General features: G+C 41.3%; 4 protein-coding genes across 8 annotated transcripts; 3 read left to right on the plus strand and 1 right to left on the minus strand.

Annotated features, from left to right (window-relative positions):
- The first annotated feature begins 4,011 nt into the window (after positions 1–4,011).
- sfrp2 (secreted frizzled-related protein 2) lies at positions 4,012–6,744 on the plus strand. The gene is made up of 3 exons (XM_026169339.1): positions 4,012–4,641; positions 4,843–4,923; positions 5,131–6,744. The coding sequence occupies exons 1-3, from the start codon at positions 4,140–4,142 to the stop codon at positions 5,433–5,435; spliced, it is 888 nt and encodes a 295-aa protein (XP_026025124.1). The 5' UTR covers positions 4,012–4,139; the 3' UTR covers positions 5,436–6,744.
- Positions 6,745–12,723: 5,979 nt separating this feature from the next.
- On the plus strand, positions 12,724–15,537 carry tnip2 (TNFAIP3 interacting protein 2). 2 transcript variants are annotated; one of them, XM_026169340.1, is made up of 6 exons: positions 12,724–13,402; positions 13,657–13,959; positions 14,088–14,177; positions 14,362–14,625; positions 14,758–14,874; positions 15,001–15,537. In XM_026169340.1, exons 1-6 carry the CDS (start codon positions 13,082–13,084, stop codon positions 15,295–15,297), a joined length of 1,392 nt encoding a protein of 463 aa, XP_026025125.1. In that variant the 5' UTR covers positions 12,724–13,081; the 3' UTR covers positions 15,298–15,537. The 2 variants fall into 2 exon arrangements, with proteins under 2 accessions (XP_026025125.1, XP_026025126.1); XM_026169341.1 differs by having other exon boundaries at positions 15,004–15,537.
- Positions 15,538–22,716: 7,179 nt separating this feature from the next.
- On the minus strand, positions 22,717–39,971 carry fam193a (family with sequence similarity 193 member A). 2 transcript variants are annotated; one of them, XM_026171501.1, is made up of 23 exons: positions 39,562–39,971; positions 37,307–37,381; positions 35,614–35,856; positions 33,604–33,779; positions 33,347–33,514; positions 32,691–32,937; positions 32,461–32,585; positions 32,111–32,258; positions 31,950–32,024; positions 31,767–31,841; positions 31,557–31,669; positions 30,228–30,470; positions 29,943–30,099; positions 29,628–29,774; positions 28,537–28,818; positions 27,969–28,191; positions 27,558–27,866; positions 26,038–26,320; positions 25,739–25,925; positions 25,313–25,552; positions 24,275–25,160; positions 23,873–23,954; positions 22,717–23,772 (listed from the first exon to the last, which is right to left on the minus strand). In XM_026171501.1, exons 1-23 carry the CDS (start codon positions 39,781–39,783, stop codon positions 23,679–23,681), a joined length of 4,800 nt encoding a protein of 1,599 aa, XP_026027286.1. In that variant the 5' UTR covers positions 39,784–39,971; the 3' UTR covers positions 22,717–23,678. The 2 variants fall into 2 exon arrangements, with proteins under 2 accessions (XP_026027286.1, XP_026027285.1); XM_026171500.1 differs by having other exon boundaries at positions 27,510–27,866.
- Positions 39,972–40,277: 306 nt separating this feature from the next.
- Positions 40,278–55,787, plus strand: arfip1 (ADP-ribosylation factor interacting protein 1 (arfaptin 1)). 3 transcript variants are annotated; one of them, XM_026171504.1, is made up of 10 exons: positions 40,278–40,535; positions 41,867–42,219; positions 46,419–46,520; positions 48,730–48,838; positions 49,409–49,510; positions 50,264–50,376; positions 50,609–50,830; positions 52,991–53,148; positions 53,566–53,740; positions 53,830–55,787. In XM_026171504.1, exons 2-10 carry the CDS (start codon positions 41,869–41,871, stop codon positions 53,983–53,985), a joined length of 1,488 nt encoding a protein of 495 aa, XP_026027289.1. In that variant the 5' UTR covers positions 40,278–40,535; positions 41,867–41,868; the 3' UTR covers positions 53,986–55,787. The 3 variants fall into 3 exon arrangements, with proteins under 3 accessions (XP_026027289.1, XP_026027287.1, XP_026027288.1); XM_026171502.1 differs by lacking the exon at positions 49,409–49,510 and having other exon boundaries at positions 40,286–40,535; positions 53,830–55,575; XM_026171503.1 differs by lacking the exons at positions 41,867–42,219; positions 49,409–49,510 and having other exon boundaries at positions 40,286–40,535; positions 53,830–55,575.
- Positions 55,788–58,803: the final 3,016 nt, after the last annotated feature.

The following is a 58,803-nucleotide window of genomic DNA, read 5'->3' on the forward strand; positions in this document are numbered from 1 at the left end:
AAGCAAAAAAAAAAAAGCCACACATTAAATACAGACACATGCAGTCCAGCACAACTTACACACATTAGATACAGATTATGGTCAAAATTAACAGGAGAAAGATCAAAGAAACACTAAACTATAAAAATGAGTTTTCTGCAGTCATTAAATAAAAACATACAGATTGAGCTGATCTGATAGGCTGAGGAAGTTTGAAAGTTTAAGTGCTCCAACCTCAAAAGCGTTGTTGCCTTTGGTTTTAAAAAATGAGAGTGGAACAGTTAGGAGCCCCTAATCAGAAGATCAGATTGCTGTTATAAGGTCACAGTAGCTCTGCTATAAAGGCAGGAGCGTGTGTGTGTGTGTGTGTGTGTGTGTGTGTGTGTGTGTGTGTGTGTGTGTGTGTGTGTGTGTGTGTGTATGACATGGACTACTTTTTTCCTCAACTCAACACACAGTTGGTGTATCAGTGAGCATTGACTATAGCTGGATATGTGGGGGAGACTTACACCATGGAGCCACTGTTCATTATAATGAAAAACATGTCACCTGGTGCAGCGCTGTGCCTCATTCATGTGTTTCCTGTTTCAGACTGACAGTAATGGATGTCAGTGACACAGTGAAGGAAACTTGATTTGCCTTTGGCTGCAAATTTCATTCTTGGATCAATTTGTTTTTGTTTATGGCTTTTTAATGAGATTTGTTGACAATCAAAAATATATAAATGATTAGCAGACCTGTCCTTTCATTTACTGAAAGCTAATGTATGAAGCTGTATGAGCCTGTCTGCGTGGAAATGGTAAAACAAAACATACCAAATGAAAAACAGCAGGCCTGCGTTTGCATCATAGTTTGCTGATGCTCCTCACACTAAGACAAGTCTTATAAACAGTCAATAAATTGATGTCTCGAAACATTTGCCCCTAGGGTCCAACTTTGTTTTGAGCTTTGCCCCAGTCTGTGATCATATCTGTCAGTAGTTTGAGTCTTTATGAAAGAAAAAGAATGAAAGAAATGAGAGGAGCATTGTTAAGTAAAAACAGTCAAAGCATGGGGGCGAGGTTACTGAGCTAAAGATGGGATGACGAGCTGCTTCTCGATTTTACACAGAGTTGTAATGAGAACCTGCTGGGGTAACGCTCAGCTCACGTCTCCGCTGAGCCCCCAAACTTAAATGTCTGTGAAAGTGCATTTGTAATAGAGGCTTTGTGTTTGGAGAGATAAACCCTTAAACACTGTTAGACTTGATCCAGGCCATCCCCCACCCTTTGGATCTGGTTAATCTTTGATTTAAGACTTTGGTTCTTGTAATTTCCAAAGCTGAGATGAAGCCCTGACGATGCACTCCTCTGTCTGTTCGCCCACATATTTTACATATGCGATTCTGCAGCATATCTCCCATAACGGTTTGCATATGAGGCCTGCTTAAATCTGATCTTGTTTAGTGGCCCTGGGGGTAGATTTAGTAACACGTTGCGCCATCGCAAACTGCACTTTGGTGAAAAAAAAGTACTGTCAATACTTACAAAGAGAGCGCAGTGACAAGAGTGTGTATAAGAGCTGGGAACTACAACTGACCCTGATGCATATGTGTTTCTGGGAGTTCCTTTCCCAAGGTGCAATAAAAGGGAGGAGAAATTTTAAATCAAGTGCACAAACTGATTTACTAACGTCTGCAACTGAAATTTACTATCAGCACAGGGCAAACCCATACTTATCACACTTGGGCTTTAAGTTAATGTGTTTCCATAGGTCACTTCCTGTTAAAAGGGAGTTTTTCCTTCCCACTTTTGCAAAGTGCTTGCTGAAGGGGGTGTCTGTGCATGGCGGGGCTGTATTATTACTGCATTATTGTAGTCTTTACCTTACAATATAAAGCGCCTTGAGGTGACTCTTGTTGCGATTTGATATATACATAAACTGGAATTGAATTGAATTTGCTGGTGATAAGAGAAAATTAAAAATAGAAGAATCTGAAACAGGTTACGAAACAAGTCTCTGGAATTTATGCTAATAATCGTGTTCAATTTCAAAGTCAAAAGTCTCCCTGCTTTGTTAGTTCAACCAAATTACAAAAATGACATAGCATTTAGGTCACTTACTCTAAGTGGGATATTGTCTATGAAGAATAGGTGAATTGCATGAGAACAAACAGGCACTGGATGAATGTTAAATGTATCCATTAGTGCTATTAAACTGGTGAAAGTGTAATCCTCAACCCCCACAGCACTGCGCAGCTGCAGCTGTCATTGGGCCACGGAGGCAATATGTAACATGTGGCACTGCAAAGGTTTTGTTTCATTGTTTTAAAAAAAAGAGTGTTGAAATTGCAGAAATTGTTTGACTTACTTTTAATCAAAAGCATAAATCAAGATGTAAAAAAAGAAATTAACCAGCATAGTGAAACAGCTGTTTCCTAAGAAGCAAATGACATGATGCTGAAAATTCAAATGGATAATGAAAAGTTCATCACCCCAGAGGAACTATCATGCTGATGCTTCTCTCCACTTTTGAATGAATGCTTCAGTTATCTGCTGGACGCATCGCAAAGTTTTTTCTTAGTTCTGGACAACAGTGGACGTCTATGGCACTTTGTGACATAAGCTACTAAGCAACACTTACTAGTGGAGGAATTTCAGTGTGGCTTGGGAGGAGATTTATTCCAAATAAGAAAAACATAAATCCTTAGATTTCACCTTTAATTTTGAGGGCATGCAACATTGCAACCCTGTTCTATTTTTTTCTATAATTATTATAAAGAAAATTATTTTATTTCAAATACAGGAAATACACCATTGGGACATGAATTCACTACCACTGCTGCTGTCCTCTAACGATTCTTGGAAATAACTGCGGCTGTATCTGCAGGAGGTAAACGGTTTAACACTTCATGTAAGTGTGCAAAACTGTTCTTAAGATACTCTTTAGATGTGCCAGGTTCACCAAATCATTTATATATTCTGTCTTGTTTTCTTATGGAAAGAAAAACAGCAAAGCGAGCCCTTTCAAAACTGGCACACGTGGACCCATAAACTTTAATGACATGTTTAATTCAGAGCAAATAAACTACAACTGTTTTCAGTTCAAATACCTTTTTGACTATTACTTAGAACAAGTGACTCATAACCTTTTGGAATGATCGAAGGAATATAAAGGAGCACTGACAACACAGGAATCAGTGTGTGGCACTTAATTAATGCTCCTCAGGTCTTCGCCACTGGAAACAAAAGCCACGTTGCTGCAGGGCTCTCAGGCAGCAGGCATCTCACAACAGATATCTGGATTTGGGTAAGTAAAAGCCTAAAGCATGTGCATATCTCCACGGGGGAGTAGCCTAAGGAGGAAAATATGTTTCTGTGATTTTGCTGAACTGATCCAAAGGCCAAAGTCCTAATTCATTTCAGCTCCATTCAAGTGAATGTGAAGAGGAAGTTCAAGCCTGAGAATAACCACGCTGCTCTCTGCAGACGTGACTGTAGCTCATGGGGGTCTGCGAGTGGACATGAGCCAGAGCTGCAGTGCCGGAGGAGGCAGATTTGGTTTCACCCCTGGGTGTGCTTTGTGCAGGTCTGCTTCTCACACCAGGGCAAACAATATTTCACCATGTGGTATGGAACCTGCAGACCTGCCCGGAGGATTTCACCACTCCTAATGATGGAAAATTAACGCTCCAGTGAACTGAGCTAAATGCCCCTACTGACATTTCTAAACTATTTGCAAAAAAAAGAAAAAGAAAAGAAAACGGGGGATCACTCAGGATGAATGTCTGTTGATTTGGGCGTAATGAGGGGAACCTGTCAGACGCATTTGTTTTAATTTCCACGGAGAGCCAGAGATTAACTCGGGGGAGGGAAGCTGTCAAGAAAGCGACTGGTGATAAAATACTACGAGCCATAATTAGAAATCAAAAATGCCTCTACGCCCCAAAGGAGTAAGAATTTCGCGGGGAGGGGGGGGGGGATCTTTGACCGAGAAGACAAATTTGTCCACATGGTTCACCTGATAGGAGGAAAACCAAATGTGCTGAATGAAGAGGTCTTTGCGCATATTAAACAGACTCCTCCCAGACATGCCGGGAAGAAAACCTCCTGTCACAGTAGAAGCCTGCCACTGACAGAAGCTCCGTCCAAAGCCTGAAACTTTCACATACACCAGACAGCATGAGAGCTTTGACTCCGACCGTGGCGGTGCTGTGGGTGATAACAATGCCCTGCCTGCAAGCAATCCACGGACTGTATAACTTCGGCCAGCATGAACTATTCTACAAGAAGAACAACTGCAAGGCAATCCCTGCAAATCTCCTGCTTTGCCACGATATAGAGTACACGGAGATGCGCCTCCCGAACCTGCTCGGACACGAAACCATGAACGAAGTACTGCAGCAAGCGTCGTCTTGGATCCCGCTGGTCCAGAAACAGTGTCACCCGGACACGAGAAAGTTCCTCTGCTCTCTTTTCGCTCCGGTCTGTCTGGACGATTTGGACGAGCCCATACAGCCGTGCAGGTCTCTCTGTGAAAACGTCAAGCGCGGCTGCGCGCCCGTGATGTCCGCCTTTGGCTTTCCGTGGCCAAGGATGCTGGACTGCGAGCGCTTCCCACTCGACAATGACCTGTGCATACCGCCTGCAAGCATCGACAGCTTTGCGCCAGCCACCAAAGAGGGTAACCAGGCGCAAACATTCTGCATGAATCCCAAATTCACTTTGAGGCACACTGGCTCAAAATTCACACATATTTGCAGCTTCATAAAAAAAAAAAAAGTTAAACAAAAAAATTAAAATCGACGCATGTGTTCTAGTCATGTATATTTAGTAAATGCACAAATCATTTTTTAATATTTGCCTCATTTGATTCCCGTTTCAGCGCCCAGGGTGTGCGATGCTTGCAAGGAAACTGATGAAAATGACAACGAAATTGTTGAGAACCTCTGCAAAAATGACTTTGGTAAGTCTCCCCAACCCATGCATCAGAGCATTAGTACATCAAGGTCAGCATAGCTTAGGGGCCCCTGAGAGCTCGCCGAGTTGTCTCAGGGCAGCATGAAGAGGAGAATCAGTTAGGCCTCCACCCCTGCATGGATTTCCCACGTCTTTCATAAGTGAGCATTTCCTTCATCTCTCGCTCTCTTTCTTCGTTCTGCATGCACTAAAGCTCTGAAAATCAAAGTGAAGGAGATCGCCTACATCAACGGCGACACCAAAATAGTGCCGGACACGAAGAGCAAGGCAATCTACATGGTGAACGGCGTGACGGAGCGAGACCTCAGGAAGACGGCGCTGTGGCTGAAGGACGGGCTGCAGTGTATCTGCGAGGAGATGGACGACATCAACGCCGCATACCTCGTCATGGGCCAGAAGATGGATGGCCATCTGGTCATCACCTCTCTGAAGCGCTGGCAGAAGGGACAGCGCGAGTTTAAAAGGATTTCACGCAGCGTCCGCAAGTTACAGTGCTAGGGAAGAGGGGGGAGGAAGAGGTGGGGTGGGTACCTGCATGTTAAGGTTGAAGGTCAAGTTTTGTTGAGGGAGTCCTTCTTTTGTGGTCGCAGTTCTGGTTTTTCTGCTCTAGAGCGCAGCAAAGACGTTTGCCTGGCCCCAGAGGACGCACAGCTTACTGTTTCTCTCATTGGTTTATCATTGAATACAGATAATGTTTAAAAAGAAGAAGAAGAAGTTGAAATGGGGTATAAAGTATAGATAAACACGCTTGAATAAACCAAAAATCTTTTATTTGACTCTAAAACTATAACTGTGGTTTTTATTGTGAAAATCAGACTTCCAGACAGACTTCCATTCAGTTTGTACGCACCGGTAACATTGGTGCCCCCTAGCTGCCAATTTCAAACTGTGCGTCCCTCCCCAGCGAATGGTCTTTGCTGCGGCCCCATCAGTTACAGTTAATTGCACTCAGCTGCTGTCCAAGGTCCAGAGCAATCACAACTTACACGGAGAGAGTGAAAACTAGCAAAGCTTTGAGTCCAGGATTTGAAAATGACTGACTCTACTTATCACTGGCAGATGTGTCATCCTGGTAAAGCTCACAGAGTGAGCTCATCAGACTTTTAGGGCGTTTTTCTCATCTTTTCCAGGAGGTCAAATCAGGTGTTAAATCTTTTAACATTATTGTTTTTTTTAGCCGTCATTTCTATAAAAGCCCCATTTAAAATCAACAACAACACGCAGACCTGGACAGCTTTGAGATCAGCAGCAACAGATCTGGTGATGTACTGCTTGGATTAAGTTAACAATGTATTCTCATCTTATAGAAAGTCACTTCTGCCTCAGATGCTAACGCGGATTCATTTTACACAGTGCCCAGCGATTAAAGCTGTGATCCAGGGGTGCCTAGCGCGAAGCATGCAGCAAATATTTGTAGTTTTGTATTCCTACCATTTCCTCAAATGAGAGATAGCTGGCTATATTCTCTTCCCGTTCAGTATTTTAATAATTCTTGGTAAACGTTTTGTACTTGAGCAACTGCATAATTTTCTACCACCATATGATAAAAATATTTTTTTACTCCTAGACACTCATGTGTCATGTAAACATTCAACTTTGCATCTTCATTCTGAGTGACGCAAACTGCTTCTTGGTATTGATGATTGGACGGTTTTGATGAGCAGGTAGTTTGGTAAATGCAAGTAACTGTGTGTCTGTGTGTGTGTGCTTGAAACATAAGTCATTTTGGATGTATTACAGTGTAAATATCAAATACTGTCATTTATTCTTGTGTAAAGTTTGCAGCAATTAAAAGATACAAAGTTAATATTTGAAATGAGCCGGTCCATTGCTGTGCACAGGAGAGAGGTCGTTTTCCTACTTTAAAATAATCTTGATCCCACAGCTATAGGATAGAGAAACATACTGATTTAACACTGCCATCTAGCGGAATTCACTGTTAAAAATCTGATCATAGATCACTGGATATGCACTCACCGGCCACTTTGTTAGGTACACCTGTTCAGATTCTCCTCTATGCAAACATCTCATCAGCCAATCACGTGGCAGCACGTTAGCGTATTTAGGCACATAGGCATGGTCAAGATGACCTGGTGAAGTTCAAACCGAGCATCAGAATGAGGAAGAAAGGTGATTTAAGCGTGTTTGAACATGGCATTTGTGAATATTTCAGAAGCTGCTGATCTGCTGGGGTTTTCCAAAACAGCCATCACTGGGTTTTACAGAGAATGGTCCAAAAAAGAGAAAATATCCAGCAAAAATAATAGCAACTTGTTAGAACCAAAGTACACAGAAGAACATCTCTGAATGCACAACATGTCAAATGTACACCTGTGGTGGGCTGCATCAGCAGAAGTGGGAACCACTTCTGTCAACTAAAAACAGGAAACTGAGACTACAATTTGACCAGGCTCACCAAAACTGGCAACAGAAGACTGGAAAAAGGTCGCCTGGTATGATGAGTTTTAATTTCCTTTGCAACATTCGGCTGATAGGATCCAGATTTAGCATAAACATAATGAAAGCATGAAAACAATGGTTGAGGCTGCTGCTTGTGTAGTGGTGGTGTGCATTTTCTTGGCACACTTTGGGCCACAGCCTACTTAAGTATCTTTTGATGGCTGCTCCCAGCAGAATAACTATGCCACATACCATGTCATGTTCTCACACTGTACACTGTACTCAAATGGTCTCCACGGTCACCGGATCATAGTCTCAGTGTGCAGCCGACAAATCTGCAGCAATGCTATCACGTCAATATGGGCTGATATCTCTAAGGAATGTTTCCAGCACCTTGTTGAATCCGTGTCATGAAGAATTAAAGCATTTCTGGGGGCAAAAAGGGGTCCAACCAGATACTAGCAAGCTGTACCTAATACAGTGACCAGCAAGTGTAACGATGCCAGTTTGTATTTTAACATTTAAATATTTAAAAAGTTAAGTTATAAGATCCATAAAATTGTCTTATTGTAAGATTTGCTTCTGAACACATTGAGGTTTATTCAACACCTTTAGTAATTTTTTTAAATCACTTGAAGCTCCAATCAATCGGTGTTTAAAAGGCAGATAAAGAACAACTGACACTAGTAAATGTTCATTATTTTTGATTTTCTCTTTCATCTTTGATCACTCAATCTAAAGGCTTCTTACATTCATGATGAAAAGATTAATATTTTCACTTGAGGAGCTATTTTCTCTTATGTCCCGGCTCATAAATTAAAGAAAGAGAAAGGACAAACACCCTCTAGATCAGGGGTGGGCAGTTCATCTAATATTGAGCAGAACTAAGTTCACCTTATCGTCCCCAGTTCTCACGTGGCCACTTGGGAAACCTAATTCCCCACTCCTGACCAGCAGTGTGGTCTAGCCCTTGATGTCAGAGATCTAAAAGAGAAAAAGGGAAGGGGAAACTGGAAAATAAGTGTTCTTTCCAAATTTTTCCAATCACCAAATGAAGCAACAGGTGACCTAACAAATTCCTGAGCCGACACAGGAAAAGCCCCAGCACATGATACCTTACCAAAGGTCTATACTGAACACAGAAAATAATAACCCAAGACCCATGAAAAGGTCGACATAAAAGCCACAAACCAAGTTACTACCACACATCAAACAAACATAGCAACATGTAACAGTAGGCAAAAGGAATCTGTTGCCACCACAACGCAAACTGTCACATAAAGCGTGGTCCTAAACCACAAAAGGGTTCTCAAAGTAAAGTAAACACACAAATGTCCAAGTACAAATGGAGACCCACACCCACACACATGATCACAAATAGCGTGGTCGATACCACAGAAAGTTATTTCATTCGCCACAAGTGACCTACCAAAAGTGGGCTAACGCTAAAGGTCACAACAGAAAAAGACTCACTTCATCTTTAAATAGCAACCGATAAATGTTAAAGCACACTCTTGGAAGTTCATCGAATGCTGTAACAAAAATAAAATATACGGTACTATATAATTTTATTATGATGGTGGATTATGGTAGTCCACAGCAAATACACAGCTTTCCTGCACTGAGCAGAAGACCATCAGTGGCCATATAAGACCAACAAAACCTGAAGACCTCTGTTTTAGGTTATCAGGCAACAGCCAACCATCATATTCAATGACGAAAACCGACTTTTTAATGATTTCGTTGAACTTTTCTTTTTTCAAGATGGAAGGATTGTACAGCGTGCATCTTTAATGCACGCTGTACAATGGACGCTGGCTGTAGCTCAGGTGGCAGAGCAGGTCAGCCACTAATCAGAAGGTCGGTGGTTCGATCCCAGGCTGCCTCCTGGCTGCATGCCAAATATCCTTGGGCAAGATACTAACCCCATGTTTGCCTACTGGTGGTGGTCAGAGGGCCCGGTGGCGCCAGTGTCTGGCAGCCTCGCCTCTGTCAGTGCGCCCCAGGGCAGCTGTGGCTACAAGGTAGCTTGCCATTACCTGTGTGTGTAAAGCGCTTTGGGGTCCTTAGGGACTAGTAAAGCGCTATACAAATGCAGGCCATTTACCATTTAAAGAACTGGGTGCACAAGTTTGAATTGATTTTGATTTTCTTTAATCAACAAAATAAACACAGGCAAAATATTATACATGGACTCACTTAAATCTTTTAATAACTGGTGCTGAAGATTCCACAGTGTTTTTACCTTGACTAGGCCAAGGCCTATTAACTTCTCATTAGTGATCATACATGATTAATAACCGCTGACAGTTTCTTTTTACCAGCATAGAGCATAGAAAGGATTTATTTGTTGGCACTAATTGGATTGACCAATACTCAGAAAAATGGGAAAGTCCAAGAAACTCAATGAAAATCTAAGAAGTGAGAATACAAGTTTGGAAGGTCTCTTGGGGCCATTTCTACCCAACTGCAAATTCCAAGAGCACCAGTTCAAACAGTTGTACACAAGTACAAATTATTTTTATGTGTCACCACTTTGCCAAGGTCTGGAAGAAGAGCATCACTCTTAGATGAAAGGAAATTGGTTGAGATATTCAAGAACGACCCAGGAACCACCAAGCCTGCCATGAACTGGAAACACTATTGGAATACCAGCATTTACAGAGTTTTACATCATCGTGGACTGAGAGGGTGCCAACCAAGGAAGAAGCCCCTGCTCCAAAATCAGAACCTTCAAGTTCGAGTGCAATTTGCAGCTGCCCACTTGGACGAGCCAAATACTTTGTGGAGAAAGGTTTTATGGCCAGATGAGACAAAGATTGAGCTATTTAGGCACACTGATAAGAGGAGGTTTGGAGGAGTAAAGGTGAGGCTTTCAAATCTAAGAATACTGTACCAACTGTCAAGTATGGTGGGGTAGCATCATGCTCTGTGGCTGTTTTGCTGCCAGTGGTACTGGTACATTGCACAAAGTGGATGGAATAATGAAAGAGGAGGACTATCTCCAAATCTACACCTTTCCCTCAAATCAAGAGCTAGATGGTTGAAACTTAGACAATTGGATCCAAGTTTGGGACTACGGTCCCAAACACACATCAAAAATGGATTTTGAATGGATAAAGCAGGATTCTGCCAAGAAGAGCAGTCAAATATCCAGCCAGAATTATGCCAGAAAGTTGTTGATGGCTGCCCAAAGCACCGAGGTGTAACTTACTAAGGGACATTTAAATTTGCGTATATGCATGTATTTGAGCCTATATGTCTAATTGTTAATCTGTGTGGATTACAGAAAATCCTAAATAAATTCAAACGTATACTTTCAATTTGTGTTTTTTGCGTCATTGAAATGTATGCTGTACAATCATTCCACCCTGGAAAAGAAAAGTTGAGAGAAATTGCCACAATATTCATGCCGACAATGAATCTTTGTCAGTGCTGCACCCGGCTTGAGGAAGCTTTAAGCACTAACCTTGGAAAGAGGCACCAGACCACAGATATATTTAACTACTGATCTTTAAAGTGTTATCGTGTAAGTGTTATGGGGGCATAACGCTTACATGATTATTATAACTGTTGGTGCTTCATTTTCCATGGACTTACTGTTTCGGCATTGCAACAAGTACTTAACAAAGCCTCTTTTCATAGCGGAAACTCTGAAGTTTATATATTTCCATTCTACAAGTTACTGTACTACTTAACATGAATGGTGTTTAAGGTGTTTTGCCACCTGTTCACAAGGTGTCAACCGATGACTCTTTCAGGAAGTCCCAGACATTTTACTGTCACATGAGTTCTGAGACTTGCCAATCACATGAATGAAGGTGTGAATCATCAATAAGAAGGGGTGGTGTTGCTAGGATGAGACTGTAAAAGAAGGCCATAGAGAACTGAAGTGATTCAGGTCAGCATTAGGTTTTTTTATAGACAGAATCTTTTGTGGAATCAGTTAGTTTCCACCCTGACACTTCTTCCCACCTTCCTACAATTTTTTACACACTTTACACCTCAATTCTTGCTGTTGTAACAAGCGTCACATGACTGCCATGTGACATTAAAAGACATTAAGCGTCACACCTCTCATGTCTCTTGGTGTGATTGACCCAGAAATACCTGGGACTCCCCACTGGCCAATACAACTGATGAACACTCTTGGTCTTTAACTCGGTACTCCTACTGTCTAGACAGTAGTTTCATTTTGACCCGATAATGCTTAGTACACTCTTCTTGTAGTCCAGCGATGAACCTAAATGGAGCACATGTAGTAAGTGTGACCTATATATGCTAGTTACTGTGCATTTTGTTTAAAGTGTCTGAGAAAAAGGTTACACACGTAAACTTGGAACCGTTTCAGCTAAACGATTACACACACTGTACTCTATTGGGTGTATTTATTTATTTATTACCTCCACATAAATATCTAGGTTCTTGGGACCCGTATTAAGACTATACATCCAAAGCACACATTCATTGCTAAAAGCACATCAGTCCATGATTCAACAGTATGTGTTACATCTGTATTTTATACAAAATTGCATAAAAATAAAGCCAGCTACAAACTGCAACAACAAGTATAATGAATTAATTTGGAATCAGTGGTGTTCTTTGTCATCCATGTGTAATTACGTTTTTGTAGTGAACCCTTTTTTAGGTAGCACTTAAAAAAGAGAAAATGCATAAGAAAAGTAAAGATCACGATCCGTTTATTCATGAGTATTCCCAGTTTGCAGTACCAAGAGGTCACCATGAACTGGAGCTGCTTCCAGTACAGCTTGGGTAAATTCTTGATTTGCTACCGTAAGAGACATTGTGTCACTTCCCAAAATTTCAGAACAAAAACCAAACAAACACACACAAAAACGGGATGACAATGTTCAGTCATAGACCGCTGCATCCTAAAATCAGCCATTAATACGGCACCGGTGTGGTCCTTAATGCGTAATTCTTTGAATGACAATGCATTGCGGTGCATTTAAAGCTGTGGGAAAAATTAAAGCCTGACAAAAATGAGTGGCGCGCATGGGGAATTTGTTATGACACTACGAGTAAATGCCCTAATGTGACTTTTAGGGGACTGAATGTGTAAAAACCCGGTAAACTACCGCTGGGAAATTAGCGTTTTTCATTTAGTATAATCTGATATTCCTTTCAATATTATAGTTTATACTTTCTGTAGAAACCAACAGCAAGCAGCATTTGGGTTGTATAAAATAAAGTTGACTAAAGTGCAAGCCATTCCCTTTTCTCCCTTTTAAGCCAAAGCTATGCATCCTTATAATAATGGTGGCACTAATAAAACACCGGTAAACATTTTTTTTTACATAACTTAATTTTTGTTCGCTCTAACTAGGAGTAGTAGATTTTCCGACGTAATTGAAAGCAGCAATCGTCTCTCTTTTTTTCAGCCTTTAAGAGACCTAGCTTAAACTTTTAGCTACATTTAAAATATATGTTTCTTTGTTTACCAAGTTGTGCCAAGACGCTATAAAATGTTTTTTTTTTCTACCTGTGGATATCTACAGTGAACCTTTTTGAACACAAGCATGGCTCCTTTTTGACGAAGCTCAAAAAACTCCGCGGGGAAGTTCCCTAGGAAATCCCCGGTTCGGGGGATATTATTCTCTGATGAGCCAAATTTGAGACAATTGACGACGGTCTTTTTCTAAAGACACGGGGCTCGAGGCAGAGGCGTCAAATGCTGGATTTTTAAGAGACTGGTGCGTCTGTCAAAGTCTACAAAACCCGCAATGGATAACGTCAGTATAAACACCACGGATAACGACATGCTCAGAGACAAAATGCGGAGTTACAGCGTGCTTAATACTCTGTATCATGAGACGCGGCAGGAAATAGACCTTCTGAACAGACAGATCTCTGTAAAGGACGGTGTTATTGCAGATTTAAAAGCCAGGCTGGGGAGACACGAGAGGCTCTACATGACGGTGGGAGATAAGGAGTCTGTGCTCATCAGTCCGTCCAACTCTTTGGTGGAGAGTTTACTCAATGAAATATGCAAACTAAAACAGAAGAAGAACGAAGGGGACTTGAAGGCAGCCCGACAAGCTGAGGTAAAAACATGCTGATGATTGTACACAGTCGATGTTTCTCCCTACAGCTCTAATCAGTGATTTATAACCATATATAGATTTTTTTTTTATATATCAGTTTGTTACCCTGAACTGTAAGCTGCTGTCTACTGTGACGCGTTCATTTTACAGTCTCTACTGCAGAAGTGTTCAGGGAACAAAACATAGAGCATATCTGACATATCAGTTGCAAGCTGTTGTTGCCATGCCATGAATCTGTCATCATTGTTCCTCAGGAGATCCAGAGGCTGAACACTCAGCTCAGGGAGAAAGAGCTGGAGCTGGAGACCATCAGATGTCAGCCGGACCACGAGAAGGACCGGGAGATCCAAAGGCTACGGGTAGCCTTGCAGGAGAGGGAGCAGGCTGAGGCCACCAGAAGTGTCCTCTGTACCTCCCTGGCCGAGGAGGCCGACCAGCTACGCAGGCAGCTCGGTGCAACTGTTAAGGTGTGCCAGGAGCTGATGGCGAGACTGGAGAAAGACAAAAGGGGAGGAGGAGAAGTGGAAGATGTGGCCCTTACGCAAAAGAATGCAGAGGTGTGTAAATGCTTTTAGAAGTCACCAGTTGCTTTTGTAATTTCTTTTTTAAATAGCTTTATAATACAGCTGTTTGTTTTCAACTTTTCAGGGTCCTGTTGTAACCTCTGTTTTCTAATCTTTTACAGGTGCCAGAGTCCTCTGAGATGGGTAGTGTTAATGCCCAAATCCGTCAGCTTCAGGAGGAGAATCAACAGCTAAAGCAGCGTGTGGCATATGTGAGTCTCATTAGTGTTGTCTGAAATCAGTCAGGAAAAAAAAATAGACATGTGATCTGATTATGTCCTTAAGGAAACGCATTTCAATTACTTTTGCACACAATATTAACACTCCAGTGGTGGAATATAAAACATTGTGCATGATCGAAGGTGTGACGTTTTGTTTTTTTCAATTTCCTTTTAGGTACAAAGCCTGAATACTCAGTGGCAGAAGTATGACTCCAGCAGGGAGGACTATATAAGAGGTTTATGTCAGAGGCTGAAGGACGGCACCGGGCAGGGCTTGATGCCTGCGATGGGCTCCACCAACACTGGATTGCTTCATCAGGAGATTTCCAGGCTCAACGGCTTACTGGAGGAGAAAATGAGGGAGTGTGCACGGCTTGCTAGAGAAATGGATGACATCAGAAGACAAGACAAGGAGCAAATTCAGACACTTGAGCAACAGGTTGGTGCGATTTCATGCCTGGTGATTGGCTGAGTTCTGTTAAGCGTGGTTATAGTGTCAAATAACTAAATATGAAACTAAATGTGAAAGAGAATTTTTTTTTTTTTTTAACTTTTTTTTTTGCTTCCTAAGGTTCTTATCTACACTGATGACTTTAAGTCAGAGCGTGCGGACAGGGAGCGAGCGCAGGGCCAGATTGATGCCCTGAAGGAGCAGGTTTCTCAGCTAAAACAGCAGCTGCACAAACAGGTGAGACAACAGCCCTGCACTTAGGTGCATGAGTGCCTCGACAGAAGCACGGACTTCCTTTTACTTGTTACCACCGTCCAGTACGTGTAGCTTGTGCTGACAGTGTACGTGCCTCCCTGTCTTCAGCAGGGAGCTAGCAGAGAGAGCAGAGACGTGGTTCCCTTGTGTCACGTGCACATAGGACACAGGATCTCCTCAAAGCGAAGTAAAGACACGTCAGAGCCTCTGTTGAGGACCACTGCTGAGAGGCGGCAGCAGCACCAGAAGCACCAGCAACCTGCAGCTGCGGCGGCAACCCCAAACTCTGCCTGGAATGAACACCCAGGCATGTCAGAGTTGCAGTGCCCGCAGTGCCTCGCCACGTTCAGTGACACAAAAGCTGCAGAGTACCTGAACCACTGCTTAGAGTGTGCCCGAGTGTAAATGGAAGAACACTGATTTGGAAATAACAGTCATTTCTTACTGACAGTAACTGAACACTGAAGACCAGCACTACACTGCAGAAAATACCCCGAGTGGAGATTCCAATTCTGAGAAGCTTGACTACAAATCAAACAACTGACTTACCTTTTTTCTTATTTTTGTACATAAAGAAACAAATCTGTACAATTGGCGCATATATATATATATATATACCTGACATCGGATAAAAACGAATATATATATATATATATATATATATATATAAAATATTCGTTTTTATCCGATGTCAGGTTCTAAGAGTACTCCTGTGGCATTGCGGGAGATTATTGTGGTGGGGAAGAGGATTACTGATGCAATATACATGGAATATAATATACCTCAGTGTCAAATTACAAACCTGTTGCACTTTTTTGACATTTAGTTTAAAACTTAATCGTGGAGTCGTACGATGAAAGAGAGTCACGATGCATAAGCTTCTTATTTTGCATCTAGATGAGAATGTGGTGCTATTGAACTTGACATGTTTCTATTTTGTAAAGTATATATTAATAACAGATTTACAACTATGTAACTATTCATATTTATTCTTATTGTTTAAATGGCAAATCATTTTATTGCAATATTTGGTTGCCTTCCCCCACCCCACCAAAGCCATTAAATATATATATTTTTGGTAAAAGTTTGGGATAAAAAAACAACAACAAAAAAACGTGGTTGAACCAGAAACAGATGTTGGAGATCAAATTTTGATCGACTTGTGTAAAGATTGCATCTCAACTGGCAGTATGCTTATTTGTGGAGATGTTGTTTCTGTGGCGGCAGTACCTTATTTTTGTAATAAAAGACAGTTTACCCACACACGTTATCTTATGGTGATTTATAGATGGGGTGGTATTTTTAATTCTCGAGATAGACAGCACCCAAGATCCTAGCCGCTTAACCACGAAAATTCTGGCACTTCTTAATCTGTGTGCATGTCATTTTAGCATGTCACGTGTGTTTTTTATGTGTGTGTGTGTGCGTGTGTGTGTGCCTGGTGGAAAACCCCTTCCCAGTGTTGCCTGAATGGGCACGCTGTACTGTGACAGCCAGATTCCCAGCTGTTATGTAGCTGAAGCAAACACTACAGGGGTACTGAGAGCAGCGAGCAGATACAAGGGCTCAAGTTACATCCAAACCAAATGCCTGCATATCAGTCAGTGTCTGAAAGATCGTGCATTCAGTCACGGTGAAGTATCAGTTTGACACACACGCACCAACTGTGCTGTTTGGTGAATCACTTGTCATGGGTTTGGTGAAGTAAGTGCAGGAAGCTGGACATCCCCTGTTTTTAAAAAGGAAGTGAACAGACGCAGTCAAACAGCTGCGGTACTTTTGTGTGAGCGAAAACGTACCTACCTTTGCTGCAGTGTGTTTTTTTTTTTTTGGTTTTTTTTTTCTTTGTTCAGGCCATGGGCACATTTTAGGACTGGATTAGAGCCTTTGAAAGAAAACATGTTTTTCTAAGGTCTTTTAACGTAAACCTTCAACAACGAAGCAACTTCTTTCTCAATTCGGTACTCTCAGGCGGGGTTTGCCCTTTTTTTTAGCTTCTTTAGCAAGCTAGTTTTGTGCAACTTTCAACTACTGTTTCTCACTCGCAATAACTAGACATTTTTAAGATAGTAAAAGTCCCATAGTCTTACCTCAGACATTTGTCAGTGATTTTTCTAACACCATAACTTATTTACTCATTTATGTTGTGCTTTTCATCCACTGTTAACTGGTTTTATCTTTATTGCTTTTAAGGCCATTCTCCCTTTAAGCTAATCTCCTTCTAATTGGCTGTCCCTGACAAACGAAAAGGTCAACTAAATCTGTGTCCACTTGGGATGATCATATTAAGACATTAGGATGTCATATTGCCAGCCAAGAGTAGAAGAAACTGTAGCGAATTGAGTATTTAGAGCAGTCTAAAGCCTGAGCTTTAGCTCATTGGAATTACTTTGAAACTCTGGCCACATTTAACCCATTGGGGTGTACATCATTATTGGTCATAACCTTAATTCTCCCCTAACCTTCGATTCTCGAGGAGGCAAAAAAATGTCTGTCAGTTAGGATGATTATTTTCTCTGCTACACGATGGCCAAGGGTCTGGGAAACAGGTTAATAAAAGCAAAAAGTTGATATTTTAATTTCCTAATGCTAGAGTTGCCTCATCCATCGAGTGTTCAGTTGACAGAAGAGGAGGGTAAGGGTTAGAATCGGGGTCAGGGTTGGAGTAGTCATTGATCACTTGGACTTAAGAGGGTTAGTATGACCACTTGACCTTTCCTTGTCCACCACTGTAACAAAGACAGAGGAAAAGCACAATATTTCCTGTATACCAATAAAATTACAATCAATTCAGTTGAACTTTTTTTTTATGTCAATACATTTTTGCTTCTGTTTTTTTTTTTTTTTTTTATTCTTGCATTTCAAGAGATATTGATATGGTCATATTCACTGTCAGTACAGTGAATATGACACAAACGTATGTATGACCTAATAATCCAAGACTTAATTTGTAGGGAGTTTATGGGTCATTTGTGATCATTAGACAGAACCAGGCTAGGCTTGGTTTCAGTCTTCGCATTGAAGTTTGTGGCAGACATTCTAGCAACAATAGAAATAAGGTTATTGTGGTTACGGAAAACGCTTTAAGTAAAAAGCAGTGAAACTGACTACTACTGTAAACAAATTAACGCTTCAAAGCGGGTACAGCACCCAAGTCCCCAAGGTTTTGAAAAGCTACCAGACAGCATCACATGTTTCCTTACTCATCAGCTAACTGGGGGAGATACTGGTGACTGTATCAGTTTCCAACACATTTACACACATTTTCATTTACATAACACACTATCTTGACTCCAGTTTAGAAGCCCACGGAATAACTGGTTCCAATTTTGGCTTTGAAGGGTAACTTTAGCATCTCGCCTATAAGGCAACCACAGGAAGACTGGTAGAAATACACACAGGACAAAAAAAGACCACGAGCTGCCATCTGGGGATTCTCCCCCGCCACCAAACACCTACACATTTTCAACAGGGTCTATAAGTGACTGAATTATCACACGCCGAGGCTCTACACACCAATCTGAGAGTGGAAAAAAATAAGTCACACGTCCCCACCTGAATGTCTGGGAACTTTTTCTAAGAAATAAAGAATAAAAAAGAAAGGTTACAGTGGTAGACCAGTTCCTGTTGGAAACAGGTTTCAAAGCATAAGGATGTAATGACTGACGTAGCTTTCACAGCTACTTGAACAGAGAGGGAGAACTTCACCCTGACTTCAGTCTGACACTTATCCAAGCAAATACAGAATAGATGTTTACAACCTTTAATCTTCTGTGTATCCTAAAAGAATGGGAATTTCCCGCCATCGCGAGGGAATTCCCGAAAAGCACATACGTTTAGTTGAAATGGAACACAGTAGACTTGGGAAAATCATTTTAATTTAACATTTATAGGCTTAGATCACTGGTATTAGCACCTACTTCTTCTTCTTTTTTAGGATCCCTGGTGAGGAAGTCCAAGGTTTCAGCCATCAAAAGCGACACTGTGGCAGACTGTGAAGGCAGTAAGGAAGAGGGGATTCCCTCCTTAGAAATGTATGTGATCCCAAAGTGCTCCAGGCACTTAACAATGAAAAGCCCAGCTTTCTGATTACAAGCTTTGAGGCGGATCTGATGCCTTTAATAAGCCACTGACGCTCACCCCTGTCATTGTCAGACTGATCTGCGTACACAGTTTTGTTTACCTTTATTCATCAAGTCAGCTTCAACAACAAAAGTCTATTTTTTTGTAAGAGACATCATAAAGCAAGTAAGTAATTTTTACCTGCATGTGGGATTTTTTTTAAATTTTTCTATTAATTGCATAAACATGTTGACGAAAGCGGCCTTTATCTCTGCATTTATCAAAACACACACTGCACCATTTTCTCATAATATTTAGATCACGGCCTACATTTGCACCTCGTATTTTTCTAGGTGTTTTTGCCCTCTGTACATTTGCGTACTTTTGCACAGCATTTACATAATGTGGTAGATCCGATCTTACATCACCGGTGACTGAGAGCAAGGCCACGCTATAAACAGCCAGACAGTCATTCATAACTGAAATATTTTTGAGTCATATCTGCTGGTGCTCACTAACCAGTCTTTTTTGCTTATGTATGAAGTGCATCTACCCCGCTGCTCTCATTCACAACGGCTCGTACTGAAATTCCTTTGTTTTAAGAAGCAGTCGCTCATGGGAAAGTTGAGAGGAAGAAGTCATGGTGATGACCACAAATGCACCTCACTTCCTCTTCCACATTATCCATTTGGTCCTAAATATAACCTCTGAATGTACTGTACGACCAGCGTTTACCATCACTGCTTGAAAATCCATCCCAGTTTACTTTATGGGAATAAACAAATGTTACTGAAACTCATGGTCAGTTCCTGAAATCCACTGAGGCCATTTGAAAGAAGTAAAGGCTTAGTTACGGTTAATGTCCAAGTTGGTTCTTTTACAAAAATTTGTCTTTTTCATAAAAAAAACAAACAACCCAAATACATGTGCTTGTCCTGTCAGTCGTGTTCACTGAAAACTATGTATTAACTCATCTATTTCTAGAGAAGCCACAGCATGACCTCATTTCATGCTCCCTTCACCCGGAGGGAATGCACTTGATTTCGTAATTGCCTCAAATCAGCTCTACAATGAGCACATACGAAATTAAGTTACATGTAAATGTCCAAAGTAGCCCGGTGGCAGCTGTCTTTTTGTTTAATGTACCTCATAACTGAAACTAAACCTTGGGATCAACTTGACTCAGTTACAAAGCCCTGCTAGACTGACTATGACTGCAAGTTTGTGGATTTCCCAAAAGGAACTCATTTATGAGGGTGTGACTCACCCTGCAACTTTGAACATAGCCACAGACGGGCAGAAGGGCAACAACGGGTAAAATTCCTGGATTAGCAGAAGTACAACTGATTCGCAAATTCCGGATTTGGAAATGATCATCTTGAGATTTCTAATTTACATTAGCTGTAAGAAATTTTCAGAAATGTCCCTAATTGTTGAGTGTGCTTATTAGAAAAAAAGGAGTATCTGTTTTCATTGCTGTCAAATATAAAGCTACAGTTAGTCTTTTTTAAAACAAATTTAAATAACAGTAATAAATAATGGATTAATTTGTGGACTTTTCTTTCTAATGTCTAGTAAATTAAAGCCCTTCTCATAGCTGAAGGATAATTATAATGATAACTCATGCAGTTAGTATGGTAGCTAAATTGCTAATGCAACTCCACCTACCTGGTGACAAAAGTCCTCTTGTTAGCAAGCTGGTTTTCAAAGTTTGTGTGGCATGCCCCAACTTCAGAAGCCAAAAAAGGTCTGTGCCCACAGTTTTTATCTTTAATGTTTATTGTTAAATAAAAGTATAAGGGCCATGTGGAATTTTAGCTACCTAATGGTGTAGCATAGCCAAAGTCCTATTTATTCTTTCTCTCTCTATATATATATATATGTATATATATATACATATATACACACACATACATACATATATATATATATATATATATATATATATACGTCACACAGATTTTGTGCTAGCACAAAATGAGCTTAGTAAAATAAATAAATAAAACCCGAGTTGAAAAATTAAGCTAATCCAAAAAGTGCTAAAACCTATAGTTTCTCGAATGGCCATTTGAGGTTTGCTCCAATAAAAGAGTCGTTATGTAAAATCAGAAGCACAGCCTGGTACAAAAACTGTTTGGGGCTATTTTTTGGTGCTTGAAAAGAGTTAGACTTGAGGAAAAGATGCTTAAGACTACCTTGACTGAGATGACCGAGAAGCTACAGAGATTGTTTTGTGCTTCCGGGCTGATGTTTAGGCTGCTTAAATCATATTAAACAGAACTTCAAAGTTATAAGTCACTTAAGGATACAGGTGCTTTTAAGTAAAAGGTGTATCTTCTTGGTTTGCTTATTTGTAACAGTAGACATTATAAGGGGGTGGTTTGTGTAATGTTTTTGCTATCTGAGTTTGATTTTATGTCTGTCAGCCAAAATTTGCAGCCACGGTCCATTGTGTTTTCACCTTAAGCAGGGAAGCCCAAAATAGTGTTAACTGATTACCCGTATAGACCAAATGTGATCACAGTTGTGTTAAAGTTATTCTACAGATGTGTTTGAATATTTGTGAGAATGGTTAGAGTTACAGTCATGGTAGAAGTAAACCACGCTCTCTTTAAATTCTAATGTTTTATGTGTCAGGAAATAATCTAGTTCATAGCAGATAAATACAGCCTGAGATGAACACATATTACACTGTGCAAGCCAAAATGCAGAAGTAGCATGTAAAAACTAAGTACTGCTAACATAAGAATTAAGAGAATAAGTAGCAGCCAGGCATTGTTCATTAAATGCAATGATTAACTGAGCAAATGTGAGCACCTGTAGAAGGACAAGTTTTGACATTTTTGCTGATTTAAGACATTCAGGTCTGCGTGAACACAAGCAAATATCTTAAAGAAGCAGCTGTTGCTGCTTATTGATCTGGTGAGTCCAAGTCCGTCATTCTAGAGTATAAGTATAAAATCATACAAGACAGTTTTGAGTATTCCCAGGAGTGGATAGTGAAACCAATTCACCCCAAGTTCAAAGAAACTGCAATAAATCCAGGAGCTACATCTCCTAACAGACCTCAGCTAACGTGCTAAGTGGTAATGTTCACGACAGCATAAAAATTAGAATAAAAAATGTGGCTTGGTCAAATGGAGGTGTTTGGCACGGTTGTAGAGGGATGGTGAGTCAGGCTCTAGGCATTGTAAGGATGAATGAACTGGAGTAACATTGTAAAGAAGAGAATGTCCAAAACTGTTCCACAATGAGTCTGTCGCGGTCCATACGACAAACTTGAACGAGAGACTGACAACATTCAGGCACCAGGATGGTTCCACATCTACTGAGTCATGAGGTGTACTTAGGTTTTTCCACACACTGCTTCTGCATTTTAGCTCAAATATAGTTAAAACAGTGACGCTGTGTAACATGTTCATCGAAGATTGTATTTATGTAATTTTAAGATCCACTATGAATCTGTTTTATTTATTATTATTTTTAAACATAAAAGCTTAGAAGCGACAGGGTGTGCGTTCTCATTATACTATGACTCTATGTCCCGACCAAATGTGTACTCACCAGGCAGGTGCATTTTTATAACCGCTGGACCCAGCGAGGCAAAGCTGCCCCATTTCCTTGTTTACACTAAGCTAACTGGCTGCTAACAGTAGCTTCACATATCTTGAACTGCATCTGTAAATGTATGTACGTCTTTTGACATTTTGGTTTGGCTTTTTTACCGTATGTAGGAAATAAGATGTGACACAAGACACATAATCCTGCCATACTACTGTATTCCATCTTTCAAAAAAGAAAGACAAGATTTAATATTACTTAACAATATGTTAAAAGTAGCCAGTTTGGCTTTAGTGTTAATACAATATACACTCTATAACAGACTGATAGTGTGAGTATTGTTCTTTTTCAATTTCATTCTGAAAGTATTCTGATACAAGCTGGCTACAGGTCAAAATAAAGAAAACATAAACTGTAACTGGTACACGTTTACTCAACAGTTTGTTAAACAGAACTTAAAAACCAAAAAAAAAAAAAAGAACAATGTCAAGTATTACGCCTTCCTCCTTTCTGTGAAATAAGGTGGAAGTAGTTGGTGGGGTGGGGGGAGGGTTTGGGAGAGTGGAAACCAGCTAACCAAGCTCCCTTGTCAATCGTGTGATGAGAGGCCGTGCTAGGAACAGGAAACGATGGGATAGTAAGCCACAATATGTCAAATACAGCTTTTAATTCATTACATTTCTCGCTTTTTTTAAGTTTCCATTGTCTCTCTTTTTTCTTTTTCTTTTTTAAGGAAACCTTCCAGACATAATAAGCATCTTTTGACTACAGTTAAGCCAATATAAGAAAATAATTTCAGACCATGGCTTTTTTTTTTTTTTTTTTTCTTTTTTTTCCTTTTCAGTCAAGAGAAATGCCCAACTCAGACTAGAAGCACACAAGCAGGCAGGAAAAATTAATCAGATGTAGAGTAGCATTTTGTGATTCTGTGTCATTTCATTTCTTTTTATTTCTGCAGGTGGATCAGTCCAGATGGGTCTGTGTTGGAACCACACAGTGACAAGAACAAAGCAAGGCAGCGTGGGTGTGATTTGGGCACAGCGGGAGAAGTTCCAGGAGGATAACAGTTGGGTGGAAGTAAAGGGATAAGTGGAGGGTCGGGGTTGGGTTTGTATAGCTGTTAAGGTACTGATTCTGTCCTGACAGTCACTCACTAAACACCCTCAATGTGCAGCAAACGTAGCTTTCTTCAAGCTAAAGTTTGACCAGTTGATGGATAGCCGTTGACGGGTCTGCCGGGCAGAGTCTAAGCAAAATCTGGAAAAGAGAGAAAAGAAGGAAGAAAGCTGACATTAGGCCTTTGAGGTAGGGAAGAACACATTTTAGTAGTGTTCCTCCAGAATTTGGTCAAACGCACCTTTTGAAGTACTCCACCTCCCTCTCCGTTTCATCCATTTCAGTGCTATCCAGGTCGATGTCTTTGGGCAGGAATACATCATCTAAAATAAAAATAAAACATTTTCATATATACATACACAGAAAAATTCATCTCTCATTGGTCTCATACACATTTTCCTGGTTCTAATCTGTCAGGATTACGTTTCCAAGGTGCTTTAACATTTCACAGCACGTCCGAGTTTGGGATCACAGCAAAGCTGGATTAAGAAATACTCCCTAGCACTTGCTCATGGTGATCAAACCTTGCTTATTACAGAACATCCAGGAGACAAAGGAAAACAATGCAGAACACTTTGTTGTTCCGACTTTAGCAGCAGGACAGGGTAGTCCGGACTTGTACACACAGAAGATTAAAACCAACCTATCGAGCTGTTCATCTTGTCCACCTTCTTCTTCTTGCTCTTCTTGGTCTTGCCTTTGGGCTGTGGGGACTCTGCGGTCGGAGGTTTGCCGTTCTGCTGGGTCTGTTCGGACTGGGAGGTTGGAGGGGGAGACGGAGAGGGGTTTGACACAGGGGGGCTTATCCTGTCTTCCTTTGTTTGGGCTAGAGGTTGGTGTTGCTGCCTTTTACCGCTGGCACTTCTGTTATTGCTCCTTTCCTCCCTCTGGGGTTCACTGGTTGGGAGAGGAGCGAGGGCTTCAACGGGCCTAGTTCGCATTGCTTTGGTGTCTGTTGTAGTGGTAGCGCCATTAGCGAGCTTTACAGGCGCATCGGAGCTCTTGGGTAACTCTGGGGCTTTCTTTACAGCAGCCTCAGAGGTGGGCACTTTAGCGGACTGCTTACCCTTAGATTTACTGCTGACCTCGAGTAGAGAGGAGGTGCCGTTGAGGAGGTCAGGTGGAGAATTGGGGATGTTGGTCTCAGCGGTAAACCCCTTTTCAGCAGCGCAGTTTGGGCTGTGCTGTAAATGGGGCCGGGGTAGTGAGTCAAATCTGGGTTCCTTCTGGTCAGGGAGGTGGATGAGAGTTTGAAGCAGCTGTGACTTTCCATTCTGAAGATTATCTAAGACGTTCTGAGCTGTCTGTTTAAGGGGCTGTGGATTGTTGTGAGGGGGAGCGGTATTTTCCTTTGCTTTCTCTTTCTTTTTCTTTTTGGCAGCGCGATGTTGCTGCAGCTCCTGCAGTCGGAGCAGTTCTTTTTGAAGCGCTTCTTCCTCTTCCTGCCTCTGTCGCCGTTGCTGTTCCTCCAACAACTGCTGCTCCTCCCTTTCGCGGGCCTCCGCCTCCAGACGGGCCTTCTCTTCCATCTGAAGCACACAGACATTTACTATTAGTGTACTGACAACTCTGACTCATAAAAAAATAATAATAATAAAGACCACTGAGTGCTATATTTCCAAGTATTCTAGGAAAGTGGTTCATTTCAAAAAGGCCTCTGGCCTGATCAGCAGGTAGTTACCTTCTTTTGTTTGTGCCTTGCTCGTTTTGCTGCCTTAGAACTGGAAGCGGGTTTACTATCAGCACTGTTGATAAACTGCAACAGGTCCTCCACCCGCCTGTGGTCCTCCACCCCTCCATCTCTTTCTATCACCGGCTGCTGTTCCTCGCGTTTCGGCTGTTCCTCTTTGCGTTTTGTCAGACGTAAGCGAAGCTTCTCCCTCATTTCTGCATAGTTTCGACTGGTAGGAGCAGCTGGGGGCTGTGAATAAAACAAAGGGTGTCGCAATCAATGAGGGTACGGAGGAGGAAAATAAAAATAAATGAATCATTTGGAAAAAACAACAACAACAACAAAAGCAAAAAAAAACAAAAAAAAAAAAAAAAAAAAACACCAACAAGATGTTAATCTGAGGTCAATGTGTTTGCATAAACATGCATGTCTTACCCCGCCATGTCCGAAGAATTCGCAGTAGCAGCAGTCACAGTACTTTCCTTCTTTCTGGTTGGTGGATGTGGAGGTGGAAGAGCTGTGCTCCGAGCAGCTGTCCTCGTCCTGACTCTCCTCTCCATCATATGGCGGATGCTCGTACCCCCCATTCCCTTCACAGCGATGGCCTTCACAGTCAGGATCACTGAAATAAATAATGTTTTCATGTTTCAGTACTTTAAATTCAGTTTGGATTGCTGCGACAAAAAAGAAATAAGATAAATAATCTTTCCTGTGAAATCAGACAGCAAACTTGCCTGCAGACGCTGGGTGGGGCACTGATGGGCCCATCCATTGAGGTGGCCAGAGGTTCTGTGGGTGGGAGGCAATGACCCTGGTGGGAGTCTGCAAAGTCTGGAGCTGGAGTGGCCATTTTTGGGAAGGGTTGTGATCCTATTATCGGAAGGTGCGCAGTGGGTGCTGGAGGGAGCGGGGGCCCCGAGAGAGGAGGGAGGGAGGTAAGTCCTGTGGAGCCATTTCTAGGGGTGGTTGGAGTGGGTTGCCTGTGGTCCTCTTTACCTAGATTGTGAAATACGTCATCTAGAAGGGAGGGAAAATGGCCAGAATTACAATATTTACATTAACAAAATACACAAAAGAAAAAATCCCCACATCATCAAAAACAACATGATCGTGTTCAGAGCTTCCAGACAGGAAAACAAACAAGCCAAGTGTTGCTGACGCATGCTTCGCACGTCAATACCACTTCTTCTAAACCAGCGCAACGCAGTTTCAGCTTGATGACCTTTTGAATATGAATTATAACGCTGATATTTATATTTGCTCATCTAAACTTAGATCGATCTCATATATATATATATATATATCTCTATCTCAAGCCACATCATTCATTTCACCACAATACAACGACCAGACATTTCAGAATAAAACACAATTTACACTTTACTCCAGGTTATCTGAGTAATTGATGAATGTGTGGACATAAGATTTGAATTCACCATTCTGTCAATTCTTAACTGTGCATTCAAGCATAGACACAGTAGCAAACCTTGCATAGTAAAACATGCTTGCTACAGTTAACACTGAGAAAAATATAAAAGAATAGGCATCCTTCCCATGTGCTTTAATATTTGGAAAGGTCAAAGAGGTAATAAATACCATAAAAAAAACCCCACTATAATAGAGAAAATGAATAATTATCCTGCTGAATAAAAGCTATCAGTGACAGCAAAATTTGTATGTGATCAAAACTGATGACACACCCAAATTTTCAAGGGGACTTATCAATTAGTTAAATATGTACTCTTACAATGAAGGATGCACAATACACACTGACAAGTTTCCCTGTGAGTCAAAAACTCCGGTTTCAGACCCCTAAACGCTCAGTTTCTTCCATTTCTGCCTCTGCATAATACCAAAGACATCCGACATGATACCTGTGAGCACAGCATCCACAGCCGTCAGATGGTTGTTTTGTTTGAGTAGGTCTAACCACCTTTTTTCAGCCAATTAAAAGAAAGGCAGTTTAAATAGAGGAAGCTAAAATGGTTTGTTTCAAACAATTGATGGACCGAGGGGCTGCACCCAAAAATATTTTGATGTATGAATAACACAGAGCTGGGGTACGAGAATAAAATACGGCGGTGGAGACGACCACAACGAGTCCCTTTTAACTGTAGGTGTTAAATTGTTTGAGTGTCCCATCATTTTAATAACAAAAAAGCCCCATCAGTACAAACCTAACCACTACTCCTACTTCCTATATTACCTAAAGAGTTGGGTCTTTTAGATGCTAGGTGGATGGGTGGGTTATTACTTGACTGGACAGTGGTAGCAGTGCAGGACACTGAGGACGTGGAGGCGGAGGTAGCCATCACCACTCGATTCGTCTCCATGAAGGCATCCTGGAAATTGTAGAGACACTTCTTCTTGCCGCCGGTCTTCTTCTGCTCTTTGGCTTCTGAAGAGGAGCATGAGGACGAGGAGGATGACGACAAAGATGATGACAAGGAAGAAGACGAGGAAGGGGGCAGAGGCGTGGGCAGTGAGGCATGTTCCCCTTGGGGGCAAATAGATGATGTTGGAGGGAGGGGGACATCAGCAAGTGGTGGTCCAAGCATATCACCTGTTGGGTTAGGACAAAACATAAGGGAAGACATTGTCTTAACGATTCTTTTTAAATGATTTCAATATGATTGGTGATTTGTGCCGTGCCAGGGCGGCTCACCTGGAAGCGATTCGGGCAACAGCACAGACGGATTCCAGCTCTTCATCACAGCAGCGTCCCATAAATTCTCAAACTTGAGCGAGAGGCACTGCAGAGAGCTGTTCCAGTCACCTGCACTGCCCGCACCGCCGAAGCAGTTCTGGTATACATGCTCTGGTAAAGACGCACTGAAGGCTGGCTGCTTGGCCGCCGAGTGGTTTGATATAGGGTTGGGGGGCAGAGGCTTAAGGTGGGAAAAAAATGTGATTAGTAAGGGAATAATGAGATGAACAGGTTTGAGTTTGGCACAAAGTTCAGGACTGCTCTGTTCTTTTTGCTTTTTCCCCCCTTCCCCTAGTTTAGGTTCAGTCTGTCCCCTTGTGGCAGAAAAAAGGAACTGCAGTGACACTAAATGAAACTAGCGTACAACTAATCTTAGGATTGTTCTTGGAACCTTAAAAAAAGAAAAATCCCCAGTGATAAGGAAATGAATCAATTTTCCCCTTAAAGACACTTTCAATGCTAGAATTCTACATACTGATCGGAAGAATACAACTTACGTCTACCTCTAAAAACTTGTTATCCTCACCTTGTTGTGTGTGAGAGGTGGGCTTGGTGGGTAGAGTGTGGGGTGCAGGAGGGGCCGGGAGAAGTTGTGTAGGGGCAAGTGGCCGTGGATGTGTGGGTACAAGTGGAGGGCGGGGTGTGCAGGGGGGGTCTTGCTGTCTGTGAAGAATTGGTGTCCAACAGCGGGGGGAGGAGGCGCAGCGTGGAGCCGACTAGGGGGCAAACACGTGGCGGGGCCCAGGGTGGAAGAGCTGGGGTCCTGGTTGCACACGTGGCACTCGCAGGCATGCTGGACCTGCTCTGCCTGAGGGTGGGGGTAATATAGGTTTGAAACACGTTGATTTAAAAGAGTAATAACAGCTAAATCATGTATCAGAATGTAGTAGTGGAGTTCATTTTTCCAATTCAGCTCCATCGAGGATTTCATTATTATTATTATTTTAAATTAGTGTGACTACACTACCAAGTTTTTATCTCCGCTCTTACATCAGAATTAAACTGATGTGCTTTTTGTGTCACATGAACATTAGTAAAGTGGTTCAGGTCTCATCAGTGCCACTGCACGGATACACGGATACACGGATACCCTGCCCTGCAAATAAAGCACCTCGTTTCGTCAGTAACAGCTGTACCTGGAGGTGGCAAGGATCGTGGCCAGATAAGTGTGGCATTAGCTTTAGTTATAGACTTTAAAAGACAAACGAACAAATAAAATAAATAGCAAATGTCTTCTAGTCTTTAATCCACACAAAGAGTATAAGGGGACTTTCACTGATGCACAGATGACCACGTCTAGTGTTTGTATAGTAATACCACTCATATTATAATGGACTAGCAACTCAAATTAATACTGAAACTACTGGAACCACATTGAAACTGAAATGAGCAAACCCAGTCTAAGCTATAACAAAAAAAAGAAAAATTAAAACAAAATTTAAATTCATGTAAAAAAAAAAAAAACACGCTCCTGCGATAACCCCGGGACCCACAGCAACAAAGAACATTCTTGTTCTGTGATCAGTATTTTTAGATCTCTCGTCACACAATGAGTGCGTCTGAGCATATGGCCCTTAAAGGAAGACGAATGAAGGCTCATTGTATTTGTATAAATACCTGCTGGTGGTTGTAGGAGGGTGGAGGACTATTGGTCTTTCCTGAGGAAAGCTGTTCCTGCTGCCCTGGGGGCTCCCCACCACCCTCGCTATTAGCTTCCTCCTCGTCACCCTCCGATGAGCTGCTGCTGCTGGTAATGCGAGGAGACTGACACAGAGAGGTGCAGAACAAAGACTGAATTAGTATGTGAGGACAAAACATTTCCCAAATTACCCGTAACCCACTCATAATGAACTGCAGCTTCATCATCCAGAAACCCGGCAGGGAAATTCACAGCTAATCTTGGGCATTTTTTGGGGGCTGTAGAGGACTCACCCCTGTCTTTAGCGCCACGTTTTCACCTTCCCCGTTGATGTCGTTATGAAGACCGTTCACAGCAGCAGTCACCATACTGTTGTCCTCATAACCACTCATAGGGTACATGTCCCCAAACTTACTGGACAATGGAGGCACTTCGTCATCATCGCTAATGCTACAACAAGAGAGAAATGAGAAGTCAGGAAGAAGAAGAGACTATTTATCGAAATATCAGTTCCACTTTAATAGCACTTATTTTTATGTTAACGCTAAGATTGGGGAAAATACTAATAGATGACTTACAAAGTGTTGGTGTCTCCTTCAGGCAGAATGAGTCTCGGATGCTGCTGGATGGTGATGGGAGAACTGGAGTTGGAGCCGGATGCTGAACTGCCGGAAGAGAGGCTAGGAGGGTGCACCCCTGCCAAGAAGTCCCGGGGAGGATCCCCTTGCATGGGTAGTTTGATGTGGAGGTCTTCAGCGATAGGAGAGTCCATTATGCCACACGTTAGGATGTGAGAGAGGCTACAGTCGTCACATGTGCACCTGTTGAAAAAAGTTGAGACAAAATTTATATTGTGATACTGATTACAGGACTCTCTCAGTAAAGTTCTTACATGAAGTATTTTAAAAAGACAATTCCCATACAGTCAAATGAGTTAAGTGGCTTTTTTAATGGCGGAAAATGGTCTTCAATACATCACATGTTGACATCTCGCTCTCCCATCTTTAAATAGGTTCTATAGCAAAGTGACAAAAGTCTTGAGCCACACCAGTGACATGACCCTCACCTCATGTCACTGCTGATTTTCAGACCACCTCTTGTGTAATTTGGCATACCTCAGCCTTGGCTCCCCATTTCTCCCTTCCTTAAGAATGGCTTCTTGATAGCCACCCTTCCACCAACATCATTTCTAACCAGGCTACAGTAAACAATAAATGGTTACAGTGTCAGATCTTTGCTGGATTGGTTTCTACTCCGTAAGGACATGACTTTCAGACGCTTTTCATCTGCGTTTTTTTCCCTCTCAAAATTTCTCAGGACACCCTACACAGCATGTAGAGATGTGCCATGTTTTCAGCTAATAGCGCTTTGTTTTTGCAAAGACACCAGTTTAGACCTTCAAACTGTTATCTTATCATTTTTAAAAGAAATCGCATTATGTGTAGACAACACTGTTTCATCCTTTGAGTTCTTATGCTGGAATGATTCATAGGTCAGTGTTAGGTGGCTAACAGAAAGAAAAGAAACCTCTGAAAATGGTCAGGTACAAGGACTGCACTGAAAAAGCCTGAAAAAGACTTAAACTATTACACGAGCCCACAAAAAAAAAAAGAAAATAAATTCTGGCTCCTTGGAAGCAAAATATAAAGAAATTGCTCAAGACTTTTGCACATAATAATAATAATAATAATAATAATAATAATAATGATAATACCAGCAAGTAGAGGGGGGTTCATTTAATTTCTTCACAACTAAACATAACCAGTCTGTTCACTTATTTTATACATGTTATCCTTTTTTTTTTTCCCCCTGTGAAGATAATTTGAATTATTTCTGAAATTCACTGGACTAAGAGTAACGTAATCCCAGGCCAGACAGGGACAAGCCACTGAATCCTGACAGCTCACCTTCTTCTGTAATTGCAGTTTGGACAGTCTGGAATACTCAGACGAGATGACAGCATTCTCATTGTGTCTGTGAAGTTGTTATCTCCGGTGGGGGATTTCTTACTGTTGGGTAACTACAAAAAAACAAAAACAGAAACCATTACAGCGCTTTGAAGGACACAACTGTAAAACTCCATTGTAAAATGACAGCGTCATAATCATGTGCCGTACCTGTTCTTCTATAAACCTTCTTTGCTTAAAGAATTCCCAGTCCTCTTTCAGCATTCCCTGCTTTGTCTTTAAAGTCTGGAAACAGGCAGATAGTAAGAATCAACAAAGACTTTAGAAGCTTCACAAATCAAAGACTGAAAAAAAAATATCTAAACAGTCACACAGAGTTTTCATTTCACTTACATTTTTGCTAATTAAAGACTTGTGTGGCTCTGTTCTTTGGTTGGTAATATTCTGACCCTCCACCTTAAAAAGCATCTACAAAAGAAACATGTTACACAATTTATTATTCTCTGTACTGAACATGAGCGTTACACAAGACATTCTTTTACTGCCCTGCGTACCTGTTCATCCACATAGTCATCAATCCTCTTCTCACAATCCTGCCACTGAGCGGCCACTGAAGCCATCTCCTGCTGCAGTTGCTGGTAGCTCTCTAATAACGTCCTGTACGTATCTTCACTGTATGAATCATGGGAAGCTGTGCCATGCCTGTGGAAAGAAAACAAAAGCAAAAAAAAAAACAAATAGGGATTAGGGATAAGCCTGCTGGCTTATGGCTCAGTACTGTGGAAGCTTGTTCAAAGGCAGCATCTGAGAAGGTAATGTGCAATTTGGGTCTTTATTAGCAATCAAATCATCACGATGAGCGTCTAGTCATAGAGTCTTCCTTTAAATAGAAGTGACGTCTTACCTAAGCTGTGCAATGAGTGCCGGTAAACTGCTGTGTAAGATCGGTTCGGAGAAAACCAGATTCTCGAAAAGGTGTTTGTTGTGCAGCTCCCAGGTCACCTGAAATTTCTGGAGGTGCTCATTTTCCTGGGGAAGAGCAAAAAAAAAAAAAAGGAAATAAAATAAAAGTTAAGAATGCGATGAATATGTCAAACGTGTTATTGTATGTGGGGGAACAACACTCGGACGAACCAGGGTGAGCAGGAAGCTGCTGATGGTTCGTGCAGCTTGACAGAGGGCGTTGTATTCCTCCAGCAAAAGTGAGATGAACTGGTGGGCTTGAGGAGGACCTTGGGCTGCAGCTATGGTCCCAGGTGGTCCCGTGTTCTTGGAACCTGCAGAAAGGTGCTTCAATAGACGCACTTTCATTTCCAAGACGTATTCCCGAGCCTGCTGCTCCAACCGCTGGTAGAGCTGATAGGGATCCTTTTCACAGAGTCTGCGGGAGAAAAACAATGAACATAATGTGGGAAAAGAAAAAAAAATTCCCCATCTATTGATGCTACCAGCACGTAAAGCTCTTCTTTCTCTTGTAACACTGTCTGTACAGTTTAAAATCTCCCCATGTGAGTCACAGTTTCCTCAATTACATCATATTAAGTAATCCAATAGGCTTTTTACGGGCCTGTGGACTTGTTCAAATACACTGGAAAAACAAACAAAAAAACCCAAAACAAAACAAGGCAGCAGTTTCAGTTTGTTGACATCAGCGCAAAGGCTCCCACGCCTCTGGTTGTTTTCAGAGAAGCTCCCTGTTAACAGGGACCTCTAGTGGCCAAACACACCCCTGAAAGCCCCTGAAAGAAAGACCTGAGAAAGAGAGGCAGGATTTCTGGTCGTGGTCATACCTGTCCACCAGCTCCTTCATGCCCTCCTTGTCTCTCTCTAGAGGCTGGTCGTGGTCATCTGCAAGTGGCGTTCCCGTCTGTCTGTAGATGTAGCGCACCAGGTAGCGAAGCTCCGACCAGTGGTTCTGCAGCTGCTGCGACTCCCTCTCCGACTCGGCAGAGATCTCCCTGTAATTCCCACAAATTCATTAAGAATCAGTGAAAAAAACAAAACAAAAACAAAAACGCAAGGAATCAAAGAGTCAACCTGAACTGACCGCCTCTCGTTGCAAGCTTCGCAGCTGCACACTGTATCAGCAGGCATCGGCGTGGTGAGGTCCGGGGCAGGAAGCATGGGTAGAGTAGGCGCAGCAGTGGTCAGTCTGTCCCCTGTGGCTGCCTCCTGGCCCAAGTTTCCATTACCCACAGGCATGTGCAAAAGAAAGTCCTGACTCTGTAGGCATTATGAAGGAAAACAAAGACATCACAATAAGGCATTGAACAAATCCAGAAACATTTTTATTAGTTTACTGTGATGCTGATCATTTTTCAGGAGCCGATGGTGACACTGGGCATGTCGCACGGCTGTCCAGAAAGCTGAAAATAATGTGCTAACATATAATATGAATGTCAATCACTTCTCTGTATTTAAGAGCATTTTTAATCATTTCAGTTGATTCCTCTTCAGTCTCTTCAGCTGTGGCTTGTCATAAAATAATCTCTGATCATCTCATGGATCTGGCTCTGGACACTGTGACAGCTACAAGGCCCTGAAAATGACTGCTCTGATATGTCCAGCACCACATGACGCTCAGCCTATTTACGTTTATAACGTGTTGGACAGTAACTACAACTGGGATGAGCACACAGTGCAGTCTTTTTTTGTTTAGAGAAAAGTTACAGTTACAATTGACAAGCATCAGGGCCGAGATCAGCAAACCACTGTGAGAACTGACTTATAATGTCACACCATCATTCACTCATCACCAGAAAAAGCACAGCATGTGGCAGACTAGATAGAGAATATATGTGCAAATTTTCTTTTCTGCAGCTATTTCAAAATAAAAGCTCTCCAGTTGCTTGGGCCCCTTGACTACAGGACCATAATGCTGTGAGTCAGCAGAGCACGCCCCTGCAGTTAGGATGCATTTAACAATACATTTAAGAGGAAGCCAAACCCAAGACCACCATCCAAGGCTAACGCACCAACAACTAAGAAAACATAGGACTGAGCTCCAAAAAACAAACGTTTGGGAGTTTTCAAAAGCAACTCAGACTGAGACTTTGGATGAAGAACAAAAATGTAGGCGCAATCTTACCACCTGCCTACAAATAAAAAGCAAAATTTCTTTTAGAATTTGCAAGAACGGAAACAAAGTCGAGTCGCTGCCTTTGTAAATTTGTCTGTACAAAAGTGCTTTTATTAATTACAACTAATAATCACTCCTACACACATTCAACCAGGAAAATAAAAAGTCACTTTGTATTATAGGGGGAGAAAAAAAAAAAAACCCACTGATTTCAAATCACAAGATTTTTCCACAGGCAGTCGGTCATAAAGAAGCTCTTTATATACAGAGTAACTGGAGCGCACACTCAAACACACGTCATCTTACAACACAGGCCTGAGAGGATATTTTCAGTCACACTTGGGTGTGCAGAGGAGAAAGAGAGAAAACTAATTAAGACGACAACAGCAACACTGCCACTTATTTTCTTAATTAATCATTAGGAGTATTAAATGTGACTACGTGTTAAAATAAAGACTTAAATCATTATGATTTTTATAATTAGTTCCTTCATTTTTAGATACAGATGCAGCTAATGCCATAATCACAACTACATTTTTATGTACCATTTATTATATATCAAAAGCATTTCATCCACTGAGATACTTTTTGTTTAATTAATGTACCTGAAAAATTGAAAAAGTGCACATTTCAAGCTGAAGCTTCTAGAAGTCGCTACCTCGTTGAATCAATTCAAGCTTGTGCAATCGTATTATTCTGCTTCCATCATTACGTTCTTACAGCAGCAGCTGCTGCTCACGCTGGCTGCATCTGTTTCAGCCGTTCTGGCACAGAACCAGCAGTGCCAGGTGAACGCAGGAGCTGCATCATCCACTGAAAGACCGCAGCTGTGCACGTTAAACTGCAGATATGTGGCATCCGTGTTGAGCCAGAAAACCGACTGAACGGCGGAATCGAGCAAAGGCTTGACACGCAGCACTCTCTCGCCATGCACAAACTCTTTATAACTTTAATTCTCTTCACACTCATGTGACTTACCCCTAAAGACTGCTCTAGAGTAGTATGTCGGTCCTCCTTCTCCACTGTGCGCCTGCAGTCAGAGCACACCCACAGAGGCAGCTGTAGAGCACTGGGAGTCTTGGCAGGCTGTGCCGTACCGTTCTGGCCTGAGATGCTTGCCTCTGAAGGCACGACAGTGTCTTTACGCTCACATCGACACAAGAGGCAGCGATCACCAGCAGTGTAGGGCGCTCGCTGGTTCAGGCCAAATGTGAATGGGGTCTGTGGTGGGAAAGAAAAATATATTAGTTTACATGAAGTCACTGTGTTTGATTAAAATCCCCTAGATAGAAATGCAGTGGCTGTTGTCATTTATTACTTAAGGGAATAAATAAAAGCAGGTTATTTTTTCTTCTAATAATAATAATAATACAGATGTTATTTTAGAGGAAAACTCAAGTTTGTGATCACTTGAACTGCTAACCAATCTAACATTCACAACCCAATGTACTCCAGGTACAACAGCTGTTTGAACAGGCCCGCTGTACTTCATTAAATCACAGGAACTTTAACACAGAGTCCTTTCAGTGCGTGAACCACAGAGGGGCACAAACACGTAATTAGAAGCTAGAGGCTTCAATTAATGATATACACACTGACTGCTTGTGACGGTGGGTGGGATGGCTATGGGATTTTAAGAAGAAGGTTGACTTCCATCTATTTCAGCTACATTTTAAACGTGTACTCCTGGAGACTGTGACTCAGTGAGTACTCTGGGTTAGAGCGGGGCAGCTTTACACTTAACGGAATATCAGCATCTATCCAAACATGATATGGCCTCCTAGTACAGCTATGGTATGAATTTCAGAATCCTATGTTTCCTCCTTCTTAAATTATCACATTCTCAAACTCAGGTGTCGATATTGTAAATTCTTTTTTTTCTTTTTTTTAAATTAGTGTCAGAAAGTAGCTGAACATTGTGTGACACATGTTAGTTAATCATTTACTCATTTGCGTTGTATCCAACTGCTCCTAATCAGTGTGTAGTGTTTCACACAACAAACAGGAGAGTTGTAAAGTGCCCTCTGTTGGACAAACTATGCAACGCCAACTCTCATAACATAGTTGAAAGGCATTTCTCACCCTTCTTCCTTACCTTTTTAATTTCCATTTATATATTATTTATCCATGTATTATTATTATTATTATTATTATTATTATTATTATTATTATTATTATTATAAAAGATCAGCGAAAAAAGCAAATATTTGCAGACAATATCTGCTCACTGATCAATCAGTTGGGTTCTCTATGATAAACAGTACATTTCATACATATATTTCCTCGTTCCTTGTTCAAGTTCATGTTCGTGATGTGTGTTGTATGGATTTGAATTCTGAGGAATAACGTCATTAGTAATCAGGAAAAAAAAAAAAAGGCAGTTATCAACACTTAAACCCTACTGTTAAAAAAATAAAAAATACAAATGCTGGAGCATCTGAATGTATGAATAACTGAGGCAAGTCCTACCGAATATGAATAAGTTCCATACTTAAAAATGACTGAATTAACAGAAACACTGAATGTTTAAATCTTGAGTGGGTTTCCACCATTTAGCATACACACAGTTCTATTGTCAAGGTGTGTATTATTCTGGTAAACTGGACATGTCTTTGAGCGACAAAGGTTCTGTATCATTGAGTGGATTCAGAAACCCTTGACTGTACTTTACCTGAAGGACTCCAGAGAAGTCAGCATTCACCGGTCCTTCTGTAAACTGTGGTGTAACGCCGCTGTTCACTTTGACCTGATGGACACAAAACAGCTCATAGTTTACAATGAACTCATCCCTTTCTATTTATGCAAGTGATCAATTACACTAAGTGATGACACAGTTTCTATATTACACCTCAAAGCTTCTAATGTTTTCTGTATTATTTTCTGGGTTTTATATTCGACTGCATATATATTTATACTGATAAACCTCTCATAGGTTCACACCAGTACACACTGCATACACAGAAAACCTATAAACAAAAGTGCCCAAAAATGATGTACGCACATTTAAGGAGTCAACTCAGAAAAATTATAGCAAAACATAATCTCTATCTAGCCATGCACAGACTGGCAGAAAAGGAGTCGTAACTGATCATTTAGACTAAAGGATTAAATTCAAGCAGTTTCATGTTATGTAAACTTAAACGACAAATTACTGTTGCTGCTGCAGGCTGACACAAACCACCATGGTAGTAATCGGTGCTATGAGAAAAACAAGCTGGCTATCTGTGCATGTACTGTTAAGCATTAGTAATAACTGACATTTAAAAATAAAAATGAATGCTGCAGTAAAACATGCACATAAACATATTGTAAATGACCTGAACAACTAGGAATCCAGTTTATATCAAGGCTCTCTTCTTTTTAGTAACTGCTATACTGTCACCTTGCACTATATAGTATATAAACACGTACTAGACAGTGTATGCTTACTTTATGGATGACTAAAGTAAGGTGTTTAGTGCTAACAGCATTGGTTTTTCTTTCTCTGTGTTTCTCTCACACACTGAGATAGAGCGAGGCTGAGTCACTGAGATAGGTGCAGATAGACTGGTATTACTTTGAGGAATAAATTTTTAATTTAATTACCGTTGTCTTGACAGTTTTTCAAGCTAACACTAGCTCCTGCACTATGACTCACAGGTGTTTCTCCTGTTTAGCATAGGCCTGACTGAATGACCGGTCTTTGTTTAAGCTTCATGATATTTTGTGTACAAAAAGAGTACACAAAACAGCAGTGGCTCCAAGTAGTCACATTTGGTTTTCCATAATGGTTTAGCCAAGAAATTTCTTATATCATTTACCTTATTAGCGCAGCAGTGAATTAACAAAGTTAAAATGAATAAAGTTACGATGAAATAAATGAAGCTTGGTATGACTAGGGGTATTTTTCTTTATTTTCAGCGATATTGTTGTTACCATGAATTCTTCTGCCCACTTGTAGCGGAAAATCTGATACTGAAACATCACTAATCCCAAACAAACAACAAACACACACACACACACACACACACACACACACACACACACACTTTCTACGTGAGAGACCAGAATAACTACAAAAGCACAATAAACGTACACAGAAGCACAGACAGGACATAGTTCCCTTCGATGCAGAATACAAAACACTCAAGTGTTATTTACGCGACCCATTAAGCTAACCAACATCTCCGATCTTGTAAATAAGCTTGCTAACCATCTTAAGATTTCACTGTTAAGTTTCACTATCGTGGTATTGAAGTATACGGGCTCATTAGGCTAACGTGGAGGAGGTAGTCGAGTACTTTAGCTGGTCCTCTGGAAAATATGACCAAGTTAAACTCAAACCTTTACAGACTAGAGAAATAGAGAGAGAGAGAGAAAAAACGACGGAAACTCGGAATTTAAAAACGCAAAAACAGTGATGAGATTGTTAGTGCTCTTGACTGTTAGCATAAGCTAGCATCAGTGTTTACCTAGGTGATAGCAGCTTTTGAGCCACCTACGTTAATCTTAATGTTATTCCCGATTAACTTTGATTCGAGCAGCCCAATCTATACCTGTGCTAGCCATACACAGAGAAGAATATTAGATCAACCAACTGCTTGATTGTGTCTAAATCGTTGTCGATACACCTACGACCTCTTAACTTAAGCTAACGATGGTAGTGTTAGGATTTCGCCAAGACTTTAGTAAGTTAGCCTGACGTTTAAGACAGTGTGTTATATTACACTGGGGACTGTTTAACTGCTGGCGATTATTTCACAAAGAATAAACAACTATTATTAGCTGTGATTAAGCCGGTTAACTACCAGCTACGTTGCACTTGTTAGTTAGCTAGCTAGCTAGCTGCCTTCCTCGCATCAGTCTCGGGCCCAAATCAGATGTGTCGTTGATAACGCTCCAAGCTGCTCGCCCCTGTTTTGACATCCAGTAGTGTGACACTCTTACCTCGTCGTTTATGCCCGTGATGGATCCTATATTCCCGCTGCCTGCACTGCCAGGTGTCAAAAAGCCGACGACAGAGGCAGGTGCTGCTGTTCCCTCACAGCCCAGGGCCGAAGCAACCCCGGCCTTGCCACCGCTGGTATTGCAGACAGCACTGCAGCTACTGCCACCGCCCCGCTTGTTCTTCCTGCGTTTAGCCCCCCGTTTAGCATCGGTTGGACTCATTTTTCCCAATAAAAGAAGCGAGACAACTTGCCGTCCAGACTTAGCAGAGTCTCAAGTAGAATGCCTGTTGCAATCACTCGCGTATAAATCCTGGATAGCAGTATAGAGACTCTCAAAACGGCAGACACTCAGTTCCATCAAAGTGCAAGCCGACTTCATATATTCCAATATGGCCTCTGACTGGACTGCCTCAACCAGGGCTCAGATCGCGTCGAAACGTAAATGTGCGTCCCCACCCAGGCGCTCATGGGAAATTGAGTTTGCCATTGGAAATCACTTTCTAAGCAGATAACAGGGAGAAAGTTGTAGTTAGCGGAGATAAACACTGACGTTGAATGCTTTACAAACATATCGGTCTTCTTCTTATCTTATCCTTTTGCCTTAGATTATATGTCTGTACTCGGATCTAAAATAGATAATAAACGTATTACAAGCATCCGACACAAACTGCAAACAACACATTTTAACAGCAGGGGGAGAGCGCATCCCGCAAATGGTGTAGTTTGCTTCAGCTGACAGCAGAGGCCCAGCAGAGTGGAACAGTCTTTCCGGGCAGTCAAACAGCGAGTCTGGCGTCTTTGCCGGGAGCGAAAGACAGCCGATGATAAACTGCTAGTACATCTATATGCACCGTCTGCGTTAACAGCCCTTTGCGCTAAAACATCCAGTGCGGCCCGGTGCTGAGGATTTCAATAAGCATCTACAACGGCTAACGGGGCACAGCTAAAACAGTTAGCCGCATCCGCACACAGGTAACGTGAACTAAAGTTTTCTTCTTCCCTGTTTAATTGTTGCACGGATGTGCACATCCAGCGAAGCTTGAAGACACTGTCAACTTTAAGTGCTTTCATTGGAAGTTTTTCCTTAGCTGCCTGTCGGCTTGTTAGCTACTTAACGCTAGCTAACTACACGTCAACAGCTGCGATAGATTCACGTTAAGTCAAATTAGTGGGCAGCTCAGAGCTAACCGACTAGCGGGTAAAGCTAGGGAACGGTTTGGTTGATGCATACTTATCACTTTTATTATGTTGCAATCTCAATAAATGAAATGAATTAGCTGCATTATATATTTGGTCTGGCAAGTTTGTTTTTTTTAATCACTTGTGAACAGCCTTGCAGCAAGTCACGTGACTGCACTTCAACAGGTAACCTTGATAAACTCGACTCTGTTCCGGGTAGTACTAGCAGCATCCACGTCGATTTCCACAATGTCATAAAGGCTATAAACCTGACGCGGTTAACATTATGTGAAAGGTGCACTTTGTTTCCGGCAGAGAGCTGAAAATCTGGAAATTATCCAACAGTTCTCTAATGTCGGAGGTAGTTGCTCCAGTATCACAGGTGACAGCTAACAGCCTGTAGACGTACCTGTAGTTTTACAGGTACGCTTTAAAATGCAAGGTAAAATTCAATCGAAATTTACCTTAGAATAAATAATAAATAGAACTGTAAAATCCTGTTGTGAGTTCTGGTTAGGGATTGGATTACACAGCTGCTCCTGAGTGTAGTTTAAAAATGGTGTCTATATGTGAGCCACTTCACTTTCCTGTTGTGCAAGTGCTTTCATCAATAACAGAACCCCAGTTTGTGCCTCTCACATGCATTCGACTCAAAGTTCAAACATGGCCATTCGATAGACACATTAATGTGCTGGAACTGTAGGACATACACCACAATTACAATTGGTCTTTACATGTGCCTGATAGGCAGACTATTCAGAGGTCTGGACTGGGGCAGATAAGGAAGTATAGTACATGGATGTGCTGTAGGCGTGGCCCAGAGTATGTATTGTGCAGCCTCAAATCCCACTACTCGTTTAAACAATGTGAATTTAAACGATTCTTACTTTGTACAAAAACATGACTTTGTATAAAGTTAGGAAACCGTTATTGTGATTCCCTGGTGTCGTATTTAATAAAAAGTAATCACTCAGTGAGATACAGATACACAAAGAAGACCATGAGAAGTCCTAAAATACCTTACAAGCAGCAGTTAACTAATTTCCCTTTGTTAGTAGGGGCACTATAAGCAGTCAGCCAGCTTCGTGGGACTTTTTCATACTTGCCTGTCTGTCTGTTTCCAGGTATGTCTGAAGTTAGTCTTGAGGCAGAGTCGGGGAAGACCTCATCCGAGGAGCCTCAGATGGATTGTGAGGAGGATGGCAAAGCAGAGGAGAGTTTGAGCAAGGAGTTAAAGCAGGAGAGCGTAGACAGCAGCAGTGTCAGGGAGGACGATGTGATGTACGACATTGACATTAACAGTGATGAAGAGAATGCAGAAAGCAGTAACAGGAAGGGACAGAAGCCACATGATGAGGGCATTCAGAGCGAGACTTTGGCGTCTGGTCGTGTAGCCGATAGGGGACACGAGACGAAACGCAGCATTGAAACGGCTGAAACACCACAGGAAAGCGGAGATACTCACACTGAAACAAAGGTGACATTTACCTTCACTCTGAACAATCGACCTGTCCTGGCACTTCCTCTCTGCTCTCGCTCATGTTGCCATTTTGTCCTTGATTTGCTGTTGCGGTGGCGGTATTCTTCCTATATAATCAGGTTAAATATTGTTGCGGAGCTTTATTAGAAGTAATCCAAAACAAGAAACTGCGTTATTGTGTAGAGTGATTGTGTTTGTTTCCCTCTTTTTACGTTTGCTTTGTTTCATCTTCCACTTGCTTTGCAGGAGCTACAAATTAGCTGGTTTTCTCTCTGTTGGTGGTGCGCTTGGTTTTCTCACTAGTTACCAAGTGTTGCTTTGTAATGTGTTTGAGGATCATCAAAGCCTCGTGCACTCTGCTCTTTTGGCTTACAGCAAAGTGATTGCTAAGAAAAGAAATGAATTTCTGTTTATTACTTTGTATTATTGCAAATATACATGTGTTACAAAGTGCTGATTTGTCATGGTTATCCCCTGCTGGCTGGTAAGTATGAATCTATGCATATTTTGCCTTATTTAGATTAACTGTTAACTGAAGGTTAATGTGCGAATGACACAGTTTCCTCCACTTTTTTTGCTAAGTTGGGCATTCTTACATCTCTTGAGTTCTGCACATGCCGGTCACATGGTTGGCTAGAGAGATTTGGAGTCCTGACTGAACGTTCACAGGCAATCCCACATTTATTGTTTCTGGAATGTGACTCCTTAGGTTGTTGTTTTGTGTTCAGTTTCAGGCTCAGCACCAGCATTGAATGTGGCATCCCAAGAATTTCATATCAGAAATTTTAATTGTTCTTCCCATTTTCCTTTAGTCACCCTGCATACTTTTGACGTAGACACATTTCAGGTTTTGCTTATTTATTTTTTTGGTGGTGGGGTGTTTTTGTTTGCAGTTTGAGCACAACATTGCGCAACGCTAATGTGTCACGTTCATCTGTAGTTTGCAAGACGCCATTAGCTGACACAGCTAATTGGACAGTAAGCTTATTGTTATTATCCATCCCTCCCTCTTACATCATCTTGATCTGAATCCAGGTTACTGAACCGTAGGGAATGGCAACCTATGACATGCCATACCTTGTCCATTTGCACGCCTGACTCATTTGCAGCCAGTGGAATAACACTGTTAGCCAGTTTTTCTGCAGACTGTGGGTGTGATCATTTTTGCCTCAAGGCCCCTGATAATTTGTTGTTCTGTGAATCGTCTCTTTATGTTTTGTTTTGGGGGTTTTTGTTGGGATTTTTTGGATAAAAAGAGTCATTAATATGGATGCATGGACAGCTAGAATTTGCTGCTAAAAGCACCAATAACAGAACTAGTCAGCAAATTTATTTACACATGTTCTTGTTCTCTGTTTGTTATGGGAGATGTACCTTTTTCAGGCAAATGGTTTGAACCTGAGTGGAGCCAGTCTTACCTGCAGCTGGTAGTTGGATAAGCAGAGCAGTGCTTATCTGTGCTGCCTGCCTGCCTGCAGGTTTCCTATGGCCTTTAAGTATTAATGTGCCAATCACATGGTGCAGCCAGCAAAGCAGTGTCTTTATCGCCCATCCCATCCTGTTTTTAATGTGTTATACTGTGGATCAATAAGTGAAGCAGACGATTCTGTTTTTGATCAACTATTTTGATTTCCATTCACTCAAACACACTAAACTATTTTACATCAAGTGTTCCCCTTGAGACAAAATGTGATCAAAGCAAAATGCCAAATCTATGGCTTTGCAAAGTATTTGAAAATGGTATAAAGTGGTTTACACACCATAGCTGTTGTAAGTAAAAATGGCTCACTGCAGCTTCCAGTATATCTTATTTAGTTGCATTACAAGCTGCAGTCGAATTCACAAGTCATAATTAGAGCTGGAAGTTCTCACAGGTGATGGTATATGTTAGAGTGAAACCTGAGCCATGAAGTTCAGACAGTTGGCACTAGTCCTTTGGTTATGATTGTGTCAAAGCACAGACCTGAGGGCAGAAGGTGTGCAGAGGATGTTGGGTTCTATCATTCTCAAACAGAAGAAGTTTGGAAACACCAAGAGTCTTTGTAAAAACGGGTCAAAAGAAGTAATTATAGACAGAGGGCCTCAGTCGAACAGGTATCCAAGAATCCAGTCTAGTCTGTTTTGGTCCATTGTGAACGACGTTCGAATAGAGGGGGGAAAATGGTGTAGCAGTCACCGATCGAGCCTGCTGGGAGACGCATACCGGTAAGCAGATCTTAACAAGGAGAAGCAAAATCCTCTGTCCTGAGGAACCAAAGAGGGAAATATCTACCCACAATTCCTAAAGACGTGTGTGGAGAAAAACCTGACACTGACCACCACCTCATTATTACGACCCCTATGCTGAAACGTGGTGGTGGCGGCATCATGCTGTGGGAATACTTTGAAGCAACAGGCCCTTGCAGATGTATGCAGATAATGTAGTGCAAGCCTGGATTGAATTTATTTCTCAGGATCTCAGGCTGTGTTCAAAGTTTATATTTCATGAACACAATGCCCTGGTGAGAAAACACAGGAGTGGCTTTGGCTGTTGCGACCTAGCTAGAGTCCAGACCAGAATCTCTGAAGAGACCTGAAAATGGCTGTGTGTCCAAAAACACGTGCCAAGTTTGTAGGATGACTTTCAAATAGTGTTGAGGCTATAGTGGCTCCCAGATACCCTGTCATGGGATATTTCAGTGTTATATTTTTTGATAAATGTACCAAACATTCCCTTTCTTATTGTGAAGTATTGTGTGTGTGGGTTGATGAGAGGGAAAATGCTGTAGGGGTCAATATAAACTTACCGTTGTGTTCTCACAGTGAAACCACTCAGCCTGTTAAGACAGGAACCGGCTCCTCTTACCAGCTGATCTGGATACTACTTGCATTATTTAGAAAGGGGTCAAGATTCATAAATAAAATATCTTGCTCAAAGATGCAAATTCCCCTGTACTGATTATAAAAACACCTCACTTTAAATGCTTTTTTCCCCCACACACTAACATTCACAGGCCTCATAAAAGCTTCCATACAGAATGTCATAGTGATTAGGTCAGTGTCCCAGTTTTCAGGTCCACAGTGATTAGGCCATAAAAAAGTACTAAAACTAGCACAGCTGTATCTTCATCCTCCAACTGCAGGCAGATTATTATAGCTTAAACCAAAGTGATGTGGCCATAAACTGTCTCCACCCTGCGGTTTGCTCCGAGGTTGAGCTAAACAAGCCAATGTGTCACTGCATCATGATTAAGGCTACGATTTCTATTTTTCATGGCGAATAAAATGAGGACTGCCACATGATTATTGTGAGAATTGAGTTTTGTTCGATGCTTATTCCGGCTGGATAGGGTGAGCTAATGCTCACGTGGACATAGCCACAAAATTTGGGTATTGTCTGTTTAAGGCATTGCAGTGGCAGATATTAGGAGATGTGGAAGGCCACTGATGATGCATTCTATTCTGTGTAGCTTTAAGAAGTAATGTTGTGAAATAGGGGAGTGTGGAAAGCTGATGCCGGTTGTTGTTGCACAAAAACTTCATATCCTGATCGGTGCTGAAATCAATCAAAGCAACGATCTTAAATCTAATCGTAAATGAAATCTTTTCATCCTGTCTTGATAATCAGTGAAGAAAACTGTGAGAGGAGGATGGGTTGATCAGTGTCGTGGTGATGCAGCATGGTTTAGGTATGTTAATGTAGAATAGTCAAACTGACCATGTTAAGTATTTGTTGAGGTTAAATATTAAAAAAGCAGTTTAATAGTCAAATTGTTATTTATATGTCACTGAATGTGAACAAAAGTGCTTAAGTTACAGAAAAAACCCCACTAAACTTCACTTGAAACTCTTACAACTATATAACCTGCAACAACTGCTGTGTTCTTGGATCTTGGCTATGAGTACATACAATCACAAAATGAACATGCTGTTGGCCATTTAGACTATAACGCACTTGGAAGATGTTTACTTAAAATTATAAATCCAGTGAGAAATAGGGGGATTTTTTTTTTCTTCCTATTGACTTCTGTATATTAAACTTATTTTCAACCAGATGATGAGTCGCCCCCTGCTGCCCATTTGAAGGACGCAGCTCCTCAGCACTAGCTTAATTTTAAGCCCTCGACGATGCCTCTCTTATTTACAGTCTATGATATCCAGTCTCCTCTTTTTTTCCTTGAGAAATAACCTGCTTCATTTAACCATCCTTATTGCAGGAGAGCACAATGGCCGAGGAGTCCCACAGAAGCACAGCGGCGGAGATCCCCGTCACCAGCAATGGAGAACTAGAACAGAGCCCCGAGTCTGTATTCAGCAGGGTAAGAGATGAGCTTAGTTTCATTAAACCTTAAAAACTGTGCAAATATCTATGAAGAGTATGTGTCACAAAACAAGGGAAACTTGTATAAAGGGATGTATTTGCTATTTTTAACAACTGATATTTAGTTTGCCACGATTTCTAAAAAAGAGCATCAACTGTACACTTTGGAGCAGCTCTAAGTGGCAGATGTTTGAGGGTAAATTAATTTAAGGCAGTCAAGCAGTGATGTAATGGTACAGTAAAGAAAAGCACTTTCCACCAATCACATACAGACCCCAGACACATTTCTTTCTCATCAGTCTGAGAGTTGGCAGTGGTTCCAGCTGATTGCTCCTTATAGCTCACAGTCACACTGCCAAGTCTGTTCAGCTCACAGACAGTATAAAACATGGACATAGCTACCGTCATGTCACCTGCGGTTCTCTGAAGTTCTGTTTTGAAACCTCAAACGAGTGTTTTCTCAGTTACCGTCTTGGTCGCGAGACATCAGATGTGGCGAGATGGGGCGGGTCTGGCAGTGAAACCACTTCGTCATTGGCTAATAACTTATGATTGACAAGCCCATGAGCGAGCAGAAAATACCCCAGCTAATCTTCTTTTTCACATATAATATGACCAAGTTTAACAATTTTATTTTTTTTTAGTCAGTGTGACACAAGAATGAGTGACTAACGAGTGAGTTCAGTAACAAAGTGTTTAGAGTTTGGGAAAGAGAGCCATTTTCCCATAGACTTCTATAGGACTGGAAGTCTTTTTGCAACCACAGCTATCGCCATCTGGTGGTCTTCAGATAGAGTGCAAGTTTTTAAGCACTTCAACGTTGGCCTTTTTCCAGTCAGACAGCTGTGTTCAGATTTTTTTTTTTTTTTTTTTTTAACTGTCTATGGTGTAACCACAAGCATGTGTGGAACTTTAAAATGTTTAATCCTGATAAAATAACTTGCTGAGGCAGGAACTGATAAATTACCGGAAGGTTCTTACCTGGTTTCATCTGACTTGATTTAACTTGAATGTGAATGGAGGAATGAAATAAATATTCTTATATTACTTATTCGTAAAATGATAAAAACGTTTGATACATGTGTTCCATGCCACTTGAATCCTGCTGTGATAAATCAATGTAGAGCCTGCAGCGTCTACACAAGTGGCCAAGTCCTTTGTTAGTGTGTGACAAGTATTAAGCGGGATAGCCAGATATCTGGGGAGGTGCATGTCAGGTCGCACCATATGGCTTCATATACCTATAGTGTAGATCAGGGGTCTCCAGCTCCAGTCTTCGAGAGCTACTGTCCTTGACAGCTGAATCAAATGGTTGAATTACCTCTTCAGCATGCCATCAAGTTTGGCAAAGTCCTGGTAATGAGCCATTCACTTGATTCAGGTCTGCTGGAACAAGGATGCATCTAAAAGCTGCAGCACAGTAGCTCTTGAGGATTGGAGCTGGAGACTTGTGGTGTAGATGGTGATAGTCATGGAGGGAGTGGTCCTTTTGATTGGCTCTCGCTTTAGGAAGGCCTCAATATGTGTAATGGTGACAGGAAAACCATAACGCTCCATGTTTGTTTGTTTGTTTTTTTTGTTTGTTTGTTTTTTTATGGTCATGGTTGCTGGTGACCACATGGTCATAACTCTCCTGAACTTAAACACAACGATTCAGTGCTGAACGAGATGAATTGATCCTAGGCACGGCTGTTCGAGCTTTCTTGAGTGTGAGGTTAATTTGTTAGGAGTGGTGAATGTTTCACAAATTGTTGCGTGCCACCCTGTGTGTCTGCACTGTTAGTGGGCAAAAATATATTACATTAAAACTTTAGATGGTATAAAAGATTTAAACAGCTTGATAAACCACAGTGGAGGTTTTCTCTCTTCTCGACCATAGCTGTATTTCAAAAGTGACTCATAAATTTAGCTTCACTAAATCAGTTGTTAATGTGCGCACCCATAAGACCTTCTTCTGATTAAGCCTTTGGGGACACCCACCAATCATCTGTAGCTTCCACGCAAAGACTTCCTGTTCTGCTTGCTTGTCAGGAAGGCAACTAAAAGATGCTTAGAGAGAGCTAAACTGTTATCAGGGGATAACTGTAGGTTTCAGACTACAGAAGGAAGCTTCCAGTCCCTAAGAAATCAAGTCCAGATATGTTTTTATGTTTGTGTCTGTCAGGTCTACTTAAACTATTTTATCTTTGTTTTGTTTCCTCCCGTAGGACTCTTATCCCAGTGGCCCAGGGGCCATAAACCTTTCAGAGACTTGTGTCACATCAAGCAACTTTGCCTCAACCACGGAGGGCATCATTGAATCAGGACCATACAAAGGTGAGCCGTACTCTCCCCAGTTTTACGCCTGTTGCTTTGTGGACAGTTTCCTCACTATTCAGAGGTTTTATGAAGCAGCATCTCTGTCAGTGTGTTGTCAGGCTTTGTCAGCTTGTTACATTATTGGATTTTATTTGCAACATTCTGAGTTTACAAACCACCCATCTGTCCATGTTCCCACTGCCCCACTTTTGTTTTTGTTTTTTTTTTTAATCTCTCTGAAATATAAAAGGTAGAAATTTGAATTTCTAAAGCTGGACATCTAATTGAATTTAATGAGTTTGCTGTGATCTTCACATCGTATCGCCCCGTCTGCGTTTTATCATCATGTCCTTGTTACAAATGCAAATAAAAATCTCCCCATAGTGCGTAGAGCTGCTAGAGCCCATTCACCGCCATGTTGCCATGGCTATTTTCCATGTTATTTACACTGGCTGAGGTAGGCTTTTGTTCACAAGCACGTGAGCTTGGGGGGGGGGGGGGGCACAGGAAATAAACACCAGTGAGAAAGTCCCCCTTATACTTGTGCTGGAAAAAAGGTAACGCACTAATGATAACTCTATCTCCCAGGGTCAGCAAGCCTGCCCGCATCTCCCGTGTCACCTGTAGCTCCCAGCTCGGCTGTTGCCAGCCGCCTGGCGCGCTCTTCCAGCGATAGTCAGGCTGAGAAAGGTACCTCGAAGCGATGGTGTATGAATCAGATGAAGCAACACCATTTTCTACGCAAAATTAACCACAATCTACTTTACCGCCTTTGGTTCTCACCAGGTCCTTACCTGCTCTTTATTCCTACAGGCTGTGCTTCGTTGCAAATCAAACCTTTCCTCTCCCTTCCTGTTTGTTGGCTCTTCAAACTTTGCCTTTGCATAAGACCAGGCTAACATAAGTAGTGTTATGCTTTGCACTGGCAATCGGTGAGCATTTAAATACCCTTTAGAGTCCTTTTACTGAGGTCTACATGTCAGAATGTCTAGATTTAACTTCTTGATACCTTTACATTTGCTTGGCTTGGAGAAAAAAACTGCCTGCAAATTTAATCTCAGTGGGTTTTCCTGCATGCAGCCTTTGTCCTCGCGTAATGTGGCACCCGGCATGTCTTTATGGAGCCTCAAAGCTGCCATCATGTTTTTGAAAGGCGGTCAGATGAGAGAAAATGGAATAAATCAAAACGTTCTTCACTGCTTTGACATTTGATTTTAAAACTATCACTTAAAGCTACTGTAGCTGACCTTTTTTTTTACCTTCAGATGATGACCACCTTCTACAGTTTCATCAGCTCTGGAGCTCCGTATCTTTCAGCATTTCTCTAGACCCAAAACAAAATGAAGCTCCTGTCATTTACAATATTTTAATGCTGTAGAGTTAATTTCAGCTGGGCTGTTCATAGATATCACTTTGCTAAGTGAATAACTTTCAACTCTCCAGGCTCGATGACAGCACAGCCAAAGAGCGGAGCGGTGGTGCTTTCAGAAGACTTAAAGAATCCAGCGATGGAAAAACTGGACTTAGTGAGGAAGTGGAGCATCAACACATATAAAGTAAACCTCTCTTTAATTGATTTATTATTATGTCCTTTTTCTAACCTCCTGCTTCTTCTTCTTCCATTTGTAAACTGGGATGTTAGGAGAGTGATCGACATTCTGTCACTTTAGACGTTATTGTGACTCCACTCTTAAGTAGAAACTCCCAGCTGTCCCTGTTCTTATGTTTAAATTTCTGTTTCTCTATTATTTGCTTGTTTTGTTTCAACAATCCTCCTGTCCTCCACAGTGTACCCGGCAGATCCTGTCAGAAAAGCTGGGTCGCGGCTCGCGGACCGTGGACCTGGAGCTAGAGGCCCAAATCGAAGTCCTCCGTGACAACAAGAGAAAGTACCAGCATGTGATCAAGCTGGCTCAGATGCTGGCCAGTCAGCTCTCCCAGATCATGCAGACACAGAGGCAGCTGGGAGATGCCTTCGCCGACCTCAGCCTCAAGACACCGGAACTCCACGTGAGTCCCCATAAAATCTGAAAACCGCCAGACTGGATTTAATACAGTTTAAAAAAAAAAAAAAAAAAAATCCTACAGAAGCTATTGGCTTGTGATCCGTCTGAGGGCTCTGAGCTTTCTTTGGGTTTTTGAGGTATGTCAAACATGAAGCCAAAATTTTCAGTGTCGTGAAGGTGGTTCTGCTTCAGAGTGTCTAGATCACCATAGCAGCTCATGCTCAACATATAACCTTGTCCAGAGGTTATGAGTTTAATTTTAAAGATGCTTTCAGTACACAAGCAGATTGGTTTTGCGTGTGTGATTTTAATTAATTTGTTTTTTTTTAAATGAATATCTGCTATGAGTGAGATATAGATCATCTAGAGCCATATTTTACTGACATCACAATAAGTCCTTCTGTGACGTTACAGCAGCACAACCTGTCTATGTTGCATTGGCGCTGTAATTTGCATGTCTTCAGTGAGGCAGGAAAGCCATTAATATGTTTTTCTGCTTGCTCCTCCTATCCTGCTGCGTCTGTTTTGTATTGTTGAATCTGCAGCTTATAAAACACTGATCAGAAAACTTGATCGGCAAGATTGGATCCCATTTCACTTTGATCTGGTCTCTTTCAGAACGCTATGGGACAGCGTCAGACCTGATATGAACTGAGTAGCCTTTAATTTTCATGCCATTTTTTTGTATGAAGTTTGAAGCTCTGATGATTAGAGATCCAGTTAGAAGTAAACAGTAGCAGTGGGCAGTAAAGGTTTTCTGCAGCAGTACTGTTGCTTTCTTGAAATATTTATTTATTCATTCATTCATTTATTTATTTTCTATAGACCTTGATCAGCCATTATCCTCTTATGTCCTTTTGTGCAGAAGTACAAAAACACATCAAATGTCCGCTGCATTAGAGACTAAGTTAACAAAGAGAGGTTTTATTCTTTTAGGTCATATTTGTTGTTTTACTTTCTAGTATTTAGAGGAATCTTATGTGACAGCATGCACACATTAGTTAACCTCCTAAGACCCAAACTCTTCCACGGCATGCATTTTTAGTTTCTCTTCGATATTTGGGCATATTGGGACCAGATGAAAGTAAAAACAAAGAATTACCAGGTTTTTTTTTTTTGGTTTTTTTTTAAACCTATATTTTTGTTTCTAAGAAAAATGAGAGCCACATGTGAGGATATTTGTTTAAAATTTCGATAGAACAGTAGCAGTATAATGTCCTCATAAGTGGATATCAGGTGCTTGTGGAGCAAAATTGAGTATTTTGGTCTAAATAACCCAAAATGTGATGTCCAAATATGTGGATGCCAGGTCCTAGGACATAGGTGTCAAACTCTGGCCCGCGGGCCAAATTTGGGCAGCCTAATTACATTTGGCCCGCGAAGCCATACCAAATTACTATTAGAGCTGGCCTACTGGTATTATACAGCTAATATATATATTGTTTAGTATTAAGCTTTGCTTGTTCCATATTCAGGTTTTCAGCAAAACGTGTTTGAGTCCATAAGAAAAGATTCATTCTTATATCTGGAGGAATAAATATATTTCAATAAATATTAACGTTATCCCGCGACTTTGTTCCAGTTTTGAATTTTGGCCCACTGTGTATTTGAGTTTGACACCCCTGTCCTGGGAGGTTAAGAGTTGTCCACCATTATTAGATGTGATACACTGGTTGCTAGGGAACAATGTGTATTCCCTCGACTGAAACCAGTGCTTCTTTTTTCAGGTTGCTTTCAGTCACTGGTTGAAATCGGTAGCAAAGAAGTTGGTTGTTTGCCAGCAGTTTGCCACAGCTGAATTTAGCTTTTACCCCTCAGCCCTAAAAGGCTGAGGGTTATTGCCGCACCGCCGCGTGGGCGGCGTGGAAACCTAAGTTGGTGAATGCGTGAAGCTTGTTGTATTTAGTTATGGTGGTGATAATTCATCTTTAGAGGCTGCAGTTTGGGGTCATTTGAAAAAAGTGAAATCAGAGCTCTTTATTGCATTGTGTAATGCTGAACTTTAATTAAGTTAATTGAACTTTCACGATGCCTTAAGTCTGCATTTTTCAAAATAAGTTTGTGTGTTAGTCAATTAAATTTGTGGAAGGTCACAGCTTAAACCCGTGTGTTTAAATTTTAATTTGGTGCAATAAACACAAATAATTGTGCCTGTTCTTTTCAGGAGGAGTTTGGATACAACGCTGAAACCCAAAAGCTGTTGTCCAAAAACGGAGAGACGCTGCTGGCTGCCATCAACTTCTTCATCTCCAGTGTGAACACGCTCGTGGACAAAACAATCGAAGACACCATGATCAATATCAAACAGTATGAAGCTGCAAGGTAATGTGCACACAGGCTTAGTTCTACTTCTGCACCAAACAGACTTTTATTTAATTGTGAGACACAAGGCTTTGGCTGGATGCCCACGGAAACGTCTTTCTCTAAAGTTCAGACATATAAGTTGTTGTGTTTAATTTGATGAATTACCATTTTAATTAAATTGAACAGTTTTAATTGTGGACAAATTGAATTGTGTTTAAGCTGCTGCCGGAGATTCAGGTTGTTGAGGTTGCGGAAAAACAGACTCAAGGACAGCTTTTACATCAGGGCAATATTTAATAATAAATTTACGATGCACTAATGTAAAACTTTTTTATCTATTTATTTATTTATTTATTTTTGTACAAAAATTATTGTTGATTCAGTTGACGCAGTTTGCGTTTTTCTGATGCGGTTTATATATTTAAACACTCCTAGGGTTGAGTATGATGCATACCGTACAGATCTGGAGGAGCTGAATCTGGGGCCGCGTGACGCCAACACCGTGCCGAAGATCGAGGTGTCTCAGCAGCAGTTCCAGACCTACCGCGAGAAATACGAGAGGATGCGAAACGACGTCTCCGTTAAGCTGAAGTTCCTGGAGGAGAACAAGGTTGGTTAGGTGCTAGCTCGCTCTACATATCACTGCCCACGTGTTAACTTTCAGCTAATTGTGTCGCTTTTTTGCTCCTCTTGTCTCAGGTGAAAGTTCTGCATAATCAGCTCATCCTGTTCCACAATGCCATCGCTGCATACTATGCTGGAAATCAACAGCAGCTGGAACAGACACTCAAGCAGTTCCACATCAAGTTGAAAATGCCAGGCGAGGACAGTCCATCTTGGCTGGAAGAGCACTAATCATTCCTTTTCGGCTCCATTTGACAGGACATGTCAAATTTACAGAGAAACTACAGGAGCTTTCTTCCCTCTTTAATGCTATTCTCGCTGCTTTTCGAACTTTGAGAACTGTAAATGAAAATAATGCAAAAACGAAAAAAAAAAACCTCCCACATTCCATTTGTCTTTGTTAAATCGTTTTCCTTCTTCTTGGTTATTTCACATCATTGAAACACGCACTTTTGCACTGTTTGACAGATGTGTCAAACAGATGTTGCTGCAGTAAACGCGTTTGGAAACTCTACATGGCCTTTTGTATTCCAGCGTATGATTGTTGTATCCCAGCACAGTGGACATGTTGGCTTTGTAAAGTGGGGCAGCTATGGGATCAAAACAACTGCCGTTTTACTCACATTCTTTATACTGCTCTTATCAGCCGATGAATGCTTTGCAAAAGATAAGCAGGAAGCTTTTTTTTTTTTTTTTTTTAAATGCAAATCCTTTAATGAATTGATCAATTTTACTCACAAACTCTGATTAAAGTGGTAGTTTGATATTTTGGGAATTTGCTTTCTTGCCGAGGCTCATGTAAGATCTGCTCTGTCCTCTCAGTTTAAAGCCAGCAGCCGGTTAGCTTAGGATAAAAACTAGACACGAGGGTAGCTTTACTCTTTCCACCGGTTAGAAAGGAACCTGCCTCCTAATACCTCTAAAGTTCATGAATACAGAAAGCCAAAGTGTATGAAATCAAGGTGTGCTTGTGCAGAGGTAAAACCAGGCAGCCATGTTTCTGATTGTGAATTTTATGCTAAGCTACTGTAACTGACTTCTTCCTCTGGATGAGCTAGATGGCTGTCCATCCCCACATTTGTGCAAAAACCAAAGTTTTCCCAAATGTTTGAAACACTCCGTGCAAAGAGATGGCAGTTCAGATGACCTTTACACAATCCCTCTGTTTTTAGGACTTCTGGGGGTTTTATTGTTGTTGTTTTGTCTACATTTAGGGCTCGCGGTTGAATGGGTAAAAGTGTTGATAAAATGAAGGATCAGCCTTATGTGAATAGATGTGCCTTGATTTCTTGAATTGGTTCTCCTCAAATCCATGCTGTCTGGTCTTCTTGTTAAAAGCAGGTGCGCTCGCTACCAGTGTTCAGAGAATGGAGCAAACGAGCACCTTCCACCCTCTGAGATGGATCCTGTACAATTTTACACGTTTAAACGCAGCACAAATAAAAGGAAAACTCCAGTACCTTAGTGAAGACGTGCTGTTCTCAAACATACTTATCCATATTGCACACGTGCACATTTCTGAAATTGAGATCAAAAACTTGTTAGAAGTGTGTGACATGTACGTTTTAAACCAAAATGCAATTAACTTGAGAGATATTGTCTTTTGTAAATTTAAACACCAGCATTTTTTTGCATAGGCTGCGTACGGTTTCCTTCGATGGGCTGTGCGAAAGTATGATTATTCCAAAGGGGACGTTCTGTCTGCTAGTGTGGTCCTCACTTTGTGGATTTGTACTTCTCCTGTGGCTCGCTATAGCAGTGTGAGAGCGTGAATCTTGTACAACAATCTGTTCCTTAAAATAGATGGCTATATATTTTTAATCTCTATTTGATTTTTAGTATGACAAAAATGCTGCCCTTTGGCGTTGTTTTCCTAAAGACCTGCATAATGGTGTGCTACTGTGGTAGCACCGTGTCACAGTGGGCATCTACCTTTGTAATAATGAAACATTAACAAATGTTGAGTTAAAAGGATTCTGAATGTTGTGTAACCTTTTTGGGGGGGGGGAAATAAAACATTTTTAAAAAAAGTGTCTCCAGAGTTCAGTGTTGGTGCTGTAATTGGGGGTAATGGTAGTAGCTTGTATAGAAAGTCACCACCAGGGGCCAACAAAGAAAAGCAGGCTACTTTTGACCTGCCGGTGAAAATATATCCTTACGGGTTATTTATGCTTTTCTTTTTCTTTTTTTTCCCCCCACCTTTCCTTTTCACACAGGCTGCTGTGATACATCAGTCTGCAGCCTGCTGCATTCTGACATATGGATTCAGATTGATGTAGTTTACCCAGCAGTTCTAGAGCGTGGAGCCATTTCACTGGGGCTTGTCTGCGTTTACTTAACTCCATGTGCTTTCAGATCCCTCTGTAGGTTTTCACAATGATGAGCCCACCACACCCACAATTATACATTTGGCAGGATCCGGTTAATCCTCAGGGAAAAGCTTTGAGGATGTTCATCACAAAATCAGTGACATGTTTTATCTGCAGGCACAAATGAGGCCTTTCAGTGTCCCATGCCAACAAATGAAGTCTTGGAAATGTTTTCCATTGCTGGGGGGGGGAAGGAATCTCATTCACGTTTTTGACTTTCACAAAGTAGGAACTAATTAATCATTTTAAAATGCATTTTACATAAAAAATAATTTTTAGCTAAACAAAATCTTGGTATTTTGAGAGCATTTGAAATGTGAAACTGTTAAAATAATTGGGAAATTCCTTTAGATTGAATTAAATGGAATAGTGCAGAAGATTCTGGGTTTCAGCTGAGGCCTGACTGTGTGAAGTTTGCACATTCTCCTCGAGTCTGTGTGAGCTCCCGCAGTCTAAACACGCATGTCACATCCACCATAGGGGTGGCTATGACATGCACATCTTACCTATGACTACTGGGACAGGGTCGGGTTGGATGGAAGTTAAATAATGTTGTAATTGTTTGATATCAGATTTATCAAAATATCACCCCCCCCCCCCCCCCCACCCCCCCAAAAAAGAATCTAAATTCAATAACTTATAACAAATTTACAAATTTTAATGTGCCTGCCTCTTTCCACAAATACATAGTCCCATACTAATGAAGTATCTACATTAAAGCACAGGACCTATCGGTGACGTAACGAAGCTAGTAAAATGTTGTGTGGTTCCAACGGTAGCTACGTTTAATTTTACTGAGCGTTATAATAACAGCGTGTCACACAACCTTTGTTTACAGTTTGCAAACTTAAGGAGTTAGGGAATGGCAGGCAGTGGATCAAACCACTGTGAGGTACATATGGGGGAGTCCGCCTTTAAAGAAACTTACACCCCCACCACCACTTCTGAAATACCTGAAATGGGAACCGCTTGTTTAGTAGCTGAAATAACAAATAATTAATGAAGCAAAAAAAAACAAAAAACAAATTGATTGAAATTGAAATGATTAGCTTATTTCTGAAAAGTTTAAGTTAGGTTTCTCAAAATTTCGACTTGCTAAAATAACGCCGATTTTTTTTTTAGGGTAAACTAGCAACATGTTAATTTTTCAAGTTTTTCTTTAGAGAAGATGTGTTGTGTGAAGTGTCTAAAGCAGGGGTCGGCAACCCGAGGCACGCGTGCCACAGTTGACACCCGAAGGGTGGACTGGCCATCGGGCATACCGGGCATTTGGTCTGTGGCCTGATGATTTTTATTTATTTATTTTTTGTAACCGTATAAACAATGAAAGTGGTGGATTGGCCAGATGCTGGTCGGTGTGTAAAAAACTAACTCAGTTGTTTGGTGGTGGCTATGGCGGAGCTTCCACAGATTCAGTAACATTAATAAGTGGTGGAGGCCAGCAGGTGGATGAGAGAAAGGGGAGGCAAGAGGAGAGACCCGAGGCGGCCCCGGTCCGAGTGTCAGGTGAACTGAACTTCAGGTAAGAAGTTATGACCTGCAGTCTATCTGGGTCAGATATAAACCAAGTTTAGGTGGAGTTTATTTTTGTTATGCTGACTTTTTACAGTCAGTTACAATAACTCGTACTGCCTGAGCTAGCATGACAGAGTTTCTATACAGCTGGGTTTGTGCTTTGATGTTACTGATAGTGAACTTTATTTTATTCATAAGGTTAGTAGAGTTGCCAACCGTCAGTAAATTACCTAAATTACGTGTTTGGTGTTGAGCTGAGAAGGGACACAGTTTGTCCCGTACTTCAGCTAGAATGGAAAAAGACACAAAGGTGGATTTATTCTGTTACTCCGCACAGCTGCCTCTTCTTCTCTCATTCTCTCCCCTCTCTCTGCTGTTGCTACTTCAATCATGAAACTGATCAATGATCAGCTGATCGGCTTTTCTCTCTTGTTTGTTTATCGCCTACTTTGCGCCAAAAAGAGGAAACCGCCGGATGTCGCGCTAAACAACAGCAGCACGTTTAAGTTTGATCAGGTGTTGTTAGAATTTAGCTGATGTTTGCTGGAGCCACAGCTGTAAAACCTGCTGGTCATGATGTCGGTTTGGTTATCTGGTGAGAGGGAAACATGAAGATGAAACCAGGAGATGTCCTTACTGAATCATCAGAGCTGAACAGGTGATGGAGAAACAGGTTTACCTTTTAGGTCACATGAATGAGTTGAAGGGTTGGGTTGAATATTAACAAACATGCCATATTGGCCCAGTTTATTTCTCTTATCATTGTTGTGAGGAGACCATAAATAGCATTTGTATTTTCTGTTGTACAGTTCATTTGCTGTCATGGAGTTCTTGTTATGGATAAAAAGTGTATTTTTTTGTTTCAAAACAGCTGATAACTATTCGCTGATAGCTGCCAACATCTGCAAACAAATATAATTCTATAAAGTGGTTCTATATATTGCGTAACTGTTCATATAGAGCGTTATTAAATTTATTGCTAAAGCAATCATATGGCACACTGACTTCTGAGGAAATTTTAAATGGCACTCGTCATCAGAAAGGTTGCCTACCCCTGGTTTAAAGTATTCATAGTGTAAATACAAAAAACAAAAACAAATAAATCATAGGCAGCTAAATAACAAAAGGTTTGAATTAAAGATAGTGTTACAGGTGTGCAGATTGA

The sequence above is a fragment of the Astatotilapia calliptera genome, chromosome 6 (genome assembly GCF_900246225.1).
Source record: "Astatotilapia calliptera chromosome 6, fAstCal1.2, whole genome shotgun sequence".
Taxonomy (NCBI): domain Eukaryota; kingdom Metazoa; phylum Chordata; class Actinopteri; order Cichliformes; family Cichlidae; genus Astatotilapia; species Astatotilapia calliptera.

Bases quoted from the DNA above. Each gene is read 5' to 3' on its own strand.
- sfrp2 (XM_026169339.1), top strand. From the start codon at position 4,140: ATGAGAGCTTTGACTCCGACCGTGGCGGTGCTGTGGGTGATAACAATG. The intron at 4,642-4,842 runs GTAACCAGGCGC...TTCCCGTTTCAG, and splicing joins TGCGCCAGCCACCAAAGAGG to CGCCCAGGGTGTGCGATGCT. The intron at 4,924-5,130 runs GTAAGTCTCCCC...CATGCACTAAAG, and splicing joins CCTCTGCAAAAATGACTTTG to CTCTGAAAATCAAAGTGAAG.
- arfip1 (XM_026171504.1), top strand. From the start codon at position 41,869: ATGTCTGAAGTTAGTCTTGAGGCAGAGTCGGGGAAGACCTCATCCGAG. The intron at 48,839-49,408 runs GTGAGCCGTACT...TCTATCTCCCAG, and splicing joins TGAATCAGGACCATACAAAG to GGTCAGCAAGCCTGCCCGCA. The intron at 50,831-52,990 runs GTGAGTCCCCAT...TGTTCTTTTCAG, and splicing joins TCAAGACACCGGAACTCCAC to GAGGAGTTTGGATACAACGC.
- fam193a (XM_026171500.1), bottom strand. From the start codon at position 39,783: ATGAGTCCAACCGATGCTAAACGGGGGGCTAAACGCAGGAAGAACAAG. The intron at 37,382-39,561 runs GTAAGAGTGTCA...TGTGTCCATCAG, and splicing joins TCACGGGCATAAACGACGAG to GTCAAAGTGAACAGCGGCGT. The intron at 27,867-27,968 runs GTGAGCCGCCCT...CTAACCCAACAG, and splicing joins GTTGCCCGAATCGCTTCCAG to GTGATATGCTTGGACCACCA.
- tnip2 (XM_026169340.1), top strand. From the start codon at position 13,082: ATGGATAACGTCAGTATAAACACCACGGATAACGACATGCTCAGAGAC. The intron at 13,960-14,087 runs GTGTGTAAATGC...AATCTTTTACAG, and splicing joins TTACGCAAAAGAATGCAGAG to GTGCCAGAGTCCTCTGAGAT. The intron at 14,178-14,361 runs GTGAGTCTCATT...ATTTCCTTTTAG, and splicing joins TAAAGCAGCGTGTGGCATAT to GTACAAAGCCTGAATACTCA.